Below are 72,089 nucleotides of genomic sequence, written 5' to 3'. Positions count from 1 at the left end.
AAATCAGCTCTAATCATCATATGTGTTCAAGGACAATATAAGATAGAGCTGCTTCAAACTGAACCTAATTGTCATCGTCGTCATCGTCAACGACAAATAGTAGTTCCTGCCCCTACTAATCAAAGAACGTAAATAGTACGCCCTCTGGTGCAATTTGAGCGGGTTCTCTCTCTCCATTCCATAAATCATCTGATGGTTCTATGTTCCCATATCCATAAAGAGATAGTTGCAAAGTTCTATAAAACTTAGTTCGATTATCTTCTAGAAATTTTCTTAAAAGAAAACATTGTGCATGATCCCATATCTAAATTGTGATGCGTAACTATGGGGATTTTCACCCCATCATCATCCTCCTCAAGGACTACCCTACTAAGGCGTCCTATAAACTCAACCCGCGTATCCAACCCAAGAGGGTCTAATGTCAAGTATAATATGAGATCTTCATCCTGGTGCCATAAGCTATCATAGTTTACAATGAAATTACTCTAGGGCCAGAGTACGTGGGGAAATGAAGCTGGGAGGGACTAAGATGGGGAAATCAAGCCCGAAAGGCTGTGAGAAACCATGAATATGAGTTGCTAACGATGTGTACTTGTTAAATTTGTCTCATATAAGGATTATGTATATGAGTTTGTTTCATATAAGGAAATAAGAATATAATGAATTGAGTTAGTCCCATCCTACATGGATCAGAGGTAATACATGGTTGTATTCCTAGGTGTATCATCACCACTATCACAATCACAATTAATAAAAGAATAGTATTACTCACGTGGACGTAGGCACATTGTCAAACCACGTAAATCTTGGATTCTTTACGTGTCTGCCATTATTATTGTTTCTTGTTTTTCTTAATCTCAACAAATTAGTATCAGAGCACTATTGTTATCAGAGCACTATTGAGATGACTAGTCCAAGTACAAAATTTGAGGTATCAAAGTTTGATAGTACATGGTTCTATGTTCTCATATGCATAAAGAGATAGTTGCAAAATTCTATAAAACCCGCTTCAGTTACCTTTTAAAAATCTTCTTAAAAGAAAACATTGTATATGATCCGCATGCAAATTCGAATTGTGATACATAACTATGCGGATTTTCACCCCATCCTCATCATAATCCTCCTCAATGACTACCCTACTAAGCCGTCCTATAAACTCACCCCATGTATCCAACCTAAGATGGTCTGATGCTAAGTATAGTATGAGATATTCATCCTATTGCCATAAGCTGTCATAGTTTATCGTGAAATTACTCTAGGGCCATAGTATGCTAGGGAAATGAAGCTAGGGAGGACTAAGAGGGGAAATCAAACCCGAAAGGTTGTGAGAGATCCTGAATATGAGATGCTAACGATGTGTACTTGTTAAGTTTGTCTCATATAAGGAATATGGGCAGAATAGATTGAATTAGACCCGTTGTATAGGGATCAGATGTCTATAAGTACATGATTGTATTTTTAGGTGTATCATCATTCATCACCATTATCACAATCACAATTAATAAAAGAATAGTATTACTCACGTGGACGTAGGCACATTGTCGAACCACATCATTATTATTGTTTCTTGTTTTTGTTAATCTCAACAAATTAGTATCAGAGCACTATTAGTATCAGAGCACTATTGTTCTCAAAGCACTGTTGTTATCATAGCACCATTGTAATCGTCATGTGGATTAACTTGTAGAAGATCAATCAAAGACATACAATGAACCATTCAACTCCTTTGATGTGTGTTCTAATGACAGTCAACTTCAATTATCAAATGTGATCAATGTGAATATATGATAAATGTGTTTCAAATTGAACACAATCATGGTCACCATAGTCAAATAGTAGTAGTTCATGCCCCTACTAAACAAAAAAGGTAAATAATACGCACAGTCGAACAATCTGAGCAGACTATTCCTCATTATTTCATAAATCCTCTAGTGATTTTATATTTTCATATCTATAAAGAGATTGTTGCAAAATTAAATAAAAACAGCACTTGTATCTATAAAATAATTAAATTGTCAGTTGCAGTTCATATAAAAAAAATCTTGTTATTCCTCCTACCAGTATATGTAACAAATGTTTATCCAACGTAGTAGTAACAAGAGTGGATGATGTTGTCAATCCTACCAACTTTATCCAGTCTATAAAAGAGAGTAATTTTAATTCCCAAGCAAAATGAAATCTCAATACTTAACATGTTTCACTTATCATCTATACTAATAATAAAAATAAAATTCTACTTTTAGAACTTCCCGCTCAAAGTACCTCCCAAGCTATTACTATATAAAATCTAATAATTATTATAGTGAATAATAGCTCAATAAATGTGATAACTTATATATATATATATATATATATATATATATATATATATATATATATATATATATATATTGCATGCTGAATTGCTAATATAATTAAGACTATTCTTATCCCAGCAGTTTTCTCTCACTTTCTAAAATGAGTCCCACTTCCACATCATCAAATTTATAAATTATCTACTATTTGTTCTACATTCCTGCAATTTTCTCTCACTTTCTAAAATGGTCCCACTTTCATATTATATTATAAATATAATAATAAAATAATAATAAAAGAAATAAATAATAAATAAAAAAAGCAAAAGTTGCCTCATTGGCGCAACTTTTACTGCCCATCGCATAAAAAGCTGTCAAGCAGCAGGAATAGCAAGCTTGCTATTCCTGCAAGCTTGCTAGCCAAGTGGCAACAAAAAAAATGAAAAATAACTTTAACAATTCCATGTCACTCTACACATCATCTTGCAAGTGAGTGACTTTTAGGGTTAAGGACAGCCTAACACTAAAACCAGGATTTATGTACTCCATCACTTATTATATTATTTTTATTATTTTTACATGATTTATTGTAATTTTCACTATAAATTTTTGTATCTGGAAATAAATAAAAAGTTGTCACAATTAGATTAACCCTATAAAAGTAATTTTATATTAATTTGTATAATTACATTTTGTACTTTTGTTACCCCTTTCTTATATTTTATACTAATTCGTAACCTCATCACCTCTAGTTCAAGAAAAAAAAAAAATCAATCTTTTTTTTTTGGCACAATACTTTCAATTCAAACATAACTATAATACTATCTAATATTTTTTGCCCGCATGGGTAGCTCAACTGGTCATAGAGGTAAAACTTTGAAAGAATGACCAGGGATCGAGTCTCACCAGCCGCAGTGAGCACCGGTCTAGCCTAGCAGTGTGGGAGCAACCTCTCAAAGTGAGGGGGGCTCCTTGTGCGCAGTGAGCACCGGTCTAGCCTCTGTCATTAATGTTCAGTTGAGTCACCATGATTTACATTCTCCTAAATAAATTATTAATAACCACCTTAAATCAAATCTCAGTAGAAATTGGACAATGATTTTCTAGATAATTTTTTTTTTTTTTTAAATGCCGATATCTTTCCGTCCAAATAATACTAATTAAATATCGTTCCCATCCAATCCCACCTTCATCATGCGTTGTGCATTGAAATTGCTCATATTTTGTCTTATTATATACTCCGTAGCATACAGATAGGAAAAAAAAAATGACACTTAATTGTTTCCCATTATGACAGCTAAGTTTGCATTTGTTTGGTGATATTGAAATTTAAATTAACTGAAATTAAGAAAAAAAGAATAGATTTCAATCGTAAGATCCATGAAATAAGGAGTGAGGATTATTAGAGAATTATTGCAACGTGACGAGAAATAATTGTTTTTTTTAAAGTGTGACTCACTCTATTAAAATGTAGTATTTGTTAGTATATATACTTTTTCAACTTATTGAAACACAAAGAGTCGATGCTCTCAAACTTATAACCTCTAATTTGATAAAGTCACAATTATATCGCTTGACTATAAAATCTTTGGCGGTTTTATATAGCTTAAAATTTTTAATTGTATAAAAAAGGAGTGGCGTAATATAATGCAAATGAAAGTCCACTAAATCAGAGAGAAATTGCTTAGGAAAAGGAAAACATGTGCATATTTTATGACGAATTTTGATTAACAAGCTAACTCGTAGGGATAGCAATGTGTCGGAATGGATCGGAGAGCGTTACATCTATCACTCGATCCATTTTATATTTTTTTTACCCACCCTTATCCTTAACTCGCATCAGGTGACCTTTTTCAAAATTTACCCTAGCCCATCGGGTGCGGGTGCCCACTTCGAATACCCACCACTTATAATCTTGTTATTTTTTTTTAAAAAAAATATTTAAATTACTTACCCATAATAAAATAATAAAATTCATTAGTTATATTAAAACATAAAATAATAGAAATATTTAAATATAATAACTAAATTAATAATTTTTAAAAATAAACTTAGTAGTTTAGATATAAAAATAGTAAAAATTTACACGAAGTTATGAAAACTTTTATAAATAACTATATACTAATACTTTTACTATTTTATATATATACACACACATGGTGGGTTGGGTAGAGTTTTAGGCGGGTTTTGTACATAAAATCCGAATCCAACCCGACCCACCGCGAGTTTACTTTTTTAAAATCCACCCACCACCCATTATCACCCAAAAAAAAAAAAAAATCCCGACCCATGCGGTGTATATTTGGGTGGATATCCGCGGGGCGGATTGAAATTGTCATCCCTACTAACTGGGGCATGCTTATGCTTGATCAAGTGATCAACATCTGAATAATATTAAAGGTGTGTTTGGTTAACAGAATTGGAATCGAAATGTGAATCAAATACTTGTAATGTTAATGGATTTTGGTGAAAGTATTTTGCAGTTTGGTAGTAGGGTGAAATTAAAATAATTACCAATATTGATGTTTGATTATGTATAACCCTATAATAGGAATAAAGGTTTTAAAAATACAAAAACAACAAATAAAATCAAGATAATTTATCTTAATATAATTACATCCAAAGCACCAATATGAACAAAAGAAAAATCAAAACACTAATCTAAACTTAAAAATCATATATTTCTAATAAGTTAAAATGATACCTAGAGAATAAAGTTTTTAATTGAAAAGATAATCAAATTCCATAATTATGTTTTAAAAAATTGTCAATTAAATACTAACTATAATTTTGATTCTCATTCAGTCATTATTAATGTGTAAATTCATGAACTAAACACACCTTAACAGGGCGTTTGGTTGGAGGAAGGGAATTACGTGGGAATGGAATTGCAATTCCATGGGAGATGAATAACTAGGAATAAAGTGAGAATTTAAATTCCAGTGTTTCGTTTACAGATATAGAATTACTGGGAATTTCAATTTCAATGTTTGGTATACATGAGAATTGAAAGGGAATAAGTAGTATAAAGTTTAAAATGCTCATTGGTGTTGTGGTATTAATTTTAAGTTAAAAAATTGGAAGGGTAATTTTGTCTCATCACTAACTTTTTTTCTTCCTAAAATTCTAGAAATTAAAATCCCACGGGGGACTTGGGATTTTAATTTCATAAAATGGGAGAATTGCAATTCTTTACAATCAAACTAAGAAACTTTATGACCTTTAATTTAAAATTATGTGAGAATTAAATAGAAATAGAATTTAAATTCTCTCCAACCAAACGCCCTATGCTTCCCACGTACGATTTGGCAACAATGGAATCAGAGGGTAGCTATGTAAGCCCTTTCTATTCTCAGACCAGTGTCGGCAATGATATTATATATCCAATCAAATCACGCCACACAACTGCTAATTGTTCTCCTTTTATTTTATTTTAATTTTTTTAAACAAGTGCTTTTAGTACCTTTTTTTTTTTTTTTTTTTTTTTTTTTTTTTGAGTTCAATTCAATCGTTTTGCTTCCTTACCATCTTCTTAATGTATAAATGTCACCCTCAACTATTAAAAATATTGATGGAACTATGGGTGTAAACGAGTCAAGCCGAGCTTAAACTCAATAAATAATAGATAAATTTGAGTTCGAGTTCGAATTTGATCAAGCTCGAGAACTGAAGCTCGAGTTCAGTTTAATTATAAAACGAGTTGGCTTGAAGTTGACTGAGCTCGAGCTTTGAGTGTGTGTATGTGTATAGCTCACGAGCGGCTCGATGAGTCATGAGCCTAAAACATTTGAGGTCGAACTCGACTCGATTATTGAACAAGCTGGCTAGGCTTGACCGAGTGGTTCGCGAGCTGCTCGGCTCATGTACACCGCTAGATAGAACAATAAAGAGTCTCTTATGCTGACACTATTTGTAATAAATGTTCAAACATACATTCTCAACCTGATGAAGCACTAAGAGCCAACAAGGCCTCTACTAAGGCTCGATCTCATGACCTCTCTCGTGAGAGAGATCGCTACATGCCATTTGAACACAAAGTATTTGACAAAGTCAAACTTATATACTATTATTGATAAATATAATTCGTCAAACTTACATACTATTATTGATAAATATAATTCGTATTTAAGGAAGCTAAGACAAGTAATTATAACCCACAAGAAATAGGGTTAAAAACTTAAAATCATCACAATACAATAATACAATTGACTGAATTTAGACGAAGTATACAAAAGCAAACGAAAATAACTAGACATGTGAAATAATTAAGGAATAAAAACCATCATTTTTCTTAATAATTATAAGAGAAAATGACACTTTTTCCCCCTGAGTTATATACTTATAACACTTTTTCCCTCTGAACTATTTAAGTGGTTGTTTTTCTCCATAAAATGTTAAATGGACATATTTATCCTTAAAATAAATATTTCATTTATTTTTCTTCTCCAACAAATTATGACCACAATTTGGTTCAAACAAAACAGACACGGTAGCAACCAAATCAAAATATTTTAATTACAATTTAGAATCGAAACTCGATATTTAGAGTTTATTAAAATCGCGAACCGGGACAGCCGGTTCATGTTCCGAACTAAAAAAAAAATATACATTTATTGTTGAATTTAGACTATTTTAAAATAAAGACGGTTCAAAATCGCAAACCGGATCTGGAACCGCCGGTTCACAGTATTGGAACAGTTATGATGTATCACTTTGTTTGTATACTGTTACAGTCTTTAGCATATTGTTAGAGTCTTTAGCGTAGACTTTTCTGCTCCACCTATTGTGGTGCTGAACCTTACTATATAAGCTTGTATAATCTTCTCCAGTGAATACAGTTTTTCTGAAATATCATTTCATCATTTGGTATCAGCCTAACTTCGGTCCTATGGCCAATCAAAATGATTCTACCCTACCAGCCGGCACAACCACCTCCCCGGTCGGTTATTCCAATCGATCAACTCAAGTTGTCGCACCTGCTAATCGCCGGACATCCACCATGTTGCAGCAAGCACATCACTATGTGTCTATTAAGCTGACAGCCACGAACTATCTGTTCTGGAGAGCGCAGCTAGTCCCTTTTTTGGGAGGCCAGAACTTGTACGGCTGTGTGGATGGCACAAATGCCTGTCCGCCGGAGTTTCTTGGCTCCTCGACGTCCACAGCTTCTCCAACTGTCAATTCGCTTCACGCCGACTGGGTGCAACAAGATCAGTCGATCTTGAGTATGTTGATTTCATCACTTGCAGAGGAGGTTCTTTACCTTGCAATCGGACACTCCACCTCCAGAGGAGTATGGGTTGCGACAGAAACCGCCCTGGGGTCTACCTCTCGTTCCCGCACGTTGAGTCTGTTGACGCAGCTACAAGGCCTTCACCAAGGCGATTCGTCGACGTCCGAGTATCTAGGACTGGCGCAAATCCTCGTCGAGCAGCTTGCACAAGCTCGTTGTTCGATCGGTTTAGATGAACAGAACCTCCATGTTTTTTGGGGGTTGCGGCCGGAATTCCGATCGTTGGTCGCGTCACTAACTACCAAGATTCAGCCGCTTACAATTCTAGAGGTTGCGGACCTCCTAAACACTCACCACTACCTCTTCCCGGAGGACGCCGTACCAACTGGACTCCCTCCGCCGGCAGTCATGGTTGCCTAGCAAGGTTCATCAAATCCCAGAAACAGTCACGACGGTAGTCGTGGTCGTGGCAGGAACCATAGGGGTCAGCGGGAGAGAGGTCAACGAGGTCGAGGAGGCATCCGATGTCAAATATGCGATATTCCAGGCCATACGGCTCTGACGTGCTACCGGAGGTTTGAAGACTTCGGTGGCCAGCACCTTCCTCCCGCACACTCTGGGGTCCATGCCGCATCCCAACCACAAGCGCATGTCGCGTATCAATAGCAACAACACGATCTCACAACCGCCCCTTTTTCGAATGTATGGCTGCCCGACACAGGGGCCAATGCCCATGCGACTCCTAACGTTGAGGGCTTGGCAGGAGTGGAGTCATACACAGGAGGTGACACACTTCAAGTAGGAGATGACTCAGGTTTGGTTATACAAAATACAGGTTCCGTTTCTTTAAATTCACAGTCTTGGTCTTTGTTTCTAAATCACGTATTACATGTTCCAAACTTACGTGCATCCCTTTTATCTGTCCAAAAGTTTACACGAGATAATGACGTGTACTTTGAGTTTCACCCCGATTATTTTTTTGTGAAGGACCGTACCACCTAGCAAACTCTGCTTAGGGGTCCTAGCACGGGCGGGATGTACACGTTGACTCTACCCAAACCAGTTGCCTACTTGTCAGCTAAAGCGTCTCCAAAAATATGGCATGAACGTCTCGGTCACCCACATTCCAGTGTCTTACGACAGGTTTTGTCTACCTATCCAGTTGAAGGATCGTTTAATATTTTAAATAATTTATGTACGTCAAATGGGCAAGTATGCGCGCTTCCCGTTGTCAGGAACTGAAAAATCAAGTCATGCTGTCCTAGATTTAGTTTTTTCCGATATTTGGGGACCCGCTCCCATACCATCAATTGATGGTCATAAATATTTTGTGCTATTCGTTTATGACTTCTCTAGGTTCATGTGGATTTATCCTATGAAACTTAAATCTGATATTTACCACATATTTAATAGGTTTCGTACATTAGTCGAAAAACAATTTTCCCGTCCTATAAAAACTATTCAATCAGACATGGGGGTGAGTATCTTAAGTTAAGCTCGATTTTTGCCACCGCAGGAATACTACACAGAAAATCATGTCCTCACACACACGAACAAAATGGACGTGTGGAGCGCCAAAATCGGCATGTGGTCAAAACAGGTCTAGCTTTATTAGCTCATGGTCAAGTTCCCAAAAAATACTGGTACTATGCTTTTGAGTCAGCAGTTCACCTAATAAACCGTATGCCATCTCCTGTTTCTAATGGTATAAGTCCATATTATCAAGTTTATCGTCAACATCCTAACTATACAATGCTATGCGTGTTTGGGTGTGAATGTTTTCCCTATTTACGCCCTTACAACGCCCATAAGATGGACTATCGCTCCACACATGTGTATTTCTTGGATACCCGAATTCTTTTTATGGTACAGGTATCTGGAAGGAACTCTGGTCGTGTTTACATTGCACGCCATGTTCGCTTCAACGAATCAGTGTTCCCGTTCTCGTAAGCAATCAAAAATCCAATCATTACACCGACAAGTGCACAGTCATGGGCATGAGCCCAAATTCGGCCGCAAGCGCCTCGAGTTCTTACCCAGGATGTGAGGCCATCTCCCAATAGCCAACAACATGTCCCGGTGTTGCCTACATCATCCTCCACAGCAGCTGTGGCGTCATCCTCTTACCAGCTGTCGACCGTTACCACAACCACAACTAAATGGCGGCGCCAACGACCAACAGTTCGCAAACATGTGATGCGCCTGCGCACAACTACTAACGCTCAATGACGGCGTCCAACAGCATTGGTTGCTTCAGTTAATGATGACGAACCCACCTGCCATTCACAAGCAATCAAAGAACCACATTGGCGTGAAGCCATGAACGTAGAATTCAACGCGTTATTGCATAACTAGTCAACCAAACCATGCACCTTGTCCCACCCCGTCCGGGAATGAACATAATAGGGTGCAAGTGGGTATTCCGCATCAAAAGGAAGTCTGATGGCGCTATTGAACGTTATAAAGCCCGCTTGGTAGCCAAGGGGTTCAATCAGATTCCAGGCCAAGACTATTTTGAAACATACAGCTGGTGGTCAAACCAACGACCATTCGACTTCTGTTGTCCTATGCGGTTTCTAACAAGTGGGTGATGCGTCAACTAGACGCGCACAACGCTTTCTTGAATGGGCACGTCAGTGAAGAGATTTATATGCGTCAACCTCCAAGTTATGTTAACCCGAACTGTCTAAATCATGTATGTAAGTTACAACGGTCGTTGTACGGTCTCAAGCAGGCCCCATGGGCTTGTTTCACGAGACTCCATGAATTCTTGGTCCAAATTGGGTTTTGTCCCTCCAAGACAGACGTCTCTTTATTTATTTATGGCTCGGGAAATGTCCGTGCCTATTTACTTGTATATGTAGACGGTATCCTGCTCTTGGGTAATGACCCAACTATGATTCAGGATATTCTCTCGAAGCTTGCCGCGGCGTTCAAGATCTGCGATCTTGGAAAGCCGAGGTTCTTTCTGAGTATTGAAGCCGTTGAGATGGCTGACTCTTTAGTATTGTCACAGAAGAGGTATATGACTGAACTTCTTCGAAAAACAGGGATGGACTCATGCAAGCCGCTAGCTACACCCATTGCTGTGAACACTCAACTTGCCCTGGGTGAATCAGACGCGCTCGACGATCCAACACCATATCGTCAGCTTGTTGGGTCGTTGATGTACCTATTAATCACACGATCGGACTTAGCTTTTGTTGTAAACAGTCTGTGTCAATTCATGCACGCTCCGACACAGGACCACTAGACGACACTCAAGCGAGTCCTGAGATACGTTAAAGGTACGTTAGATCTCGGGCTTCACATTGCTCCCTCAACTACTCCGGTGCTACACAGCTTCTCCGACTCGGACTGGGCTGGTTGCACCATTGACACGAGGTCAACATGTGGCTATGCGGTCTTTTTGGGACCCAAATTACTCTGTTGGGTATCCAGGAAACAATGCACGGTAGCTCGGTCATCAACCGAGGCCGAGTATAAAGCAATAGCCGACGTTGCTGCCGAGGTCACATGGTCCAATCTCTGCTGCGTGAGCTCGGGTTACTACCGTCAACTGTCCCGGTATTGTGGTGTGATAACCTGGGGGCCACCTACTTGTGTTCTAATCCGGTGTTCCATGCCAGGACAAAGCATGTTGAAGTGGACTATCATTTCGTACGAGACAAGGTTGCGTCCGGAGCTCTCAAAGTTAACTTTGTCTCAACTCATGATCAACTTGCAGATGTGTTTACTAAACTGCTTTTCACTGCTCGTTTTAATGATCTTCGTTAAAAGTTTGGCGTTGTTCCTTACCCCCCGCCAGCTTGAGGGGGAGTATTGGAACAGTTATGATGTATCACTTTTTTAGTATACTGTTACAGTCTTTAGCATATTGTTAGAGGCTTTAGCGTAGACTTTTCTGCTCCACCTATTGTGGTGCTGAACCTTACTATATAAGCTTGTATAATCTTCTCCAGTGAATACAGTTTTTCTGAAATATCATTTCATCATTCACAGTTCAAGAATCAATTTTTTTGATTCATAATTTTAATAAACTGAAATCCAAATATTGGGTTCTGAATTTGAATCATAACCGAAAACTTTTAATTCGATTGCTATAGTGTCTGGTTTAATTCGAATCGAATCGTGGTCATCCCTACGTATACGCAATAATTTGTTGGAGAAGACAAATAAATAAAATGTTTATTTTAAGGGTAGAAATGTCAATTTAATATATTAGGGGGGAAAACCGTCACTTTTAAAATAATTGAGGGGCTAATGTGCTTACATGAATAATTCAGAGGAAAAAAGTGCTATAAGTATATAACTCAGGGGGGAGAAGTGACATTTTCCCTAATTATAACGAGACCTTGAAGCATATTAGAGCAACCCCAATAGGAGGTTCATTCTTTGCTTTTGGAACAGTAAGTTCTCCTTTGCTAAGCTGTTGACAAATAGGAGTGGTGGATTTTAGGATTTCTTTCTCGTGCAAGAAAAAAAACATTTGTCAGCTTTTTGTCCCCTTGTGTGGGTCCCTACAAAAAAAGAAGAAAGCAGTAAGATGTGCATGGGCTGCCCATTCGCGCCCAGCCGGGCGAGTGCAGCAGTCGTTATATCGCATGCACCGCGGTAAAAAACGGCGTCGTTTCTTTAAGTAAAGAAACGGCCCGCCATTACCGTTAACGGAGTCTGCATATTTCGTGTATTAAACACCAACTGACACTACAGTATATCTAAACCGACACTGCCTCACGACAAATGAAACTGCAGTTATATCAAAATGATACTGTAGTTGTGGTGAAGTGAAACTGCAGTGTATATAAAATGAAACTGAATAACATTCACATATTTGAGTGTATATTGTACAATGAAGCTGTAATTATATCAAAATGATCATGTAGTTGTGTTTTAATAAAACTATAGTGTATATAAAATAAAGTTAAATAACATTTTCACATATTTGAGTCTATAAATATTGAATGAAACTATAGTTATATCGAAGTGAAACTGTAGTTGTGTTGAACTGACACTGCAGTGTATAAAAAATGAAACTGAATAACAGAGTTACTTTTTGTGGAAGGGTACGGAACGGCGGGAAACGGATGTCGTTTCTTTTCGTTAAACAAAAAGACGTCGTTTTGATGCGCGGTGCATGATCGATCATGCACCGTGGTGCACGATATAATTTGCGCGAGTGCAGTGCACGCACCCGCTGGGCGCGTTTAGTACCTGTAATTTTTTTTTCTTTTTTTGAATTTTCATGGCATTTGGTTGTTTTTTTTATACCTCATTCTCCTATTTTCTCTTTTATAATCACACATACAAAATCTTCTCAAAAATTCCTACTATTAAGCATGTAAGGAGGCATTATCATGGCTCAAACAGCGTGGTGAACAATCGGTTCAAATCTACAAGGATTGCCAGACGTTGCGAACCTATCTCGAGTCTTCTATCCAACCTCGATCTTATCTTGGCTATGTCCTTGATGAGTGCAGACGATTAATTGCTACTTTTAATTTCCTTTCAGTTATATTTATTCCTAGATCGCAAAATGCAATGGCTCATGATTTAGCATCAGATGCCTTTAATTATTCTATAGCTATGTACTGAGATGGAATCCCATCTAACTCTATTTTAATTCATATATAAATGCAACCACATTCGTTTTTTCAAAAAAAAAAAAGGATGACGGCATATATAAAGTCTATGCATATGGAAACGTCATTCTGACGTCAAGTATTGCATCCCCACATTCCTTAGCTTGTACACTACTTGAGAAATATTATATTATGAATACGGTAAATAATGATTCTTTGATCTCTTAAATTAATGATTTTATGTTTCATTTCGGGAATGAAAATGTACTGCAGGCAAATTTGTCAATATTAATTTTAGCAATTAATTACATGCAAATTGCATCATAAGGGTGTAATAATTATTCATTTTAGAGATACTTCTCCCAAAAGGTTAAATTCACAACCCGATTCGACAGAACATTTATGAGAATGTAAATTACGGTGACTTAATGACTCAACAGACAAGACTAAATGTCGGTACACACAAGTTTACTTTGGGCATAATACTACACTGTCGCTATCGATATTCGAACCTTTGATTTCTTTTCTCAAAATAAATAAGGGGACGACCCTCGAAGATAATGCGGATGTTTCAAAATTTATTATTGTTCTCCATTCTTCTTATGACACCAAATTTCTTTTCCCTAATATTCCCACTTTTCTTAATCATGAAACATTGATCACCTTTACATCTTCTAGCCCAATTATAATATTCTTAGCTTGATAAGATTTGTCCACCTTAATGATTATAAAACAGAAAATATTTTTTACAATTAACTTGATAATCACAAAATTCTAAGTTTGATTCTCCGTAAAAGATGTCTATAAACCTTCTTAGTTTAGCCAGTCAACTATATATAAACAATCTAAAATATATAGTTTATCAATCTCTTTATGATTCTTTATCAACTAGAATTACAAGACGAATTTCAGAAAACACACACTTTCAAGCGACAACTGCAAACTTCTCGTAAATTAAAGAAAAGATTAAAAAATCACAAGAGCATAATTAAATAATTCCACGGGTGCAAATAAGTCAACAAAGGTTAAAAAGGGGAAGTGGCACTATCATTCATAATGTCTTTTGGAATACCAACCACCAAGATGGACAGGCTTTAATAGAGAAATGAATATTCATATATCAATCAATAATTAAAAGTAAATGAGTGATATGATTAGTGGATGGGTAATATTACAAGCCATGAATTGAAGACTCCTTTGACTTAAACCCTTCATTTTCAACCCTTTTGTCAACAAACCAATTCAAGATTTGCAGACACAAAAAAAACTGGCCATTTCACACACTGCAAGTGGATATGTTGATTTTAACAGGGAATTGAAGGTGCCCTTATTCAATCTAAGTTGGAGTAAGTCTTTGAACACGTAATTGCATTTTTCACTATGTTAGGAGGAGGTTAAAATTAATCTTCTTTAGTATTAGGTATACATGCTTACCTACTTAATTGCATTTTCGTTATGTTAGGAGGAGGTTAAAGGCGGTGTTTGGTAAATAGTTGTTAGGTTATTGGGTTAGTGGGTTTGACTAGTTGATAACATTAGCTAATTGTAGAAAGAAGTTTGGTAAATTAACTGTTAGCTGATAGCATAATCTATAATCTATAATCTATAATCTATAGTTCTATTCTATAATATATAATTAAAAGTAAAATCTCCCTTCTAGCATTTTCCCGTCCAAACTCATTGTATTGGTCAAATTATTATATATAGATATATAGATGTTCGGCTGCATAGCAGAAAATTTTCTAAAAGAAAATTTATATTATTATTATTATTATTATTATTATTATGTAATAATGTAATAATAAAATAAAATTACAATAATAATATTAATAATATAATAATAATCAAAACAAAACTATATACAAAATAAAATTAAAATTAAAAAGGAAAAAGACAGAGGAGAGCCACGAGATCCCATTTGTAAATATTTGGAAAGAGGAGCTCTTGAGCTACTCTATATAAGAGGAGCAATGCTCATCTTCCAAACATAATTGTTTGTCCAACAATGTGGGCAAGTATTGAGAAGCCAAAAGGCTCTTATTTAAAAAGTCTTAGTTTAATGGCTTCTTATATTAGTTTTTTTTTTTTTAAAAAAAATTATTTATTAGGGGTGTTTGGGAAATATTAATCCAAAATGTATATGTGTCGTTTTAGTTTTTAGCAATTTAGAACAAATTGCTGAGTTATTAAATAATATTTTTGTTGTTTCGATTAAAAATAAAATGTTAAAATGGTGAATTTGATACAATTTTGGCGAATTTATCAATAATCAAACAATGTGAATCTAATAATTATTATGGTATTTAAAAAATTAATTGTATAGATATTAAAGTTCGTTTGGAAAGTAGGAAAATGAGTTATTATTCAAAAAATATTTTTCTTTTTAATGTTTGGTTGCACGGTAGAAAATTGTCTAAACATTTTTTTATATTATTATTATTATGTAATAATGTAATAATAAAATAAAATAAGAATAAAAATAATATTAATAATATTAATAGTATAATAATTAATCAAAACAAAACTATATACAAAATAAAATTAAAATTAAAATTAAAAATAAAATTAAAAAAAAAAAAGACAAAGGGAACCACACGCTTCCCTTTGTAAATGATTTGGAGATTATTTTGATCCCACATCGAAAATGCTTGGAAAGATGAGCTCTTGAACTCCTCTTATAGCAATGCTCATCTTCTAAATATAATTGTTTGCCCATCAACGTGGACAAGTATTGAGAAGCCAAAAGACTCTTATATAAAAAATCTTAATGACTTCTTATTTTAGTTTTTTTAAGTAATTTATTTATTTATTAGGGGGTTTTGGAAAAAGATTAATCTTGATCTTTTATCAAAATGTGTATTGTTTTTGTTTTTAGTAGTTTGGAGCAAATTGCAGAGTTATTTAATAATATTTTTGGTTTTTTTTATTAAAAACAAAATGTTAAAATGACGTGTTTGTTAAAAAAAAATTCGAATCGGTCAATAATCAAACATGGTCATTATCTAATAATTATGACAATTAAAAAAATTAATTGTACAGGTATTAAAGTCGTAGGAAAATGATTTATAAAAAATGAGTTATTTTACAAAAGTATTTTTCTTTTCAATGTTTGGTTGTACAACAGAAAATTTTTGTGCATTTGATTCATTTTTTTGTGTATCTGATTTATTTTTCAGAAAATGTCTTTGTGTATTTGGTTAATTTTTCAGAAAATGAACATGAAAATGAGTAGAATTGTATACTTAAACATTTTAATTGTTATATATTCAAAAAAAAAATTATTGTTTTTTTAGAATATAACAACTTTTATTTTAAATTACATGCAAGTGATACAACATAAGTTTTGATTGTATTTAGTGGAGGAGCCTTTTTTTTTTTTTTTTTTTTTTTTTTTTATCAATTTTAAAAAGACTTAATGGGTTCTTATTTTAATTTTTTAAATTTATTTATTTATTAGGGGTTTTGGGAAAAGATTAATCTTAATTTTTCCCTAAAATGTATATATGCTGTTTTAGTTTTTAGCATTTCGTAGCAAATTGCTAAGTTATCAAATAATATTTTTGGTGTTTTTATTGAAGACAAAATGTTAAAATGGCGAATTTGTTAAATTTATGGGAAATTTGTCAATAATCAATCAAGGTCATTTTCCAATAATTATTATGGGAATTAACAAATTAATTGTACAAATATTAAAGTTCGTTTGTAAAGTAGGAAAATAATTTCTGGAAAATGAGTTATTTCTCAGAAAATATTTTTCTTCTCAATGTTTGGCTGCACATCAGAAAATTGTCTTTGTGTATTTGATTCATTTTTCAAAAAATTCCTTTTGTGTATTTGAAAAATTGTTTTTGTGTATTTGAGTCATTTTTTAGAAAATGAGTAAAATTGTATACTTAAACATTTTAATTGTTATATATCTAAAAAAACATTTTTATTGTTTTATTTATAATATAACAACTTTTATTTTAAATTCGATGCAACATAAATTTTGGCTGTATTCAGTGGTGGTGAGCGGCGGTGGATGGCTGACTGCTCCACTGCTGCAAACGGAAAATGATTTTCTCAAAAAAAAAATGAAAAGTCATTTCCAGAAAATTCCCCTCTCAAGTCAAACACTGAACACCCAGAAAATGATTTCTGGAATCATTTTTTGGGTTTCCAAACGCACCCTTAGTATAATTGACTAATAATTATTACGATAACTAAACTAATAATCTATCTATACTTATTAATAAATTAAAAACAAATTCTTTCTTTCATTCTTACCCAAACACTTCTTCCCAAACAATAGAAAAGAAAAAATGAAAAAGGAAACGGAATTAACTTAATAAACAATAAAAATAATAATAAATAAATAAATAATCTATATCTATATCTATATATACTATAACTAAAAACAAAATACTCACCAAAAAAAAAAACCAAAAACAAAATCCTATTTACTTGATTTCCCGCCCAAACAATAATAAATAGTAAAGGTAAATTAAAAAAGAAACGTAAACTAAAAAATGAATAGAAATATGTCACAATAATATTCTACAACATCAATTAAAAATGGAACAAGAATTATGCATGTAAATTGGGAAATGAAATGAATATTAATAATTGACCGAAAATTAAAAATGGAAGAATGAATGGAAATTAGGTTAATTGAAAAAGAAATAAATATTAATAAATGACTGAAAAAAATCATAATTGTCTAAAATGAAAAAGGAAATGGTCAAATCATTGCATTTTAATTTCTCACAATAATATTACACAGTTGAATAAATCAAATCACAATTATATCATAACTCTTTCACAATTTCAAACAATGGAACATAAATTAAAAATGGAACGAAAATATTTCAATAATAATATTCTACATCATCAAGTAAAGGAAAATTAAAAATGGAAAGGAAATATTTCAATAATAATATTCTACATCATCAATAGTAAATGTATATTTTTAAAAATAGTAAAGATAAATTAAAAACAGAACGAAAATTAAAAATGAAACGGAAATATTTCAATAATAATATTTTATATCATCAAATAAAAATGAAATGTAAATTAGGTAAAAATATCATTGCATCTATATTCTAATTGACTAATTGTCTGAAAATAAAAAAAGAATAATTGACTCAAAATGAATCTAATATTACTAATTGACTAAAAATATAAAAAGAAATGAATATTAATAATTAACTGCAAATAAAAAATGATTCATAATTGACTAAAAAAAAAAGAAATGGTTAGATCATTGCATTTTAATAAAAAATGGAACGGAAATTAAAAATTGGACGAAAATATTTCAATAATAATATTCTACATCATCAATAGTAAATGCATATTTTAAACAATAGCAAAGGTAAATTAAAATGGAACGGAAATATTTCAATAATAATATCTACATCATCAATTAAAAATGAAACGAAAATTATGTAAAAATATCACTGCATTTGATATTCTATAGACTAATTAATTGACTGAAAAGAAAAAAAATAATAATTGGCTAAAAATGAATATGATATTACTAATTATATTGACTAAAAATATAAAAAGATCACTAATTGAGCGGTATTCTACCATTATATATTTTCACATGAGTAACTCGTCCTGATGAACTGAAGGTGTTAGCTCTAGACGAGGATGGACAAGATTGTGTTGCCACTACCAATGTCGTCTACAAAGAGATTTCAGTAATGTGTAAATATAATCGGTGATATTATGTTTTTTTTTAAATGGAAAAATTGATATATATCTAGGCAAAAAATATATCTTCCATACAAATGAATTAGGATAGCATTCATTCATATAACTGAGTTGTTAGAGAACGAGCACATTTGCCGAATTTATGAAAATACTAAACAATGATAAATAAAATCTTCAAAGTTATACCACCGCATGCGTACATCTAGACATTAGCTATTAATTTGAGCAATTATTTGCACAAATTCAAACAATGATAACATCAAAATACATAAACGATTCAAACTATCTTTAATTGCATTATATAATATTTGATGTTCTAATTTAAATAATTATATATCGATTCAAATATTCTTCATATATTACAACAAATTCATCTCGTGCATTGCACAAGTGAAAATACTAGTTTATTATCAAAGTAGAAGATCGATAGGAACAAAATTTAATTTGCCACCAAATAAAGTGGCTTACTAGTTACTAGCAACATTCAAGAACACAAGTAGAAGTCTCAAAAGCTAAAGCTTTCTAGCTAGCATCTTCAACCCATACCAAGAACAGTTTCAGCTAGCTAGCGTACATCAGGAAGATTAGAACAATTATATTAAGCCAGCAGCCCGCATGGTGTCAGACATCTAAACAAAAAACATCACGAAAAAAGTACAATATAATGTAAACGTGTTAACATAAAGAATGAACATGTGATCAAAATCTGGGCCGGGAATGACATCCATCGTACCAATCATGCATCATAATGAAGTGATCCAACTTCATAATTCTCAGATCAAGTGATTACCACTTTACAACTTTATTTTTTTTTTTTTATATTTGTATAATAGTTAGCGTTGTTATAATTCATCATCATTATGGACATTATTATTGTAACGTATGTAACTGTTATACATTTATTGCATCAATTTAATACCTTTGTATTATGTATATATACTCTATACTTAGCTTGTTGTAGATGTAGATGATAATGAAGAGACTATCATCCTTTCTCCCTCATCTCTCTATTCACTATTCTATTTTTTTTCCTTTTAACACGTTATCAGCACGAGCTCTACATCCCCGTTATGGGAACGAAACAGTGTTTAGAGATTGCCCGCCGCGAATGAATGGTTAACTTCAGCCGAACACCCTTTTCTGATTTTCCGGCACTGGCGGTTAATTTTCCGACGATCCGAATCGTTCAAAAGGTCCGCCTCGTTGAGGCGATCATGGATTGTGGTCCACCGCCTCTATCCACGGTGGAAAACGATCTCAATCGTGTCCGGAGTATTCTGGCCGAGTTACGTCAAAGATGGGGTAGAGAACTAGGATTTTGCGGAAAACTCCGCTATTTGCGATCTCACATCCGACGAGGATGGACGATGATCGCCAGCCATCGATGAGGTCTCGGACACAAATGGGAAGGCAGCAGCAACCTCCGATTGCTTTGGAACCGCTGCCATCATTGGAGAAGAAATCGGCGCAGAGGCTGTCGCGATTGGAGAAATCGCAAACAACGGCCGATGATCCAGCTGATTGATCGCGATCGTCCGAGGTCGTTTTGCCGACCGGAGATCACCGTCGCTCATTTTCTGCAGTGCGGACGTCGTCCTCGATTTTTTCGCACGCAGAAATCTCCTATCACCGTTCGCGCCATTCAGGCCGCTCCCGTGCATCGCGTAGTCGCGTCGTTTTGACGGCTACAGTCGATGTAGGCTGGAGATTCATGGCGACTGGCGATCTGCAAGTCCAGGACAGACGCCGGTTGTTGATCGCGCAGGCGAGAGGCGTAAGACGCGGTGATCGGACTTCACAGATGCTTGTACAATATAAACACAAAGTTGGATCATGCGTTTTTTTCATATACAAATGGGCGAACAGGCTTACGATAGCATAATGAACACATGGGATCGACAAAAATACCTAGTTCGATTCACAATCCCCTTTTCTGCGGACATGGACTACGCAGATGCTTCCCTTCGGTGAACGGTATTCTTCTATTAAATCCAGATTATTTATCTATGTTTGGTCCTATAAGGCTATATGAGCATATTTGATACATGATTATGTTGTGCATTGGTTATATTTTCTGAATGCTCACTTGTTTTTTCTGGATTTTCTAGAAATGTTTTATTGGCTTTTAAGAATGTATGGTAGTGATATATAGTGGCTTGGCAGTAGGTGGTGTTGATATTAATTATGGCCAAATATCCAGAATGCTCTTAATCCTACCGTAAATACATGCTTATCCATATATGATGTGCATATTCATACTCTTGTGAAGTTAGATATACTGTTTAATTGCCTGCAAGTTAGTTTGGGACTCATGTGAGAGCTCATTGAAAGTATGAATTTGCAATTAAATGTAATTGTGGATTATTTTTCTATGAGGCTAGCTTTTATACCTCTATGAATATATTGAGCTATAGGCCATGCATAAATGTTAAGATTTAGCTCACATTTCATTACGTGATAGCTACAACTTGAAATGAGCTTCATACTATGAATCAGTGACATGGTCCCTATTAAGAAGCACATGTAGCTGCTAAACTTAAATATGCTCTCGTTATAACAAATAGATGATATGAGCGAGCCTAAATATTGTGACATATAGCATGAATATTGAATATAATTTTGCCCAGAAGGCGACAATTCATAGCACTAGTTGTATGATAATAGCATTAGGACAACTTATATGACTAATGTCAAATTAACTTAATTCTGATTTGGAAGTCAAATGATTTATTTGTCCAAATTCATGCATATTGATGGTGCTAATTTGCTATAGAAATTATTTCACATCAGTCTTGGGCATTAGAATAAATCTTAAATCGGAGTATTTAAACAAAATGATAGTGTCTAATTTTTTTTATAGTTTTACCCAGAAGGTAAATCAAGAGCACTATTTTTATCTGTCACCCGTTATCCTGCCCCAAGCCGATTATAGAAATTTGATCTAAAAGAATCTATAGACCCTAAGTCAATCCCGGAAGGATATTTGGTATACGCGGGTCTCATTGTCATCTATGATGGTCATATTGTACTCCAGTAGTAGTACATGATAAAATTATGCTAAGTGTTTGGTCATTGGGCTATTTTTTTTCAATAAGGTCTGGAAGACTCTGAATGTGGATTGATCTTTAAAGTATATAATGACTCATGAATGAAGTTTGCAACTTCTATTTCTAATGCTATATGCTACTCTCTGAAAGTCAAAATTGACTCACATCATGCTGGTTTGCCTGAAGCAAACAAATTGTGAATATATTTTTACACATAGTAATCACTGCCTGAAAATTCTGACCGGCGCAGTTTGAAAATTAAATTCGTGAAAAATACTTGTTGAACTCCTTTTGGCATGAAATTTTTTTCTGGAGAACCTAGACTCATGATATTTGATGTCTGTAAAAATATTTTGTTAAAAATATGCTTTGGTTATTCCAGAAAAATTTGTAAAGTTTTGGCAGTGTGCTGCCAATTATTTTTCTGCCTGGAGCAATGTTGTGAAAAATTTCAGAAAAAATACTTCCACACCTTGGATTGACATGAAAATTTTTATGTACGTTCTAGACTTACTGAACTACATATCTGCCAAATTTTGTGTCAAAATGTGTTACCGTTTCCCCCCAGAAAAATCTGCAATCCAGGTTAAAATTCTGAAAATTTTCTGCCGTTTTCAGCTTGTACATCTTGCTATTTTTTGATGTTTTCATGCTGATATGAAACTATGAAATAAAATGAGAGCTTGCTTGGAAAAGTACTGTTTTTGACTCCCCGAAATAAGAATGAATGGGCCTGGTAGCAAACATGTGGTCATTTTCTTCGGCGAACGGTACTTCTCTCATTTTTCTAATTTATGAATTAATAAACAATATCTCTTGTCATGTCATGCCTTGTGTGTACCAAACATGGTACTCTTTATTTAATGGATGTGCATGACTCATTTGAGAGTTTGGTGTCCAAGACATAAGGGACAATTATATCACATATTGCATGTGCTTCTCTTTAATTGACAACATTTAGCATATAATCTCTTGATTATGTTCACATAAGAGATTTTGTTATTTCTCTTGTTGGCAATTTATGATTTGCTATAGGCCATAGCTATTGAGATTCATCACCCAACTTATAAGTGAGGCAATAGCATGAATTCTCAATATTGTTAGGTTGCACCTGTCGTTGCTAAACCTTAGCTTGCATGTGATAACAATTAAAGACTATGACATGTTTACAGTGCTAGTTTCTGCTATAGAAACTTTTTTGACATGAGATTTGGGCATATGATATTTAAATTTATAGCCCTCATTGTTTTGTATATTTATTTGCCCAGAAGGTAGATTAAGGATTTTAATTCTCTAAGTCATCCTTTTAGGATGAATCTTGACAATGAATTCTTGACCAAAAATGGTCCACCTATCCCATCAATCCCTGAAGGATTGCTATAAGGTTACTATGAGTCAAGTCTAACTCAATGCATATCACAAATTAATCCCTCAAGGATTGCTATACCCCCTTTTTCACCTAGTACATGGTTTCAGAAGTAACATTTCCCTATCTGCGTTATTTTATTTGCGCAGTCTATTTTATATCACCACCACAACGTACCCATGATAGGGGATCAATACATATAATTGGGTACGTTGACTGCATTCCTTATGAAGATTGTTTCTCGGCATTAGGGGGAGATAATATACTACTCCGTAGCTTTTTGGAATGCCAAGAAATTTCATAAGAATAAAAACATCTTCATTATTTAAATCCATGTACTAGTTAGATTGAACTGGAAGTTCAAAAGATAATCTATTTGCGATTTTAGCAAATAATCTGCCAAATACATCTATTGATCATAAAGATCTTAAAAGAAGTGACTAGGTCCTATATCCTTGGACCAAACATATCTATCGATACTCCTTGACACTAGAAGTATAGGAGATCTATCGGTGAAAGAGATATGGATCATAATACTAGATCTAGTAAAGAAATATTGTCACTCTTGAAATAGCTTGAATAATTATGTCCTGCAGACGTTCGTCCAGATGACGAAAAACCCTGGTAAGACTTATAGGTGCACCAAACAAACGTAATACTAGGGATGCGGAACGACCAGATCAAAATATTGGAAAATGTTTAGAATCTGGTTGTTTTTGAAATTGCCATTACTTTTACAAATATGGGAGTTTTACAAAAAGGTTATAGTTGTCGACAACACTATTGCCATTACAAATTGCTCGTTATATGATAATCTGGATCCAGAGTTAGGCACCAAAAGTGCCATGACTATTTAATATATAAGGAGCAATTAAGGCATAGCTTGACTCGCTAAAATGAATAAATTCTCTTTATAACAATACACCATTTGAGCGTTAACCCTGAAGGTTACAAATGAGTGTGTGCATGAAAGAGAAATAAGAATAATGAGGTGATAAAGCGAGTTTGTAGCCTATGGGTTCACGCAGAGACCCTTAATTGATTTTAATCAAATATACTCTCCCACGGTAAATGGCATTAAGTTCTGCTACATAATACAATTGGCAGAATAATAAATTTAGATATGCAGTTAAATTTATCTTGAGAAATCCCTGATCGATTCATAATTCTCGAAATGAGGATTTTTAAGTATTATTATGTGTCATTATTTACTCTTTAAAGGGTTGCGAATGGAGTTAATATCCTCATTGAAGGAATAATATGTACCATTGTGTGCTCGATAAAGGGTTGATAATGAACTTATTTATTATTTATTATCTCAGTCAAGATTGATGGTGTAAACATCAATAAAAGATATAAAGAGCTTAATGATGTCAGTTCATGTTTAAAGACTGAGACTTTTGAAACAAAAGCTTGTGAAAGCTATAAGTATTATCTCGACTTGGAGATCGAGTTTTTATTTGAAGATTTTTTTATATACACCAGTCAGCCTACATCTAAAAATGCTTTTTCATATGTCTATATGCATATAAGTGTCATGTTTTCATCAAACTAAAGGTTGCCTAATAATCTCTTGAAGCAGATAAGGAACCTTTTTGGACTCGAAGTCCCTTACTTCATTATCGTTGGAGCACCATTATAGAACCAGAAGTTCTATAATCGCAACATATTTGCGATGAAATTGCTAGCAAAATCTAGTGCTCCCCCCTACAAATGAAGTACTTGAATAATGATTAACATATCCTCCGGTATCTTCGAGATACAAAGACATGACATTTATGTAAGAAACCATGATACGGCTTAATAGGCTACTTGGGTACTGGCTGTTTTGTTTGATCCCCGCAATGCGAAACCCAAACTGGTTATACAATGAATTTTCCTAAATGTTCAAAATGAGGACAATAACACTTGTGTTGCACAAATGTTATATGAGCTCTAGAAGAGCCATAAGATTATTGTACACTATAGTGACAATCCAGAAGATTTGTCCAATCCATCTCTTCAAATTTTGAAATATATGTAGAACTTGAAGATTGTTATCTTCAGGGGGAGACGGGAAGTACATTTACTTGAATCAATCCGGAAGATTGAACGTAAAATCCTGAAGATTAAGTCATAAAAGACTAACAATTGCGCATTATTTGCAACACAACGGGAAGTACATTTACTTGAATCAATCCGGAAGATTGAACGTAAAATCCTGAAGATTAACTCATAAAAGACTAACAATTGCGCACTATTTGCAACGCATAAATACATAAATATCATGTACTCTTTTCCTCACTAGTTTTTCTCCCATTGGGTTTTCTAGTGTGGTTTTTAACGAGGCATGAGTATGATATAGTAATGACAATGAAGAAAAGTTGCAAAATAATTGCTTAAATGGACAAACCCCAAAATCCTGAAGATTATGCGGTTTGCGCCCTGAAGGCTTATGGTTGTACTCTTTTTCCCTTAACTAAGTTTTTCCCACAGGGTTTTCTTAAGTTAAGGTTTTTAATGAGGCGACCAAATACAATATATGTTTTTACATATATCATGTACTCTTTTCTTCAACTAGGTTTTTCCCACGTGGTTTTCCTAGTGAAGTTTTTAATGAGGCATGAATATATTTTCTATTGTACTCTTTTCTTGTCTAGGTTTTTCCCACCGGGTTTTCCTAGCAAGTTTTTTTTTTTTTTTTTTTTACGAGACGAAATCGTGGTCAAATAATGTCCAAGGGGGAGTGTTATAATTCATCATCATTATGGACATTATTATTGTAACGTATGTAACTGTTATACATTTATTGCATCAATTTAATACCTTTGTATTATGTATATATACTCTATACTTAGCTTGTTGTAGATGTAGATGATAATGAAGAGACTATCATCCTTTCTCCCTCATCTCTCTATTCACTATTCTATTTTTTTCCTTTTAACAAGCGTCACATTTTGATGACAAGATGCTGGATGACTCGGCTTTCTAACTTCATAATTGTCAGATCAAGCACTTACCACGGACAATTATGTCATGGATACGGGTAGGACGGAGCCAGAAATTCAGTTGAGGGGACGAAGAAGTAAGGACGGATTCAGAAATTTTTTTCAGTAAATGCAAAACATTAAAACAAAAGAGATAATTTTTTTTTTAAAAAAAACGCATCTCATTATATGTGTGTGTGTGTGTGTTAAATATTAAAAAGCTATTACAAACGTGATTGTGTTGAAATCAATTATAAAACTATGTTAAGGCCAAAATTCAAACCCATATCCTTTATTATAACTCAACATATGCTCTTGTTTATATTCAATAGTTTTATTTTACTAATGCTAACACATGTACTATATATACATATATACATACAAAAATTATATTTGGGGGTGGGGGTGGGGGTGGGGTGAGGGGGGCGGCTACCCCCGCTTTGGCTCCGTCTCTGGATACGGGTCCACCTTGCAAGGTGGATCCAAGTCAAAATACACAATTTATATACTGAATATTCGCAATTTACATACTAAATGTTCAATATTTGAATTATGAACATTCAGTATGTAAATTGTGAACATTTAGTATATAAAATTATGAACATTCAATATGTAAATTCTGAACATTCAGTCAGTAGGTAAATTATAAATATTTAGTATATAGCCCGTAAGGATCAAGTCTCACATGCGGTAATTTCATTATACTTGCATAATAGTTAGCGGCACATTTCAAGAATATATATATATATATATATATATATATATATATATATATATATATATATATATATATATATGATTCTTATTTCTTGAATTCCCACTGCACACTCGATATTCATGCATGTAAGGGAACACTGCACAAAAATTATTTGGATTTTGTGTATGGAGGTTTTAGCTAGGTGTAGCAGTGCAGCTGCAGTAGTACCTATTAGTATCGATCTTGAATAGAATTCACTACCTGCAATATAATATAATATAATGTGATGAGATCCAACCACACATACATTCTCAAGTGCATTCAATAATCAATCCATCTATCATATATACTTCAATTCTCATCATCATTAATAATATAATTCTACATTCATCTCATTTTGACTTCATCTGTCATTTGTCATTTGTCAATGTCCACACCTTCCCCAATTCCCATCAATATTCCCCGCCCTACTTGCTTTTTATTTATTTTATTTTTTTTTATTTTTTTATTTTTAGAAAAACATGCAACCATTATTCAAGAGTATGTGACATTGGATAAATTTTGTCTTGTGATTCTAGTCAGGGACGGAGGGAGAGGGGGGCAGGTGGGGCGGCTGTCCCCCCTCACCCCACCCCCACCCCCACCCCATATATAGTATTTGTATGTAGATATGTATATATAGTACATGTTTTAGTATTAGTATAAAAAAACTATAAAATGTAACCAAGAAGTGAGTTAGAGTAGGTGGTAGAGCACATTTTTGGCAATAATGAGGTTAAGAGTTCCAATCTTAGCATTTATATAGTTTTACAATTCTTTTTTAATAGCTTTTTTAATATTACACACACGTGTAATTTATAATGTGTTTTCTATTCAAATTATTTTAATAATTATGTTTCATATTTTGTTATGAATATTTTGTTATGTTTTATTTTTCGTCCATATTCAACAATATTTACAATTATATTTCTTAGGTAGTTTATTTATTTATTTTTAAATTATCTCTTTTATTTTAATGTTTCGCCTTTTCTGGAAAAATTTTCTGAATCCATCTGTACTGTTTCGCCCCCCCTCAACCGAATTTCTTGCTCCGTCCCTGATTCTAGTGATAATAAAGAATCACAAAAAAAAGTAAATTCAAATAAAAAAAATTACCACTCCTACTAAGAGTCAAACTTTCGCTACTTAGACTGGTTCTTTTCCCCCTTATCCACTATCTCGCATTTTCACCCTACATCTTTTGGCATACTCAATGCATATATCTCTTTCTGTTGACTCTTAGCTTATACATATATATTCAACACCCAATTCAATGTGTTACACCTAGCTAGCTAGGATAGCCCTCTTCTCTTGTCATGCATTCCATCATATATATATATATATATATATATATATATATATATATATATATATTATCCCACACCTACCAGTGATGGTACATGGACATAACATACACAATTGAACGTATCAGACCAAGTTGATATTTAGTCACTTTATCATTAATCCGACAGATGTACGAAATTAGCAAATTGCGATTTTACAAATTTCCATCTTTAAGGGAAAATGGTAGTTTTAGCCAATCAATTATACTTATATTGTACACTCCGTTCATGAATTATTACCACATAAATTAAATGCTCTTCAAGAAGAGTTAATTATCGAAATGGTCCATTTCTTATAGCGAAATTATCAATTTAGTCCTTGACTATTTTTTTTGATCAATTAAATCACTCAATTTGAGACCAAATTGGTAATTTCACTATAGTCAAGGGACCATTTTGGTAATTAACTCCTTCAAGAATTGTAATGAAGAATTGCTAGATAATTTTTTAAGATTTATAAGCATGTATCTACTTTATCTTTATTTAAATGTCAATTTATAAGTAAATAAAAATAAATTTATCTTTCTAAATAATCAAGGTGATATATATATATATATATATATATATATATATATATATATATATATATATATATATATATATATATATATATATATATATATATGAGTTATTACCATCCGAGGTCCTCCGAGTATAGTGGTTTTGCCACGTTTAGTCCTAAACTTTCAAATTGACCATCTGTGGTCCTTCGACTTTCAAATTTAACCATCCGTGGTCCAAGTTAACCACCCATGGTCCTTCAACTATTAAATTTTAACCAACCATGGTCCTTTTAAGAGGACCATGACTGGTTAAATTTCAAAACTTGAAGGACCATAGATGGTTAACTTGGACCACGAATGGTTAAATTTGAAAGTCGAAGGACCACAGATGGTCAATTTGAAAGTTTAGGACTAAACGTGGCAAAACCAATATACTCGGAGGACCTCAGATGGTATTAACTCATATATATATATAATAAACATAATATGTATGAATGAAAGTTATATCCCTGATTTATGTCCGTTTTTTCCGTTAAGTTTTTTTGTACATTATGCTATAAAGGTTGTACATTAAAATATTTTGGACAAACATACCCCTACCGTTATAACTTCCGTTATCTTTTCCACTATTGTTACCATGCACATGCATCCACCATATATTTTCTTATCTTCTTCATTAATAATTAATAATAATATATACACATTAAATATTTGAGTTATATGTTAATTATTTCATAAATATAAATATCAAATTTATAAAAATGATTTACATTATTATTATTATTTAGAATAATTTAAATATCTAAAATCTAAATAAATTTAAAATTTTAATATAATGTATTTATATTGGGCACCTATTTTTTGCGCATCGCGCATAAAAAATACTAGTATATATATATATATATATATATATATATATATATATATATATATATATATATATAAAGCATTTGTTAGGTAGGTTTTGTAGAGTTCTCAAATTCCCTCAAGTAATGAGTTTTCTCTTCAGGAATTCTTCATTACAATCTTATTAGTCATTCTTCATTCATATACAGGCCGTTCTAATCTATTGAAAATAGTGATTTGTCTAATAGTTTAATTTAGACCTTCATTATTTTTGTTCCGAGATGCAATCTAAATATAATAGATCGAGTAAATGGTAAAGATAAAGACAATAGACAAAGAACATAGGGTGAGTGAGATATTTTTAAATATTTAAATTTCGTTATAATGATAGAGATTTCTTTTTATAAAGGTGAGAAATATAATCTCAAAAGACATCTGAAATATGAAGATAGAAGTCTAGAAGATCTAGAAAATCTCTATAAGTGAGATAACTGGGTTTAAATCCACTTGGATTTCAAGTTATTGTATTCTATGACAAAAATACAAATGTAATTAAATTTTTTTGTGCAAATATAATGCATAAAAATTTAACAAAGAAAGAGTACAATTTAAAAGTTCCAATTTTCGTTCATATTTAAATACAAAATTACTCACCAAAATTTCGATGTCATTTCCTTTTAAAATTTTGTTTTCAATTACAATTAAGACCAATAAATGAATTCAAAAAACAGTAATATGTTATATCTAAAATATTTTTTTAAAAAAAAATAGGCCCCCAAAAAATGGGGGCCCTGTGCAATCAATAGTTATGCTGTGCAACCGAATGTACCATGCGCATGGTGCATACGGTTCAAAACGACGTCGTTTTGATTAAAAACGCGCGTCCCACTTTAAAAAAAAAATCAGGTTCGATTCTCAGCAATAGCATTATTGTGGATATATAATTATGAAATTGTGGATATATAGTTATGAAATTGTGGTTATATAGTTATGAATTTATGGATATTTAGTTCATTCATTGTGGATATTTAGTTCAATCATATATTGTGGATATTTAGTTCATTCATTGTGGATTTTTACTTCATTCATTCATTCATTGTGGATTTTTACTTCATTCATTCACTGTGGATATATAGTTATGAAATTGTGGATATATAGTTATGAAATTGTGGTTATATAGTTATGAATTTATGGATATTTAGTTCATTCATTGTGGATATTTAGTTCAATCATATATTGTGGATATTTAGTTCATTCATTGTGAATTTTTACTTCATTCATTCATTCATTGTGGATTTTTACTTCATTCATTCACTGTGGATATATAGTTATGAAATTGTGGATATATAGTTATGAAATTGTGGTTATATAGTTATGAATTTCTGGATATATAAAAATGCTATTGCCGAGAATCGAACCTGATTTCTTCTTAAAGTGGGACGCGCGTTTTTTTAACCAAAACGGCGCCGTTTTGCAACCGTATGCACCTTGCAAGGTGCATTCGGTTGCACAGCATAATTTGCGCTGTGCGATCGCCTTGGCCAGGATTGGCCCTGTTCATATATATACCGATTAATAGAATTTTGTAGAGTTTTCTCAAATTCCCTCAAGCTACATATCTTTCAGAAATTCTTCATTACAAACTTAAAAAAATTTCAACAATTCCCTCAACTAATCGAAAATTCTGAAAAATATGTAGGTTTTGTTTGACATATCTAGCTTGAAAGTTAAAAGTTCAAAAGCTAGTAACTATTTTCTTATTTTAAAATGTTTTTTGGACAATATTTTAAAATAATATATTATTTTAAGTTCTTCATATTTTACCAAACAAAAGGTGGATGACGACTTTCATGAGTTTAAAATCCACACACAAATTGACTTGTACGGGATAGAAGAATATATTTTTCTTGTACTATAATTTTGATTAATTCATAATTGAATTACCGTCAAAAGCTACCTAAAAAGAATATTTTTGACATGTTATTTCATTCACAATTTTTGAACTTACACCTTGATTCAATATAAAATGTTATAGATCATCAATACTTCACTCTACGGCCTCTTAAACTTTGGGCCTGGGGCTCTTAATAGGCTAAAAACCTTCCAAGTATTTTGGACCTGCATCGAGTGGGCAAATTATGCTGTGCATCCGTATAGACCATGCATGGTGCATACGGATGCACAACATAACTACTCGCATTAAGTAGTTCACAAAGAGCTCAAAACTTTGCCTAAAATATTTTCATACTCAAGCCGGAAGAAGGGGTAATTGTCCACACAATGTTGTGTGGATCATAACAAAAAGTACATTTTTAATATACTAAATGTATATTATTTATGTATTGAATGTAAATTATATAAAATAATGTACTTTCAATACTCAAATAATGTACTTTCCCTAAATACAATGTATATTATTAATAATTTAATATACTAAAAGTACATTATTTTTGTAGTAAATGTACATTATTTTATAACATACAAAATATGAGGTCCATACAACTTGTGTTAACCATGGTCCACACAATAATAATTGGGAAGAAGTGAAGAACAATATTTGCTGGATGTTTGCATTCATTTTAAACGAAATATTCATTATACTCGTAAGAAAAATGTTATACAATTCCCCCTCTTAAATTTATCTTCTAAAGCTTATCTCTTACAGGGCGTTTGGTTCACTGTAATTTAGCTGTAGTTGAATTGCAATTCAATAGATGCCTCAATTACGTTGTTTGGTTGGAGCAATTCCCTCCTTTTGTTGAATTGCAATTTCCTCCTTTTGTTGATAAAGGAAAAACATATGAAATGACACTACTACCCTTAGTTGTTATTACTATTGTCATTACGCAAAGGTATTTTAGTCTTTATACCACTTCTTTCCTTCTCAACTTCAATAATTCTATTTCTTCCCACCAAATAACGTAATCTGAATTCCTACTTTATTCCAACCTTATTATTTTTCTACCAAATTACAATTCCTTCCCCCCTAATTCCTTCATTCCAACCAAATTAAATGCCCCGTTAGTGTTGTAATAAAACTTCTTTAGATTTGTTAGTTACTCGTGAATTGATTGGTCCAACCACAAGTTAAAATGTATTCATTTAATGATCAAATAGAACACGATATATTTAAAGGGAACGATATTTGAATCGAAGACCTCTCGTCCTCTTGTATCAAAGCTCCATATATACTAGATCCTCTCTTGTTTAAAAATACAAAATTTCAAGTAGACTTCTTGAGTCACTCAAATAAAGCTACTCAAGTTTAGATTTACTCAATATTCGGGGCAATCTCCCAACCAAGTTGGTCAGATAGTTAACTATAATAATGTTATAAATTTGACTTTTTGTAAGTGTTATTTATTAGTCTTATTGATTTGAGCCAGTTAACTATGAGCAATCTAAACTAATTTACTTGAGTGTGGTTCTTTTCTAACTATATTCACAAAATAGGCTTAACCTAGTGTTCACATTCGAGTAGCAGCCCCGAGATTTCCGGTATATCAAAGGCATTGACTCAATATTCAAATTCATTGTATATATAAAATACAGGAGCCAAAGACCACCAAAAGGGGTGGTGGCGCAGTTGGCTAGCGCGTAGGTCTCATAGCTAAGAGTGATCCTGAGGTCGAGAGTTCGAGCCTCTCTCACCCCATGTAACATTTTACTATTCCAGGCCACATGCCTCCCAGCCATTCTTGCTTTCTGTTAAATTTTAACCCCACCATGTTCTGAAAACAGTAATAATTCTAAAAAAAGAGTGATATGATGGAGAACAAAATTTTGATGAGGCCTCTACAATGATGACACATATATACTATGTACATTTGTGGGAGATTTAGATGAGTTAAGATTCGTTACGTTCCCCCTTAGCTTTTAGTCCCAATAATTCATATATGGAAGGGACTGGGGATGGAGCTGATCTGATCTCCTCTAATGACAAGAAACAAGTGGGAGTGGGATGCAATTGAGGCATTATTAGTTGCAGGCTTTTTGAGCAGATAATAATAATGGAACCCCACTTTGCTTTTTAGCTTAGCTTGCATTGTTTGCTCTTTGATGGAAATGCATGCCCACCTCTATCTGCCCCTTGTCTTCATGAGAGCCATAAAAGCCACTATAAAAGTCTCACCTTTTCTTTTTATTTTTTTGGATCTAAGTAGTCCTTCAGGCTTCATGCATGCATCTCTGCTCATGCGTTTTGGGTAGGGTATACCCATGAGCCACCTCTTTCCAAATCCAACCATGCCAACTAGTAGTTTATCCTCGAGCCTACTTGGCCTTGTGACAAAGGATCAGGCCACAGTGAGATAAACCAGTCTTGGTTATTCATAGTTGATAAATTCAAATCAAGAAGGCCAATAGACTGTTTCCAAAGGGTTTAATTTGGAACATTGTTGTTACTAAGTCAACTGTTCAACCGACTTGGCTAGTTACTAATCTTAAATGTTTGGAATTTGAGTACGGCAATTACTAAGGTAAGGAAATAGTAGAATAAAGATAAAAGAATTGGGAGTCAGCACCCGTCGTCTCGAAAATGTATGACGGTCTACCTATAAGGAAATAAAGTTGTGCTTTCGCTAGCAAGCTATAGCTTTGGCGTAAGTGATAAGCGTGTAATCCTAACAAGTGGTATCAGAGTCAAGTATAACTACTAATTATAGCTTTTGACGTAAGGAGTAACTAGGAAGTGCTTGAATTTATTTATTATGAGCAATTAAGTTTTCTTCGCCGACCACTTAGCTTATTGTTACCTGGCTGCTGCGTTGCTCAAAGTCTTCCATTACAATAACACTTGAGTTTGATAGATGATTAGTGGATCATATGATTGGAAGGTTGAACTTAACAAGTCAACTATATTCCCCTCCCTAATAATGTCTCCAAGGTTTCAACTTTTAACAATGACTGCCACTTCCATTACTACCTACTAATGTCGATCTCAATTCTCAAAGGTTTACTATATATACATGTTCCTCTAAGTACAATCGTTATACGCTACACCACGGCGCACGTAGCATTGTGCGCCGCGCGCCTCCTAAAACAACGTCGTTTTGGGAGGCGCGGTAGGAAGTTGCTGTGATTATGTATATTTGTTCATACAGTTATGTATATTTGTTCATAGAATTATGTATATTTTTTATTATGTACATTTTTTATACAATTATGTACATTTTTTTATACAATTATGTATCCGAATCAGGAAATTTTTGTGTATTATGTTAAGAGTTGATGTGTATTATGTTAAAAGTTTATGTTTATTATGTATTATGTTAGATTATGTGTATTATCTTTTAAAAAACAGTATGTATATTTTGTTATACAATTATGTACATTTTTGAACATGAGATTTTTTTTTTTTTTTTTTTAAGGAAAATTAACCGCAAAACACTGGGTAGCGAAATTTTGAAAAAAAAATAATCTGAAAAAACGTCATTTTGCATCTGGGCGCACAATGCAACGCGTGCCGTGGTGCAGGATATAAATCGCCCTCTAAGTACTGTTGTTTGCGGTGCCGGATTTTGAGCTCTACAAGCTGGACTACTGCACAGGGCCCAAAATTTTAGAGACCCGATATTTCATTTTTACCTAGCTAATTTACAAATAAAAACTAAAAGTTTTCAATTACATTAAATTTAAGAGGTTCCATAAAGAAATTGTAGAAATATGTGTTTATTGTATTTCAACTTAGAGGTCCAAGGTTCAAAATTTGCATGATGCTCTAACTTTGGACATCTCCTTAATTATTTTGTTAATTCTTTTGCATTGCGAGTTTGCGCACACTATTATTATTATTATTATTATTGTTATAATGGTAATTTATTCCATAATACTATTGTTATTGTTATAATGGTAATTTATTATTATTATTATTATTATTATTATTGTAATTTATTCCATAATATGTCTTTTGACTTTTTCTTTGTGCACAGTAACATTTTACCACCTTCTTATTATTATTATTATTATTATTATTATTATTATTATTATTATTATTATTATTATTATTTTTATTTTTATTATTAAAAATTACGGTATTAATTTTAAAGATTTTGATTTTTGTAGGGCCTTATTTATTTACCCGAACATTCACACAAAATCTAAAAATCGCGCTGGTTGTTTAAGTGTGATCACATTGCTAGCTGTTTTAAGAATCCCTTTTCATTGGTGAATTACCACAATAAATTGATAATCGGTGAATGAATAGCGATCATATTGTTTTACTCGTTAAACTGTCAAAGTTTTTCATATTTAGTAGTTGTTGGAACCGTTGGTAGAAAAAATAAATAATAATCCAATAAATAATATTATTATTTTCTAGAAAACAATGGAAGAAAATATGGAGAATTTGGTTAGTGTTTGGTGTTGCGTTTTTGCAAGAGTCAAGTGATTACTCTTTCCTTAAAATCTTATTTGCCACCTCCCAAAAGTGCTAGGAGCTTCGTGGCCTATGCTTCTCAGGATAAAACTTGCTTGTGATTTAATGTTTGAGCACCCAAACAAAGAATCCGGCAAACAAAGCAAGGTTTTGAACACAGTATGGCTAAAGAAAGAGTAGAAGCAGAGAGTTTTTAAGGCTAAGAGATGAACTTTCTTGTTCAGGTTTTTTGTGTAAATCTCTACTGCCTCTATCCTCTCTTATATAAGGTTGAAGGATTAAGTAACTTTTAATTTGGCATTTAAAGAGACCCCTACAACTGCTGATAACAGCAACCATTAACCTGAATCTTAATTCAAAATTAAAATTGAAATTAATTCAAAAAATTAACTCCATAATAGCTGAATTAAAACCTCAACCATCACACCAGGAGTTTCAGTTCGGCCATCAGGCCGAAACCAACTTTCGTCCAACAGGCCGAAATATTACTTTCGGCCATGCAAGTTATTTCTCGGCCAAGGTGAAACCAATTCACCAAAATGTTTCGTCCAAAGTGAAATACCAAACTTATTAATGTTTCGGCTAATTTCACCAAACGAAAAACATTAATGTTTCGGCCAAGCTGAAAACGCCCCCAGGCTAGTTTCATTTCGTGTAGCTAAATTGAAAAATGATACCAAAATTTGGCATAATTTAACTCGCAAGGCAACCTCCCGCGCGAGAAAACTTCTATGTTATACAATTTTACAAGATTCAAAAGAGCTCTTGTATATAAGGGGGGCAAATCCACTTTCTAAACCAATGTGGGACAAAACTCACTTTTTCCTTTCATTTTCCAACTCAAATGGGTCTACTTTGAGAATCAGTATCTCATTCACCTATTATCCGTTTTGAGCGTACAATATATCAATCTCTTCGTCTCACTACGAAGAATCCGAATCCACTTTGACCCGACCCAAATTAGAAGTGGACCCTACTGATAATTGTACCACAAAATAGCCACTTAACATGCCATTTTAAGCTATTTTTTCTAACAGTAGCTATTTGTGAATTAGTATGTTTCTTGCAAGTGAATTAGATAGACAAATTTATTGGGTACTGCATGTCATACTAAAGTGAATATAATTAAGGTGTTTGTTGAAAAATGTCATTCTAACTTAGTAGGTTAGAATCAGACAATAGGCAATTAAGTGATCAAATTGTTAATGTCCGCAATTGCAAGGTGGGATGTTCAACTCTATTCTACTAAAGAGTGTGTCATGTTGATTGTTGAAGAAAGGTAAAATATACAGAGTAATATATATTTATACATTCAATACTCTCATTTATGATGGACAAAATAATAAGGGAATAGAGTTAATACCAGCGGAGGTCTCTGGTCTTTGATGACAATTTTAAAGTGAGTATCAGAATTATCGTTTTTACCATTTAATAACCTAGACTATCATATTTTGGACATTTTATGTTATTTTGATGACTTTTTCGGTCAAACACTATTTTAGGCAAGGGTATTTTCGTCTCTTCGATTTTTTTTAAAAAAATTTCCAATGAGTTAATTCTAGCGAAGATCCGTTGTCTTTGGTGGCAATTCCAAATTTAGTCCTAGACAATCATTTTTACCATTTAACAACTCAGACTATCATATTTTTGACACTTTGGTCCTTCCAATAACTTTTTTTTGGTAAAACTCTATTTTAGGCAGTGTTGCAAAAATCCCGCCTAGGCATCGATTAATCGGCGCCTAGGCGCTAGGCGCCCCTAGGCCATGGCGATTTCCCCCCTAGGCTCCCGCCTAGGCGATCGGCCGCCTAGGCGCCCGCCTAGCGCCTAATTCGGCCGCCTAACGCCTAACTCGGCCGATTAGGCCGAGTTAACTCGTCCATTTCTGTTGAGTTAGCCGAGTTAACCCGGCCGACTCGACCTTGCTAATTTTTTTCATTTATGACATATATATATATATATATATATATATATATATATATATATATATATATATATATGTATGTATGTATGTATATATGTTGTATGTATGTATAATATGAACCTACACACGTGCACTGTTTTTCTTTTTTTTAGTTAGCCGCTTAGGCCCCGGCTAGGCCATCTAGGCGCTAGGCGCTACTCTACCGCCAGACTAGCGCCTAGCGTCTATTGCAACCATAATTTTAGGCACGCAAGAATATTTTCGTCTTTTAATATTTTTTTCCCAATTTTCTATGCTTATTTTTTTTTTCAATTTTCGTATCTTCAGTCGTGTATTGCACCATCTCCTTCACCCAACTCTTGTCTTCATTCCTTCAACCCAACCCCAAATTGTCCTTCATCAATGACAATATCGAGTACATGAGGACCTCCGGGCTCCAGATGTGGGGAATTATTTTGCAACGCAATTGGGAAGCTCTGGATGTCGGTCGGCTTTAGCTTGACCGATGTTGTTTTAGTCCATGATTCGGTGAATCATCTACTATAGTTATAGAGCCTAAAAAAAAAAGTCTCTTCTTTGTCATCAGAAAATATACATTTTCCTAAATTAGGGTGTCACTGGAAAGAAAGTCATCGGAAATGACAAAAAATGTCCAAAATATGGTAGTCTGGAGTAATAAATGACAAAAATGATTGTTAGAGATTAAATTTGGAATTGTCACCAAAGTCAAGGGACCTCCGTTGCAATTAACTCATTGGGAAATTTAAAAAAAAAAAAATGAAGAGACGATAGTCTGCGGTGTTGCCTAAAATAGAGTTCCACCGGAAAAGTTATCGGAAGGACAAAAAATGTTCAAAATATGATAGTTTGTGGTGTTAAATAGCAAAAACGATAGTCTGTGACTAAATTTAGAACTGTCACCAAAGACAAGGGATTTCCGCTGGAATTAATTCTAAAGAGTATAACAAACAATACTAATGACAGAATGAATGTCATAAACTTATAACTTAAAATAAAAGGTTACATATATCTTTAGTCTTTAATTTACGAAAAAGCTCGCAACTACTACCCACAGATGCACTTTAGGTGAAACTCGCATTGCGACCCTAGTTGTCAAATGACTAACCAATCTAAATTGTACATGACTGACCAACTCAAACTAAGAAGGCTAATAAATTATTCTCACAAAGAGTCAAACTTAAAACTTTAAAATAAAAGTTCACCAATCTAACCTCTGATTTCTCATATTCACTCAAAAAGTGTATATAAACAATCTCCATATCTAATTTTAAGTACTTATTTATTTGGCCAAGCAACCCAAGCGTATACATGTACAATTGTATACATTATGATATGTTTTGATTGTGTTGGGATTGCATTATATTGCCGACCTAGTATAAGAAACCACTGCAAACATATAACCCAATACCATCATTTCCATTATGGTAAGATTATCTAAGAGATTAAGGAAGATTTTGTGGCCATGCTAATATTCTTAGGATAATGTTGGATGATATGTTGATCACTTTGATTTTCACAGTGTCCAGTGGGACTAAAAGAGGGTAATTAGGATCAATCAAATCCTAGGTGGGGTCAACTAATGTTGTTCCAAGATCCACCTGTGTCCCCGGCCTCCCTAGCTCTCCCACCTCTCTCCCTACTCCACAAATTAACTAATAAAAAATATTAATTATACTCGCGAAAGTATATATTTCTGTCACATAGTCTATATTTTAATAATTTAATATAAAAGAAAAACTAATGACTGAATTAGTCAATACATAAAAAATTATGAAATAAAATGAAAATACGTATATGAAGATTGAATAAAATGCATGCATTTGGGTGTTCTAAGTAGCTTTTTGCATAAACTTCTAGTTTAAACTATAGAGGTTGAAATCCAACCTCAAGAGTACTCGTTGTTTTGCCCATAGGCCTTGTAGAGGAGCGAGTTGAGATAAATGGTAATTAAGATGTCTCATGAAGTGAATGACCTAGAGTTTATTACGTTGATGGTCACAAGAGATGCAATTTCAAACTATGTTATTGATAAGAATCGAATCCTCATCCTGCAGTTACAAGCACAATTAAGACTTGCACTCTAACTTTTGCCCAGTAACTAAGTTTTAGGACAATAATACCAACAATATAGAAGATGGGTAAAAAGAATTGTTGACCTAATATAGGGAAAATTAGTCTTGGATATATATGATATAGGTAACCCTATATGTATAAGTTGTTTTTGTGGCTCAAAGACTAAGCTAAGCTAATTAAGGTAGCTTTATGGTCCATTGGCCTTATCTACCAAACGTGGTGAGACTGTAGCTAAAGTGCCAGACATTGGTGGACCCAAGGATATGCCACCAACCAAAGCTTAGGCATGGGAGCTTAGGTTTATGGCTTCTGAGTTTGGCCAAACATCACAACATTGCACGTTATGTGTTTCCTTAGCTTTGATAGATATGTCCATATCACAAACCCTAGTGGGGATGCCCCAGCCCACATTTATTCTTTTGCATTATATTTCCCACCATTTTTTTATTTTTATTTTTTACAATTTTGACTATATATTAGTAACTAATTAAGTGATTCATCATACTTAAATTAATAAGTATCTCGAGTGTCTCATCAATCAAGTTATATACATTTCATTTTATTTATAGTCTCACATTTGAAAATTTTGGATCGACAAACTTTGCCTCTCAAATTTTTTTTTTTTTTTGACTTGAGTAACTTGTTACTCAAAAATATGTCAAAAAGATCAAAATTGCTAAAATATGTGTCGTGCACAACGGGTATAAAATTTAAATGACGATAATACAAGCTAAGATTATCACATTTATGGACAAATTATACCGCAAATTATGCTGTGCATCCGTATGCACCATGCATAGTGCATACGGATGCAAAAACGACGTCGTTTTATTAAAAACGCGCGTCTCTCCTTAAAAAAAAAATCTAGGTTCGATTCCCAGCAACAACATATGAACTAAAATTCCAGAATCAATAAACTATAATTTCATAATCGATAAACTATAATTCCAGAATCGATGAACTATAATTCCATAATCTATGAATTAAAATTCCAGAATCTAATCTATGAACTAAAAATTCCAGAATGAATGAACTAAAATTTCAGAATCTATGAACTAAAATTTCAGAATCGATGAACTACAATTCCAGAATCGATGAACTATAATTCCAGAATGAATGAACTAAAATTCCATAATCTATGAACTAAAATTCTAGAATGAATGAACAACATAATGATGTTGTTGGGAATCGAACCTGAAATTTTTTTTTAAAGGGGAGACGCGCGTTTTTAATAAAACGACTTCATTTTTGCATCCGTATACACCATACATGGTGCATACAGATGCACAACATAACTATCCAAATTATACCATGGACGACCAGGATTTACATTGCACTGTGGGTTCTAGTTCAAAATCAGGACCGGCCCTGGGGCAAGGGCAGGCTGGGCCCCTTCCCAGGGCCCATCTCTAGAGGGGGGCCCATAGACCCTATGATATATTAATATATTAATATATTATATACATAATATATATTACTTGGGATATATTAGAAAAAAATATTTAATTACTTTTGACTTGATGACTTCTGATCAAAGTCGAAAAAATGTAAGATTCGAGAAGAATCGAAGAAAAGAGAAGTCGCAAGTCGCAACCATCAACCATTCATTCAATTCCTCTCCGGTCGCGCCTACGCTACAGCAACCGTTCAATTCCTCTCTCAATGGTAATAGTGGAATTATTAGAAGCTCAGATGTCAAATAAGAATGGGCAATCAACAATTTACTTCCGTAATTCACAAATAACAAATTTCTCTACAAGTCTGCCTATTCTACCAATACCATCAACACTCATTGATAATCGCCGATCACTCCAGTCAGCCAGTCCTGTTCGCCAGGAATCGCCGCGCCTTCACCACTCCGGTCTACAATTATAATTTGCAAAGGTATTTTATGATTTGAATTTTTTTTTTTTTTTTTTTGAAAACTATGATTTGGGAATTAGGCCGTATTGTTAACTGTATTGTTGAAAAGTCTATGATTTGAGAATTGAGATTTGCATAATTGTAGAATGCCCTGTATTGTCTGTATTAGGAATTTAGAAATTTGTAGAATTGAAAACTATAAGTTATTAGGATTTGCAGAATTGGAATTTGCAGAAGAATTTGCAGAAATGGAATTTGCATAATTGAAAACTACAAGTTATTACTTATTAAGATTCCTAGTTTCCTACTTACAATGTAATTGTAATTTGTCAGTTTAAGCCAAACCGATATCTATTCCTTAATCCTTCTCAAAGTAAAATGGCGTCTGTTAGAGTGTCAGATGCAAAAGTAATTTTTTGGTTTAATTTACTTTGCTGTAGTGATTTACATATGTTTAAGGTATTTTGGGAACATATTAATATATGTGATCAAGCATATCTGCATAGCTATGGTTTATGGTTATACATAAAATTGTCTCATTTTAATTTTTGTGGATTGCCTGTTGATGTCCAAATATTAATGGTATTTACTCGAAATTAATTCGCCTATATGTTATAATTTCATTTATTTATGCAGGGATTGAAGGCACATGTTTATCTGTTGGTAGAAATACAGATTTTTGATTGACTGATTCATAAGTGTGCCAGGTGTTTTTGTTCTTTTTTTTTTTTTTTTTTTGGTTAAGATCAGTTTTGTTTATAATAATTTTTTGTCATGAATATTAATTTTGATGAAATTATTGATGATTTTGCATCGAGTAAAGTGTGTAAAATTTTTTTGTCATGAATATTTTTGTATTTAAAAAATTGTTGAAATTTTTCTAAGCTTATTTCATGTTATTTGATATTATCATTTTTTTTAGTATTATTAAATTTGAATTTTAGTTTTTCATATAGGAGTCCTTTTTTAATTTTCACTCCGGACCTATAAAATGTTTGGACCGGCCCTGTTCAAAATAACATTCAAATTATGTGTCTGCAATTGACATATTCTGTTAACTACAGATACATAATATGTTAACTGAAGACACATACTCCGTAATATTTTAACAATATATTATGTGTATGTAGTTAACATATTATGTGCATGCAGTTAATGTGTCATGTGCCTTCAATTTATTTATAATCACATAAACTATTAAGTATAGATACATAATTTTTGGACTAAGACCTACAGAGTATGATGGACCATAATCCATGGTATAACAATTGACATTCATGGGACTAGTTGTAAATAAATATGATAATTTACAATTGGGGTATCAACATATAAAATGTTTAGATTTATATATAAAAGACAGTACAAATTTTGACATGCATTTTAATATGGTATGGTTGAAAAATATCTAAATTCCGTTTCTGGTATATATATTCACCAACCATACAACTAGGCTTTAGATTCTTGGAATGCATGCCGACATGCTGGTTAGTTGGCAAATATATATATATATATATATATATATATATATATATATATATATACTACACTGATATTTGTATTTTACATGATTAATGAGACTAATCTAATCGAAGTCAAGTCTCATTTGAAGCGTTATTGCATGTATGTACATGAGTTCAAAAAGTTGTTCTTTATAAATACATTAGTTGGTGTGTTATTGGGAAGATAATAGCCTTATAGAATGGAAGGTAAAAAAAAAAAAAAAAAAATTCGGTTTAAACTGTTACACTGTTTATGGTGTGAATCGGAAGTGAAAATTTAATCATTGAATTGGACAAGTCAGAAATAGATTCGACAAGTTGAAGTGGTTTTTATTCCATTAGGAAATTTATTTAAGCATATTTGAATATATAAATGATTTTGATGGAAGTTGACAAGCTAAGTATTCCTAATTCTCAGGACCACCTCTATTAACAAATGGGAACTGAATAAAAATAAAGAACCCAACACTAAGAGGTAAATGTTCATGTGTTTGTAACAATTTTTTCAGCAGGGATATTGTGGAGATTATGTTTAAAGTGGACAAATCTTTTGTGCACACCCGCATTTAGACATGTCTGTTGAGCCATTAAATCACTGTGATTTATATATTTCCAAATACTCTCTATCGGGCCGAGGTGTGGGGGCTCTTGAGGTTAGAAATTCAACCTTTTGGGAGAAGTTTACAGTTTTCTAGGTTAAGCTAATTTCATATATACTTGTTTACTTTTTTAGGATTATTTCAACCCTAAGGCTTTGGGCGAAGTCTATGCATTATTTTGGAATCAAATCAAATAATATTGTATAAAGCATGCATGCAATTGAATTGTGTGATGGGGAAAGGTAAGGTAAGAGGGGTTGATAGAGAGGTTTCAATATAAATTGCTTTTTTAACACCCAACAGGTACAAAGCAACAGTACATACGTCAATTTCAATTTATGGAATCTAAAACTATCTTTATCAATTATCACTGTGCATATATACAGACACAGTTCCCAGAAAGCGAGAGTGTCGTTTGTTGGGTCTTCAGTTTCAAGACCTCATCCCCAATCTCCGACACTCCATCCCGGCCCCCTCATAATTAATTTGCTGCTGATATGATGATGATTAATTATGAGGTTTAATTACTTTGGTTGAGGATTAATCCCACGAGGATTGTTTGGTAAATAGTTGTTAGTTGATAGCTGTTAACTGATTGGGTTTGTGGGTTGACTAGTTGATAGTATTAATTGATTGCAGAACGATCTTTGGTAAATTAGTTGATAGCTGATTACGTGCAAAAGTGATTTTTTTAGAAAGTTAATCGAAAAACCTGTTTTGACCATCTTATTGAATATTGGCATTTTGGAGTAATAAACTATTACAAAAAAAAAAAAAAAAAAAAAAAAAAACTAATTAATCAATGTTTAATCAAATCAAACACCTAATAGTGCTCAAATATACTAAAATTATCTGATAAGAGCATCAATATCAGAGATTAATGGGGAGTTTATTCACGCCTTTTGAGGTCTCAAAGCCATGTTGGCGGAGAAAGATGCAAGAGAGAGAGGGTCAGCACCTCTTGCAAGGGAGGAGTCGTTATTTCTCTTCCCAAGGAAAGAGAAAATGTAGAGAGAACAGTTGCTCTGCATGTTTCACGCACAACAAAGCCACGTCGGGCGCGTGCGGAGCGTCAAGCGCGCTGACATGTTCCTTTTTTATTATTTTTTATTTTTAAAAAAAAAAACAATTTTATTTTTATTTTCTCTCTCTTTTTTCTCTTTCCTCTCATATTCTTTTTCCTAATTTCACCTACAAAAATTTCTAAAAAATCACAAAATAACTCCACTATGATTTATAAATGCTCTAAGCTAACTATGTTACCAAAAGGACCATGATATTGTTTCTTTTGTACATCTGCAAATCTGCAATAATGTTGTATTATGTGTTGCATGCATTAAATAAAAAAAAAATCTTTTAATAATCCAAATTAGACAACAAGAAAAACAAGACGTAGAAATGCGACACACTTTGTTGTTTTGGGGTTTTGTGGTTTAGAACGGAAGACGACACTCGACAGCGTCGTCTGCCTAATCCCTATCGCACCTCGTCCTCGTCCTCATCCTTAAAGCCTGTACCGCTGCTGTCCTATACTTGTCTTCATCATTTTTTGGTTAATTTACAAAATTTAGTAACAAAGGAAATCAATAACTACTATTATAATTTAGTAGTGTGCACTAAGTAAATCTTGAAAAATGTGTACTAAGTAAATTTTGTTTGTCAACAAAGGTTGTCTATAGTTAATTGTTCAAACTAAAAAAGTCAATAAATCGTTCTTGTTGAAAGTCGAACTTTAAACTTATAATAATAATAATAATAATAATAATAATAATTATTATTATTATTATTATTATTATTATTATTATTATTATCAAAATAACAGTGTAATCGACTTGGACAAAATTGTCCCTAATTTACCATATCACTCCGTAATTACTATATAAATTATGACACATACATAATCTATTGAATTTTTTTAGATCGTCGGAATAGATTAGAATCGATATTTATACTATCTAATACAAATGTTCTCCTACAAATATATGAACTTTGTAGGAGAAAGAAAAAAAAATACACATTTCACACGTTTGGACTTTGGAGCGCACCTCACGCCCTAGTGGGCATGTGTTTCCCACTCGCCCGCTGGGGCCACTTTGACTGAAACATGATCTTTTCTGTTTTATTTATTTTTTTTAATTATCAGAAGTTTTTTTTTTTTTTCTTTTTCTCTGCCACTTCTGTTACTTGCTTACAATTTTTTTTTTTTAAACCAAGTCGCTTGTGGTCCACTGGTATCCGATTGCTCCGATGTGGTATCCCCTTCCTTTGTAATAAAAAAAAAAAACTTTTAAACTTTTTAATCACACATTATATCTGTTGTAAGTTAATTGGTTTACCCCCTCTTTTTACAGGATCAATTTTTATCATATTCCATTTCTCTCTCTCTCTCTCTGCTTGTTCTTTCTATGCTACAGTGTACAGAGACAGATCAGGCAAACCATGATTATATAGAAAAAATAAAGATTGTAGTAATAATCAAAAGAGAATTACCTTTCCGGGTTTGGTTTTTTCTTGTGTATAATCAAATGCTTCCACCACTACTACTACTACTGCTGCCCAAGCCTCATCCCTCACTGTATTCTTGAATTTTACACTCTGCTATAGTACTTCTTGTTTGGCTAAAAACACACACTTCACTTCTATTGCTCCATATTTGCATTTCTGAGTGATAGTGTTCTGGGAGTTGATGTCGAAACCCTTAGAGGAGCATGATTACATAGGCCTATCAGAGTCCCCTTCAATGGAGACCTCTGAGAAGAGCTGTGTTTCCTCAGTGGAGAGTGAGAGGAAAGGCAAAGATTTGAACTTGAAGGCTACTGAGCTGAGGTTGGGGTTGCCCGGTTCTGAGTCCCCAGAGAGGGATAATGGGCCAGTGGGTGTTTTGAGGGCCAAGAGGGGCTTCTCAGACACCATCAATGGTGGTTCTGGGAAGTGGGTTTTCCCTGGGAGTGGTGGATCTGAGGCTGATATCCCCAAAGGTGCTGCCTTGTTCTCTCCTAGGGGTGTCAATGGTGCTGCCAAGATTCTTTGCCCTGCAGAGAATACCACCCACCAGTCTGACGTGGCTTCCAAAGAATCTTCTCTGCCATCCCCAACCCCAACTCAAGACCAAAAGCCTCAGCTTTCTTCTGCACCTAACCATGGGGTTGCTCCTGCTGCAAAGTAATTCTCTCATTCTCCTTCTATAAATTTATCTGTTTTCTGGTTTGATTATGAAGAGTAATAATGTGTTTGTGAATTAACCAACTATATATGTTATTCTTGGGAAATTTATGTTAATACTTTTGAAGAAGTTCCTATTTTCCAAGAAATCTGTTGGATTTTGAGGTGGTTACCTTAATAAAACTATGTTGTTCACTTGTTCTGTTGCCTTTTGGTCTAATTCTGAATTTCAGTCAATTTACTGTGACTTGAAGCTGGCAAGCATATCAGCTAATTAGTTGGCTAAGATAAGAAACAAGGTAGTTTAGTTAAGTACTTATTAAGTACCTAGTTTCCAAGACTCATGTTTATCTGGGACAGGGCCCAGGTGGTTGGATGGCCCCCAATTCGATCATATCGGAAGAATTCAATGGCTGCTAATCCTCCCAAGACCAAGGAAGATTCAAATGGAAACTTGGGATTAAGTTGTGTCTATGTCAAAGTCAGCATGGATGGCGCCCCTTACTTGAGGAAAGTCGACCTCAAGAACTATAACAGCTATAAGGATCTGTCTGTGGCCCTGGAGAAAATGTTCAGCTGCTTTACAATTGGTAACTCGTCTCTCTTGCTTGCTTTACAGAATACGTTTTACTGTCACAGATAAACGAAGAACTCATAAATGGTTAATTCACTCAGGTCAATATGAAACACAAGGCATTTCTGTCCATGATGGTTTGAGCGAAAGTAGATTGATGGATATTCTACATGGTTCAGAATATGTTCTTACCTTCGAAGACAAGGATGGTGATTGGATGCTCGTTGGCGATCTCCCATGGGAGTAAGTCTGCAAAATATGATCTTATTCTGATCTGCAGCATATGATTTTCTGGTTCTACTTTGAAAAAAAAAGAAAATGATTTTGTGATTCTATGATCGGTGATTGCAGGATGTTCGTGGATGCTTGCAAGCGCCTAAGGATCACAAAAAGTTCAGATGCAATCGGCCTAGGTAAGAGGCCTAAACGACATGTTGTTTAGTTCTTCCCACCATTCTTGATCTCTATATAGCAATAGTAGTCAAAACCATGTTTATGTCTCTCGAGTATATATTCTTGATCAATTTAACACGATTTGAGAGGTGAAACGTGTCTATAGGTGCTCACTTTCTCGAGCATATAAGAACATAAATGTGCAGTCTTGGTATCAGCTCAGACTTTTATAATATATTTCTCGAACTCTTGTAGCTCCTCGAGCCATGGAGAAGTGCAAAAACCGCTAGAGATGAAGTGGTCGATCTGAGTGCAAGCAAACTGAGATCATAAAATGGATGCTTGATCATCTGCATATCAAGTCAACCATCCACCTGGTGTTTTGTCTGTGCCCAAAACAAAATTCTAGTGAACTAATAAATAGATGTATTCATAATTATTCTAAGCTCTTTATAGGCTTTAATTGCTGTGTTTATTTTCCTGTATTCTTATTTCTTTGGTAAGTGGACTGGACACTACTATTATTAGTATTATACATTGTAAATCAGTGATATTATGCCTTACTTCTGTAACTCTCCTTGTTGTTCTGCCACAAAAAGGCACAATGTTATATTAGTTCTGCAGTTCATATATGTTATAATATATTAGCTAAATTTGTAGTATTAGATTTCAATTATATATGTAATATATAAAAAATAAAAGGTAAATGGTCAAAAACGAAAGTTCATTAGACCTCTGAACTTTTAAAAGTAACAATTAAACACATTAACATGTGATTTTTGTGCATCTACACCCAATAGTCGACTATTCACTTAATAGTCGATTATTAAGGTTTTGGCGCGCAAAAGTGCAAAACTATCGACCGGCAAACAGATCCCTAATGATCAGCTATTACATATGAATAGTTCGCTATTAGGCTCAAATGCACAAAAATCGCATTGCTACTTTTAAGAATTCAAACATCTAATGGACTTTTCGTATAAAGTTCAGTTTTTTTTCTTCTAAAAATAAATAAAACAGTTTGATTAGGCTCAAGAACAATTTGTGTCAAATATTAAAATGCTTGAATTCGGGTAGATTCATTACTCAAACTACTCTAGTTAAGCTCGGTTCATCAGTAACCAAATCGAATTTAAACATTCATCAAATCGAACTCGAATAATTTGACTTGGAAGCCAGGAAAGATCTCCATGGCAGAAATCTGCTTACACCTCAGTTGCTTCTCTTCCAACTAGTTCAACTTTCAAAAGGATGGGCTCAAAGCCTCAAAAAGTAGTGACAATAACAATACAAACTGGTGCAAAATCAGAGATGTGGAAGAAGAAGAGTCTGATATAAGAAAGCTAACAACTTTGCACTACAACAAAAATGAATCTCGAGTATACTCAGCAACAAAAATAGTTTGGATCAGTTACCTTTTCTCTCGTCTCATCATTCGCCAAGTGTAAACCTAATGAACCTCCTGACCTTTACGTTCTCCCCGAGAGTCGCAACAGTTTGCTTCACCAAATCCTTCACCAAAACGCTGTCGTCCTTAATGAAGGGCTGCTCCAGAAGAGTAAGCTCCCCAAGCCTTTTCGAAACCCTGCCCTCCACGATCTTCTCCCTTATGTTCTCGGGTTTTTTCTGCAGGTCTTCTCTCTGCATTTCCAATTCTTTCTCCTTGCTCACACTGCTCTCGGGAATATCTTCAGTGTTCACATACTGTACCTGTGGGCACGCCACAACTTGCATTGCTAGATCATCGACAAGTTCCTTAAATTTCTCGCTTCTCCCCACAAAGTCAGTTTCACAGTTGACTTCAATCAGAACCCCTATTCGGGCGTCATGGATGTATGACCCTATCCTCCCTTCAGCTGCAAGACGGCTAGATTTTTTGTCAGCAGTGGAGAGGCCTTTCTTCCTGAGATACTCCTGTGCCTTTTCTAGGTCTCCTCCGGTTTCAGACAGAGCTTTCTTGCAGTCCATCATGCCAGCTCCCGTTTCTTCACGCAATTGTTTAACCAATGCAGCTGAAATAGCAGTCTTCGGAGCTCTGAGTTGAAGCATTGAATGTTTCAGTTCATGGAAGCACACGTAATCCGGTCCATCAAAGTAATTAAACAGAAAGGAAGCGTAAAGGTGTGAAAGGAAACAAACTCCAAAATATCATTCGGCATGGTTTAAGCGGAGGGGTGACCGTCATGATGAATTTTGGCACTAAAATAATAATCGTGGATGAAAATTGGTAATAAAACAATAGTCGTGGATGAAAATTGGTAGGAATTAAACATGTGGACTAAAACTGTCATTTTGATAATACTCGTGGGACCAAAATTGGTATTTGCTCAATAATACGCACATTTCAGAATAGAGCAAATACCAATTTTGATCCCACGAGTATTAGCAAAATGACAATTTTGGTTCACATGTTTAATTCTTACCAATTTTTATCCACGACTATTGTTTTAGTACCAATTTTCATCCACAACTATTGTTTTAGTGCCAAAATTTATCACGCCGGTCATCCCTTCGTTTAAGACATGCCGGAATATGAAATTATTAAGGGTAGTTTCGTGCTTTTCAAATTAGGATTCATATTTGAGCATGAATAAAGGGATTTAAGCCCTAAGATCTATCCCAATTTGCAGTTTTCCTCCTCAAATTAATGTAGGATGAGGAGGAGAACTGCGAATTGGGATCAATCTTTGGGCTTAAATTCATTTATTTATGCTCAAATTGGAACATTAAGTTGAAAAGGACGAAAATGCCCTTAAAATTTTTAGATTTCGGAATGTTTTAAATAAATGGGTGACCGACGTGATGAATTTTGGTACTAAAATAATTGTCGTGGATTAAAATTGGTACAAAAACAATAGTCGTGAATGAAAATTGGTAGGAATTAAACATGTGGACCAAAACCGTCATTTTGCTAATACTCGTGGGACTAAAATTGGTATTTGCTCTTTCAGAATAAGGTAGAAACTTACTCAACAGTTTCCGTGGCTTCAGGAGCAGCAGGCTGCTCGTTAGCTGGTGGTGGCACACTTTTAGCGGCAGTCTGGGCAGCCACCTCTGCGGCAAAATCTTGGCTTTTTTTCTCTAAACCTTCCCCGAGGTTGTATCTCACAAATCTCTTGACTTTTATGTTCTCTCCAATTGTTGCAATGGTCTGCTTGACCCAATCCTTGACCACTACTTTATCATCCTTAATATATGGCTGCTCCAGTAGAGCAAATTGCTCGAGCCTCTTCCTTATCCTCCCATCAACAATCTTGGATCTAATCTGCTCCGGTTTTGACATTAGGTCTTCCTTCTGCATCTCGATTTTTCTTTCCTTGTTGACAATCTCTTCTGGAACATCTTCCGTGGCAAGATACTGTACTTGAGGGCATGCAGCAACTTGCATGGCTAAGTCATCGACCAATTCTCTAAAAATGTCACCTCTAGATACAAAATCTGTCTCGCAATTCACCTCTATCAGGACGCCTATCCTACTATCATGAATGTAAGAACCAATTCTTCCTTCAGCTGTGGCTCTACTCGCTTTTTTATCTGCAGTTGCCAACCCCTTCTTTCTAAGATACTCCAGAGCTTTAGCAATGTCCCCGCCAGTTTCAGAAAGAGCCTTCTTGCAGTCCATCATTCCAGCTCCCGTTTCTTCACGCAACTGCTTCACAAGGGCTGGAGAAATAGCGGCTACACTCCATGGAAAATTGTCATTCATCAGTATATTGAACTAGGCATAGAAATCATAGAAAACAAATAATTGCAGAAAACTATTAGGAGTTTCTCAACACCTTTCAACGTGAAAGAACAACTGAGAAGGAAAAGATGCAAACCTTTAGTTTCTTTCTGCACATCATCCTCTACAACCGAATTTCCAGCCACAACTTCTCCACTAATCTGATTTTCTATATAAGAAGAAGGGGTCGTCAGCACAAGGAATTCATGTGACTGTTTGGACAAACTTCAGTTTCAGTTTATTATTATTCACACAACAATATCAGATGCCAAACCAAGTGTGATAAGTTAGCAATATCTTTTTGGTATATTTAGGAGTTTACAGTAGTACCTGTCCAGACTCTATAAGACCCACTTTGAGAAAATCATGTCACTAATACATCACAAATTACAACAGGTAACTGAGATAACAACTTTTGTAAAAGGAAAAAGTAAAAAGAAGTGGCGACAAACCTTCAGTCAAGTTTTCATTGTCTTGAGAAACAGCATTCTGTTCACTTAAGCTTGAAGTACTGCCATTTTCCAGCAAATCAGTTCCACTTGGTTCCTCTTCACCTTGAGCATCGGTTTCTGCAGCATTAACTGCAGATGGCTCTTCACTTTGTTGATCGATTGTAGTTGTGATCACTTCAGGTTCTGCAAGCTGAGCTGCAGTTTCATCTTGAGCATCGGTTTCTGCAGCATTAATTGCAGATGGCTCTTCACTTGGTTGATCGATTGTAGTTGTGCTCACTTCAGGTTCTGCAAGCTGAGCTGCAGTTTCATCTTGAGCATTGGTTTCTGCAGCATTAATGGCAGATGGCTCTTCACTTAGTTGATCTGTTGTAGTTGTGCTCACTTCGGGCTCTGCAAGCTGGTCTTCAGTTATAGGCAATGAATCATCCTCAGTTGCAGAAGGCTCTTCACTTAGCTGATCTGTGGTGGTTGTGTCCTCGTTTATCGTTTCCATAACTTCCCCATCTTTCTCCGCGGTTTCAGACAGTGTATCATCTACCGTACTAATGTCCACACCTGCTTCATTGTTATCTTTTTCTGACTTTTCAGCCAGCACTTCCTCCTCCCTCTGATCTAAAAACGCAGAAATTTCTTTATTTTTGCGAAAGGCTAATGCAAAGGGATTAGTTGCTTTGTGGATAACACCTTGGCTGAGCACTGAGTTCACCTCTTCGGTTGCTTCTTCTTTCTTCATGGTCAAAGTTGCCTGTCCTCTAGAAATTCGCAAAACACGGACACTAACTTCCTGACCTACTTGCAGTGAAGAGCCCCCCATGATCTCCCCAAGCCCTTCATCAGCCATCTCCGATGTTGGCAGGAACCCCTCTTCCCCTTCAGGAAGTGATATGAAAGCACCAGACCTGGTTAAATTCTTTACTGTTCCTTCAAGATCCTGCCCCTTCACAAACTTCGACTCTCTTCTTTGGTTGTTCCTTTGAGGGGTTCTCTTTGGTGCTCTAGATTTATCACTGCTGCCAGGAGAATCTTTTGGCTGCTTTTCCCTACTCGTTTCATCACTTTCACGCATAGTCAGTGATATCCGTCCTGTCTCCATATTCGCTTCAAGTAACCTCACCGTTACCTCTTGTCCAACAGAAACAACGCTAGTAACATCCTTCACAAAACTGTTACTCAAATTAGAAACATGAACAAGCCCATCTGTGAAAGCCCCGAAATCAACAAAAGCTCCAAATGGCTGGATTGATTTGACCTTTCCCGTGAAACTTGCACCGGGAATCAGATCTTCATTCTTTATAGGAGGCATCTCACTCTTCCTAGCAGGCCTTGAACGTCTCGATGGAGCAGGGGTAGGACTGGCATCTGACTCGACAGGTGAATTTTCTGGTGCCCCCGAAGGACTCTTATCTACAGTGGCCGAGTCTGCCTCTTCTACTGCTACATCAGTCTCAGCTGACGACACTATGGGGGTTCTTAATTTAGGCTGTATATCAAAGCCAACTCTCAAGTGGGGAAACAATCTAACGGGTGTCGAAAATGGTATGGCATATCTTTGGGCAGATAATGTTTGTCTGCCAGGTTTCTGAAAAACGCTGCACCTTGTTAAAAGATTGTTCTTTCTGCTAATGAGGATATTGCACGGAGTTAGTGAAATACTGTTAACCGTAGTGGGAATCACAGGAGCCATGCCGAATGAATATGTGAAATAGGGTACCAAGCACGAGCTATACGAGTTTTTGCATTATTCCCTCACCTGTAAATCAACGGAAGAGACAAATTAAATCCAGCAACTCGAATGTGGCATTAGAAAGAAATATGCAATTCGCGTGTTCTTTTTCCAGTTTCCTTTTATGAAATGCATAGAAAAAGTCAGTAAAACAAGACAGCGAGTGATATAACCTTATCAATCAATATATGTAACCTATATCACATCCTATCAACATTTAGCTTATTTTGCTAACCGTAAAGTCACACATTATAAGCATTCGGAGAACTGGTAATCATCAGCTTAACTAACACCTAAAGAAACCAATTACTTAATGAAATTCATAAATACATACATACATAAATTTATCTTAGAACTTCTATCAACCAAAGTACAATTTGACTACGGTAATTGAGAAATCACACTTAGAATTTAGATGCCATTAAACTATTCCTTTACAGTCATAGAGGCTTCCACGCAAATCCTACATACCTAGCTAACGTGATATTTCAATTCCATATAAACTTCATAAACCAACTTCTTCACTCCATATCACTATATCAAATTAGGCACTGTCTTTAAGTTGCTAAAGTTCATGATACTGGAAATTGGGGTCAAAATTAATTCCTAGGAAGCAACTTTCCAGTTTCCTCTATGCACCAATAAAAAAAATCTAGAAAAAGCTAAACACTTAACCAAATTCATTCCACACATTCCAGCATTTTAAATTCATCCAACTAAATAAGCCTCCTAACCCAAATCCAAAATCCTTAGTTATTCCAAATTCTCAAACTATGCAGACCAACCACAGCATTCAGTGCCCAAGAATTACCAAAAAAACATTAACAATGAACTTCAATCAGCAAAAACTCAAAGAAAGAGAGGAAAAGAATGAAGTTTAGCAGAAACCAAGACTCATCCATCGTCAAGGAACCAATGCACAACACCAAAAAATCAATAAAAATCATAGCTTTACATTAGTATAGTACCAGAAACTATGCAATTGAAGAAAATTGTGGGGTTCCGAGGAAAACCCAGGCTTATGTGTTTGTGTCACCGCTTAGCAGAGGTCTATGTTTGTTCTAGCAAATTTGAGTATTGGTTGGTATGGGTAAAGAAGTAAGAGGGAAACGAGAGGTGGGGCTTCAAATCCTTATCCTGCCATCATCTCATTCTTAGTTTGCTCGCGGCTCGCGCGTTGGCTTGGTTTCACATACTCACTATTGCGCGTTGGCTTGTCGACTTGTTCTTCCCACAGCCACACTGAAGAGATATTCAGATACGGAGCCACTTATCCGCCCACTCAGCTCATTGCAGCCAGCCGAGGCTGTTTTGGTAAATAAATAAAAATCAGTTTATCCATTTCTCTTTTCTTTTATTTTATTTTATACATTTATTATTATTATTATTATTATTATTATTATTATTATTATTATTATTATTATTATTATTATTATTATTATTATTATATAGTATAAATTTCTAAAATCTAAATAAATCTAAGATTTTAATATAGATTATTAATATTGGGCATCTATTTTTATGCATCGCGAATAGAACATACTAGTCATATTAATAAAAATGATATATAAAATTTATTTCAACTATTTCATATTTTTATTTTTAGTCCCCACTAAAGAAAATTTTTGGATCCGCCCATGTTAGTAACTATGTGAAAAAAATTTAATGTTGTATAGTTTGATGGGCAAATTATGTTGTGCAACCGTGTGCACCATGCATGGTGTACACGGTTACAAAAACGGCGTCGTTTTACTTTTAAAAAAAAATTATTTTCGATTGCCGTTAGTTACGTAAACATATGTTCATAATTTTATAATTTCACATTCTGAATGTATAATTATGAAGTTATGGATGTGTAGTTATGCAATTTTGAATGTATAGTTATGAAGTTATGGATGTGTAGTTATGCAATTCTGAATGTATAGTTATAAAGTTATGGATGTATAGTTATGCAATTCTGAATGTATAGTTATGAAATTATGGATGTATAGTTATGCAATTCTGAATGTATAGTTATGAAATTATGGATGTATAGTTCAAATTATGCACAACATAATACCGTTAACGGCAATCGAAACTGATTTTTTTTTTTTAAGTCGGAAGTCAAAACGACGTCGTTTTTGCAACTGTGTGCACCATGCACACTGCATAACGCTCCAGTTTGATGCTCGTTGGCCTGTTAGCTCCTTACTAGTGTGTTCTAGGATTGGATCAACAATATATTGATAAAGTAATCTAGAACAATTGACAAGAGATAGGGAAGAAATGAGAGCCCCAATCTTATTAGGCATACTAAGTTTATATAATCATTGGGAATCGGGAAAATGATCAAATAAGCCCTCAAACATTTGCTAAAGAGTCAATTAGTCCCTCCAACTTTTTAAAGGTGCAATTACATCCATAAACAATGCATTTTGATGCAATGAAGCCCAAATACAGGTAAATGACCTGCTTATTAGGACTCTATGTATCTGAGTCTGTTTAGAACTTCTTGTCCTTGTCACACTATGACTCTCTACTTCTTATCCTTATCACATTGTGACTCTCTATTGTATATATTCACATCATCTGATCTCATTGTAATCAAGTTCAGTAAATACAATACAATCAGTTCTCATCTGGTATCAGTTAGCTAGGGTTTTGTGATTCATAAAATCAAGATCAAGATCCGGCGAGTGTCACGTTAAAAAAAAAAAAAAAAAAAAAAAAAAAAAAAGAGAAGAAGATGCAGCGCTGCGGTGGCAACCTTAATTACCGTGGAGGTCAGCAACGTGGTTTTGATGATCCATGTCAAATTTGTAAAGGTTTCGGCTACACAGGAGTCAATTGTTTTTGGCGCTATGATGATCCGTGTCAAATTTGTAAACATTTTGGTCACACGGGAGTCAATTGTTTTTTGCGCTATAATGATCCGTGTCAAATTTGTAAAAGTTTCGGTCACACGGGAGTCAACTGTTTTCGGCGTTATTCAGGGGCTCCGGGTTCTCAGGCTAATTTGGTGTTTCAGAATGGTTTAGGCGCCAAAACCTCGTCAAATTCTCATACTTGGGTTCCGGATACTGGAGCCACAAATCATGCAACTCCAAACATCGCTTCCCTTTCTACATTGGAGAAGTACACTGGTAATGACACTTTACGTGTCGGTGACGGTATGGGTTTATCTATTAGTCATGTTGGTCATGCCTCTTTTAATACCCCTTCTAGATCATTTACATTGTCTGATATACTTCACGTTCCACGTTTGTCTAATTCTTTATTATCTGTTCAGAAGTTTGCATCCAATAATAAAGTCTTTTTTGAGTTTCACCCCTCCTTTTTTGTTGTAAAGGATATCAATACCAATGAAATACTTCTTCGGGGCAATAGTTCGGGGGGACTATACACACTTTCATTACCTAGTTCGTCTCCGTCAGCGTTTCTTTCCGCTCGTGCCTCGGCTTCCACTTGGCACAATCGTCTGGGTCATCCTCATAACCGTGTTCTTAGCCATATACTTCGATCTTGCTTAGTTGGTGGGTCTCGTGATAATATTCGTGGTCATAATTCTTTATGCAATGCGTGTCAATTAGGCAAATCTGCCCGTTTTCCCCTCCCTCGTGTTGCTTCCTCTAGTTTTCAAGTACTAGATCTTATTTACACAGACATTTGGGGTCCTGCGCCCACTTTATCTACTTCTAGCTTCCGTTACTTTGTGATCTTTGTGGATGACTATTCCCGTTATACATGGTTCTTCCCTATGAAATTAAAGTCTGATCTTTATGTCATCTTTGATAAATTTCGTACTCTTGTTGAACGGTCCTTTAATTGCAAAATAAAGGCCATTCAGTCTGATTTAGGTGCTAAGTACAAAAAGTTGCATTCTTCGTTTGTTCAATTAGGAATTCGACATAGAAAATCATGTGCCTATACGCATGAACAGAATGGTCGTGTTGAACGAAAACATCATCACATTGTTGAAACTGGTCTGGCTCTTCTTGCTCATGCCTCTGTTCCTTTGAAATTTTGGGATTTTTGCCTTTGAGACTGCTATCTATTTAATTAACAGAATGCCATCTTCTGTATTAAATAACTCCAGTCCTCATCTCCTGTTACATAAATTCCCTCCTTCCTATCTTTTTCTTCGTGTCTTTGGGTGTTTATGCTACCCTCATCTTCGACCATATAATCGTCATAAGATGTCATACAGATCTTCTCCATGTGTCTTCCTAGGTTATCCTGAGTCCTTTAGGGGGTACAGATGCATGGACTTACATACTAATAAGATTTACACATGCGGGCATGTCAGATTTGATGAAGAAGTTTTCCCCTTTGCTACTAAAACTTCTTTGCAGGATCTATCTACTCCTTTTTCTGGACCTTGAGCGGAATCTGTTCTCAGTCACAACACACCTATTCCTGCCATGTCCAATGATGAGCCGCCAGAACCGCCGCTACCAGCTTCATTCGAACCAGCTGTGGATCCCGGAGATGCTGCATCGTCCGGTGATCCGGTGGAGCCCGTTGCTCGCCAGCAAGGCCGTCCACGTGGGCGGTCCACCAGGCCCAATGTCCGTACTCATTCTATGGCCACTCGGAGCAACGCAGATGCTCCTCTTTTTGCTCTAGCAGCTCAGGTGTATCCCACGGAACCCACATGTCACTCTCAAGTTGTCAAATATCCTGAGTGGCGTGAAGCCATGGACCAAGAATTCAATGCTCTCCTGCATAACCACACATGGTCTCTAGTTCCACCCACTGCAGGTATGAATATTATTGGCTGTAAATGGGTGTTTCGTACGAAGAGAAAGGCTGATGGTGCTATTGAAAGGCATAAAGCCAGGCTGGTTGCAAAAGGTTTTAATCAGGTTCCAGGCCAGGACTTCTTCGACACATTTAGTCTAGTGGTAAAGCCTACAACTGTAAGACTCCTTCTATCTCTTGCTTTATCATCTGGGTGGTCTATCAAACAGCTAGATGTTCATAATGCTTTTCTGAATGGTAATCTGGCTGAAACAGTTTATATGAAGCAACCCCCTGGTTATATTGATGCTAACTTCCCGAATCATGTTTGTTTGTTAAAAAGATCTCTGTATGGGTTAAAACAAGCTCCCAGGGCCTGGTTTAATCGACTGCATACGTTCTTACTATCAGTTGGCTTTCAAGCATCCAAGACAGATGTCTCTCTGTTCTATTACTCTAAAGACTCTGCTTTGGTTTATCTATTGGTGTACGTGGATGACATTCTTGTAATGGGAAGTGATCAGGGTATTATATCTCAGCTCTTGTCCAAACTGTCTGCTACATTCAAAATCAGAGATCTTGGTGAACCAAATTTCTTTCTAGGTATTGAAATAGTTAAGAGTGACAATGAGATTATTTTATCTCAACAACGGTATATGAATGATATTTTAAAACGGGCTGGAATGTCTGAATGCAAACCCCTTTCTACACCTATCTCTGTCTCGAAAACTGTCCCATTCAATTCAGATCTATATGATGATCCCACACAGTACAGGAGTCTAGCTGGAGCACTGCAATATCTCACTGTCACACGACCTGACCTATCCTTTGCAGTTAATCAGTTATGCCAACATATGCATGCTCCCACCATGTCACACTGGGAGCAACTCAAACGGGTACTCAAGTATGTTAAGGGAACAGTTGATCGTGGTTTACGCATACGACGGTGCTCATCTAGAGACATTCATGCCTTCTCTGATTCTGATTAGGCTGGTTGTTCTGAGGATCGAAAATCCACGAGTGGTTTTGCTGTTTTCTTGGGGAGTAATCTTATATCCTGGGTTTGCAAGAAACAGAGAACTGTTGTCAGGTCATCCACTGAGGCTGAATACGAAGCTCTTGCAGATGTTTTTGCTGAAGTTCTATGGATTATGTCATTACTGCGTGAGATACAGATTCTTGGTATTTCCATTCCAAAATTATGGTGTGATAATCTAGGAGCTACATATATGAGTGTCAACCCAATCTTTCATGCGCGCATCAAGCATGTGGAGATTGATTATCATTTTGTTCGTGATCGAGTAGCTTCGGGCGATATCCAAGTCAACTTCATTTCCACAAAGGATCAACTTGCTAATATCTTCACCAAAGCTCTGTCTGGACCTAGATTTTATTCCCTAAGGGACAAGCTACAGGTTACTTGTATACACTGTGCTTGAGGGAGAGTATTAGGACTCTATGTATCTGAGTCTGTTTAGAACTTCTTGTCCTTGTCACACTGTGACTCTCTACTTCTTATCCTTATCACACTGTGACTCTCTATTGTATATATTCACATCATCTGATCTCATTGTAATCAAGTTCAGTAAATGCAATACAATTAGTTCTCATCCTGCTATCATAGGTCATTGAAGATCCGACCATTTTTCAACGTACTTTTCGACGTATTTTCTGACAAAAAAGTGATCGACGGTCGCCGGTCACGGACTCCGGTTACCACTGCGCTCACCTTCTCGCTGGAGAAGGCCACCAAAGTGGTGGCCTTCTCGATCAGAGAAGACAACCCAGATCTGGGTTGCATTCTCTGAGAAGGCCACCACTGTGGTGGCCTGATCTGCCTTCTCTGATCGAGAAGGCCACCACTGTGGTGGCCTTCTCGCTGGAGAAGGCAATCCAGATTTGGGTTGTCTTCTCCGGCGAGAAGGTGACCACAGTGGTCGCCGGAGCCCGTGACCGACAACCGTTCGACGGTCGCCGATTACTTTTTTTGCCTGAAAATACGTTGAAAAATGACCGGATCTTCAATTCAATGACCTGTGATAGCAGGTCATTTACCTGTATTTGGGGTTCATTATATTGCATCAAAATGCATTGTTTATGGGTGTAATTGCACCTTTAAAAAATTGGAGGGACTAATTTACTCTTTAACAAATATTTGAGGGCCTATTTGACCCTTTTCCCTTAGGAATAACCATTACAAAGCATCTCCACACTGAATCATAAATAATTAATAATAATAATAATAATATAATGTCCATTTAAATTATTTTATAATAATTATGACATTATCTTGTTGCATACTGTTTGTGAATTTGAAAAACGCCGCATGCATGTATGTGTTATCTTGCATTGACCACGCTATTTACTTTTCAATAATCCAGTCAATTACTTTTTGGAATAAGGGTCAAATAGGCCATTGAATTGCACACAATAATGCAATTAGGCCACTGAACCTAAAAAAACAACAATTAGGCCATTGAACTAACCAATTTCTTTCAATTAGTCTAATATACAGGTTTTACAGGTTAGTAACAGGTCACCCAAAAATTTAAAATATTTTTTAAAAATAATTAATTAAAATATATTTTAAAAATAAAAACGTTTCTTCGTCCCCGGCGGACGAAGAAAGTTTCTTCGTCTCCATGGCCGCCGGAGACGAAGAAACGTTTTTTTTTTTTTAATATATGTTAATTTATTATTTTTAAATAATAACTTTTTAAAAAATTATTTTAAAATTTTTGGGTGACCTGTTACTAACCTGTAAATTAGACTAATTGAAAGAAATTAATTAGTTTAGTGGCCTAATTGTTGTTTTTTTAAGTTCAGTGGTCTAATTGCATTAGTGTGTGCAGTTGGATGGCCTATTTGACCCTTATTCCTTACTTTTTTCTTCTATTATTATGTTCTTATATTCTCTCAATTTTTATGTTCTTTCATAATTTTCATTTTATTTTAATTTCATTTCAAGGGTGTAAAAAAATATAAAATTTTGTCAACGTATAAAGTATGAAAGAGAAGTTAAAATTTCTATATTAAGAATATGTTTTTAATTATTATATATTAAGATTGATTAATTTATTACTATAAAGGAAAAAATTAAAGCAAAATTGGAAACATGACAACTTTCATTGCTAATTTTACTTTCAAAAGAGTATGGAATCTTCAATAAAAAGAGTGATGTGTGCTCCCATTTGCCTAGTGTATAGTGAGTAAATCATGCATTTCACATCTCTTTATGAGTCGGAAAGAGATAATTTACTATATCATTTTGTGATAGTCTTGAGTTAATTACTTTTTTATTTAATAATTTAGTAACATTTAAAATAATAAGGTTTTGAAAAAAGAGAGGTTTTTTTTTTTTTTTTTTTTTTTTTTTTTTTTTTTTTTAATTCAAAATATCAAGTCAAAAAGGTTGATTTAAGCGTAGTACTTTTATGTTTAGCATTTTGGATTAAAAACATAATGAAAATTGGTGCCCATTGTAATTTTTTAGCAATTTTTGACATGATAAAATGGCTTAAGTGAAAAGTGATCGAAGGAGGAGAAGAGAAGGAGAATGAGAGGAAGAGGAAGCTAATAAAGAGAGGAAAGAAGATTTATATATGATATTAGTTTTAACTTAATTGGATTAATTAATATTAGTAACTAAATTGCATAAACTATTATATTTTTTAAATCCCAGTAATAGAGATACCACAACATATTTTGTTATTGCATCATAAATTCTTAGAATAAGGGTTTGTGTATGAAAAATAACTTTTGAAAAATGAGTCATTTTTCATAAAATATTTTCATTTCTAGTGTTTGGAATTGGTTGCATTCTGAAAAACTGTATATAAGAGTCTCGATCAAGACAAATCAATAAACACAAAGAAAACAATATTTTTGGTTTTGGTCAAAAATACATCCCGTTATTACATTCACTGTATATTTTCTTATCTTCTTGAATGATAATAATATATAGACATTATATATTGGAGTACAATATAAGTTTTTTTTTTTTTTCTTTTTTATTAAAATGGAAGGGGGATACCCACATACACAAGTTATGCCTCCACCGAGGCTCAAACTCAACACCTCCCACATATGGGAGCAACTTGGTACCATTGCGATCCGTACTATATAGGTTAATGCTTAAAATATAAATATCAAATTTATAAAAAAAATGGTTTACATTATTATTATTATTATTATTATTATTATTATTATTATTATTATTATTATTATTATTATTATTATTATTATTATTATTATTATTATTATTATTATTATTATTATTATTATTATTATTACTACTACTATTACACAATATATAGTATAAATATCTAAAATTTAAATAAATCTAAGATTTTAATATAGATTACTAATATTTAGCATCTATTTTTGCGCATCGCGCATAGAACATACTAGTCATATTATTAAAGATGATATATAAAATTTATTTCAACTATTATTTCATATTTTTTATTTTTAACCCCCACTAAAGAAAATTTCTGGATCCGCCCATGTTAGGAATTATGTAAAAAAAAAAAAAATTTGTTGTACAGTTTGATACTCGTTGGTCTGTTAGCAGCTCCTTACTAGTGTGTTGTAGGATTAGATCAACAATATACTAATAAAGTAATCTAGAACAATAGATAAGAGATAGGGAAGAAAGGAGAGCCCCAATCTTATTAGGCATACTAAGTTTATATTATGCTAAACATTGCATCAAAATGTATTGTTTATTGGTGTAATTACACCTTTAAAAAGTTAAAGAAACTACTTTACTCTTTAACAAATATTTGAGGGCCTATTTGACCCTTTTCCCTTGGGAATAACCATTACAAAGCATCTCCATAATGAATCATAAATAATTAACAATAATAATAAATAGTGTCATTTAAAATATTTTATAACAATTATGACATTATCTTGTTGCATACTGTTTGTGAATTTGAAAAACGCATGCATGCATGTGTTATCTTGCATTGGCCACGCTATTTACTTTTCAATAATCCAGTCAATTACTTTTTTCTTCTATTATTATGTTCTTATATTTTCTCAATTTTTATGTTCTTTCATAACTTAGCTTTCATTTTATTTTAATTTCATTTCAAGGGTGTAAAAAAATATAAAATTTTGTCAACGTATAAAGTATGAAAGAGAAGTTAAAATTTCTATATTAAGAATATGTTTTTAATTATTATATATTAAGATTGATTAATTTATTACTATAAAGGAAATTAAAAAAATTAAAGCAAAATTGGAAACATGACAACTTTCATTGCTAATTTTACTTTCAAAAGAGTATGGAATCTTCAATAAAAAGAGAGATGTGTGTAGGGATGACAATGGGTCGGGTGTGGGTCGGGGAGGGCTACATCCATCACCCGATCCACCTTATATTTTCTCCACCCACCCCCACCTCTAACCCGCATCGGGTGGACTTTTTCAGAACCCACCCCCACTCCCACCGAGTGCGGGTGCCCACTACGGGTACCCACCACTTATCATCTTATTATGTTTTTTAAAAAATAATATTTAAATTATTTACACATAATAAAAAAATAAAATTCATTAGTGATACTAAAACATAAATAATGGAAATATTTAAATATAATAACTAAATTGTTAATTTTTAAAAATAAACTTAGTAGTTTTGATATAGAAAATAGTAAAAAGATACACGGAGTTATATAAACTATTATAAATAACTATATACTAGTATTTATTTTACTATTATATATATATATACACACACACATAGTGGGTCGGGTGGGGTTCTAGGCGGGTCTTGTACATAGAACCCGAATCCAACCCGACCCACCGCGGGTTTTCTTTTTTAAGACCCACCCCGACCCACCACCCACCCAAAAAAACCCGATCCATGCGGGGTAAATTCGGATGGATATCCACGGGTCGGACTGAAATTGCCATCCCTAGATGTGTGCTCTCATTTGCCTAGTTACTGGCTCTATTACATTGTAGAATCTGTTCATTCTCAACCTACTGAAACACAAAGAACCAATAACGCCTCCACTGAGGCTCGAACTTATAATCTTCCAAATGGAAGTCCAACCCGGATACCATTGGACCACATAGTCCTGGTAGTGTACAGTAAGCTAAGTGAGTAAAAAATGCATTTCACATCTCTTTATGAGTTGGAAAGAGATAATTTACTATATCTTGAGATAATTATTTTTTATTTAATAATTTAGTAACATTTATAATAATAAGGTTTTGAAAAAAGATATATATATATATATATATATATATATATATATATATATATATATATATATATAACATAACATAACATAAAAAGCCTCAATTAAGGTTATATCCTTGATTTATGTCCCCCTTTTTAATTTGTATGCAAATAAATGTGTACATTTTACTTTAAATGTTGTACATTCTAATGTTATTTGACAAAATTACTCTTACACCGTTATAACACTGTTAGTTTTTAATTCTAACATTGATAACACATCATTATTACCATACACCTATATCTATCATATCTTTTTCCTATTTTTTAATTATCATTTTATTAAAATTATTATATATTAATTTAATACTTAATTATATTTTAATTAAATTTTTGTGAATGATAAATTATATATGTGTGTGTACAAAATACATATATTATTTGTGTATATATATATATACATATACATATATATATATATATATATATATATATATATATATATATATATATATATATATATATATATATATAAAATTCAAATTATAATTTTTAATTATTTATATTTATCAATGTTTTAATATTGGACATGAATTTTCGCGCATCGCGCATACAAAATGTTAGTATATATATATATATATATATATATATATATATATATATATATATATATATATATATATATATATATATATATATATATATATATATATATATATATATGTTTTCGTGTGGGTGAGGGCTTCAGGTGCGGTTGTGCGGTTTAATTTGAGCCATTCATCTCGCTTTAATCAACGTACAGGATTATCAAAGTTTAAAAAAAAGCGCGGTGGCAATTTTGTAATTTTTGTATTTAGGTCAAAATTAAGGTGAGCGGATCTGTGATTAATGTGCGTGAGTTTTGTGCTTAATGTGCGTGTTTTTTGTGCTTAATGTGCGTGAGGTTTGTGCTTAATGTGCATGGGGATGTGCTATCGTGAATAGTTGTTAAAACTTAAAGTCTATGAGTGAATACTTAAAGTGCGTGAGTTTTGTGCTTAATGTGCGTGATGTTTGTGCTTAATGTCCGTGGGTTTTGTAATTAATATGCGTGAATTTTGTACTTAATGTCAATAGTTGTTGAAACTTAAAGTCTGTGAGTTAATATTTAAAGTGCGTGAGTTTTGTGCTTAATATGCGTGAGGTTGTGCTTAATGTGTGTGGATTTTGTACTTAAAGTGCGTGAGTTTGTGATTAAGATCTAACACTTAAACTTATACTTCTTTGTTCCAGGCACGCGTTTTTTTTTTTTTTTTTTTTTTTTTTAATTTTCATTGATTTGAGCCGTTGATCTAAATTTGATCAACTGCTCAGATTTAACCGCACAACCGTACGGGAAACTATACCCGCACCTGAACCCTTCCCTATATATATATATATATATGTATATATATATATATATATATATATATGAAGTCAAAAAGGTTGCTTTAAGCGTAGCACTTTTATGTTTAGCATTTTGGATTAAAAACATAATGAAAATTGGTGCCCATTGTAATTGTTTAGCAATTTTTGACATGATAAAATGGCTAATAAAGTGAAAAGTGATCGAAGGAGGAGAAGGGAAGGAGAATGAAAGGAAGAGGAAGCTAAGAGAGAGAGGAAAGAAAATTTATATATAATATTAGTTTTAACTTAATTGGATTAATTAATATTAGTAACTAAATTGCATAAACTATTATATTTTTTAAATCTCAGTAGTAGAGATACCACAATATATTTTGTTTTTGCATCATAAATCTCTTCGAATAAGGGTTTGTTTATGAAAAATAACTTCATTTTTCATAAAATATTTTCATTTCTAGTGTTTAGTTACATTCTGTAATTTTTTTTTTCATGTCCATGAATTAAGTAACTTAACATTTTAATTTATAAATTTAAAAAAAAAAAAACAAAGAGCTGAGAAAATATTATGGCCATCTGGCATCAGATCAGCTAGCTAGTTTGTATAGTAAGAGTTATATATGGATATGATATCCATAATTGTAAGCATTTTAATTTAATCCCAGTTTTACGTACGTACACTACAAATACAAGTATATGAAGAGGCAGGACGAAGAAGATATATATATGCTATTAGTTTTAACTTAATTGAATTAATTAATATTTGTAACTAAATTGCATAAATTATTATATTTTTTAAATCCCTATAGTAAAGACACCACAGTATATTTTGTTATTCCATCATAAATTTATTCAAATAAGGGTCTATTTATGGAAAACATGAAAATAACTTCTGAAAAATAAATTTTGAAAAAAAAAAAAGAGCTGAGAAAACTTTATGGCCATCTGGCATCAGATCAGCTAGCTAGTTTGCATAGTAGTAAGAGTTATATATGGATATGATATCCATAATTGTAGGCATTTTAATTTAATCCCAGTTTTCCGTATGTACACGTACTGCAAATACCAGCTGCATAACACCAATGCAAGTATATATATATCTGAAGGGGCAGGACGAAGAAGATGAGAATAAAAACAATTAAGTCCATTGGAGAAGCTAAGCCAAATCAAAGTATAATAAAACAGTTTCTCCAATAATGGCGTCAAAAATATCCATAACAGTAGCTTATCATCATCATCTTCTTCTTCTTCTCCCACTATTCTTTGCCTATGCTGCTGATTCTTCATCAGTAGATGGAGATGTTTTTCTTCAATCAGTTGATGTGAAAGGTCAAGAGCATCTAAGTAGTGCCCAGAAACCAGATTTGGAGATGGATCCTTTAACCTCGAGCTGGAGAATTGTAAATGAAAACGTGGGTGTTTCCGCCATGCACATGCAGTTGATGATAAACAACAAGGTTGTCTGGTTTGACACCATTAATCTTGGTCCCTCCGCCCTGATGCACAATCCTAAGTGGTGCAGAAAAGATCCAAAGGGCCGTGATGACTGCTGGGCTCATGGCGTTACCTATGATCCCGACAACGCTAAAGTTGTCAAGACACTCAAGGTATGTATGCATATATAGATCGATAATATCCAATATAATTATGGGTAAATTGTTGTATTTTGATGTTTAGTTGAACCTGAATATATGGTGCTCGTCGGGAGGGCTGTCGAGCACCGGAAAATTGATAAACACCGGAGGCTACGACCAAGGTATTCGAGGAATTAGAATCCTGGAACCCTGCGATGACTGCGATTTCAAGGAAAACGTTGGACTTTCTTCAAACAGATGGTAAGCATTGCAAGGCGGGCTTATAATTTCTTCTCAATTTACTACTGTAAAATGTAATGTATTTGTTGTTCTGGAAGGTATGCTACTCAACAAAAGTTGGAAAATGGTGATTTTGTCGTGGTGGGAGGGAGAAGAGCTCCCAACTATGAACTTGTCCCGTCAGATCAGCTTAAATTCCCGAACAAACAATTTCCGCTCCGGCTGCTCGTGGAAACCACCGACGGCCATCTGGAGAATAATTTGTATCCATTTGTGTACCTCCTCCCCGACGGTAATGTCTTCCTCTTCGCCAACGATCGCTCAATTATTTTAAACCCTAGAACCGGACAGACGATTCGGGAGCTTCCCAAGCTGCCACGGGGTCCCGGAACTACCCGGCATCGGGGCAATCCGCGCTTCTTCCTCTCAAACTCACCAAAGCGAATGATTTTGTGAAGGCGGAGGTTTTGGTTTGCGGCGGCAATACACACGACGCCTTCAAGGTCACGGAGAATCCGCCGAGGCAATTCCCGCCGGCGTTGAAGGATTGCGGCAGGATTGTTGCGAATCAAGTAGGGGCAAAGTGGGAAATTGAGGAGATGCCGTCGAGGAGGGTTATGGGAGATATGTTGATTCTTCCTAACGGGGATCTCCTCTTGATTAATGGCGCCAAAAATGGAACCGCGGCGTGGGAAGCGGCGGAGGAACCGAATTTCACGCCAGTGCTTTACCGCCCGGATAAACCCAAAGACCAAAGGTTTACCGAGTTGAAGCCAAATCAAATCGCCAGAATGTACCATTCCTCATCGGCGGTTTTGCCCGACGGTAAGATCTTAATCGCCGGAAGCAACCCCCACACGTTCTACGATTTCAAAGCCAAATACCTAACCGACATGCGCGTCCAGAAATTCTCGCCGCCGTACTTAGTCCCCGGACTGCAAAAGTTCCGGCCGGATATCTTGGAGCACCTTTCCCAGAAGCAATTGGTTTATGGACAGAATTTCAATATCCATTTCAAGATGGATGCTGAGGCGGACATGTCCGGTTTTAAGGTTACCATGTATCCGCCGCCTTTCACTACTCACGGGTTCTCTCAAGGCCAGAGGATGCTGATTTTGGGACTCACCTCTGTAACCAACAAGACCATCTCCGCCGTGGCGCCGCCCTCTGGCAAGCTAGCACCACCGGGCTACTACTTGATCTTCGTCGTGCACCGTTGCGTACCCAGCAAGGGAACGTGGGTGCATATTAAATAAAACAGGTTGGGCTCACTTTGCTTGTTCGGTGATTATATGCTAAGTCACTGAATTATCGTGATAATTTACATCTTTTTACAGTTTTGTCGAGTCAAGGTGTGAAGATTGAGAAAGCATAAGAATAGGAGATGGGCATTGAATTTTTTGTTTTTACCACATACTTCTGTAATCTTGTACGAGTACCATATAATAATATATAGAGAAAACATTTTTTATAAGTACTTATGCATGCACTCAGTTCTTAAATTCTTTACATTAATAGTTTTATAATACTTGATTAATAATTAAAATTGAAAATCTTAATCAATTTAATCCTTTGTTCAATCAACATAGAAATCTGTTTAATTCGAGGGTACTGTTAGAATTTTACATCTATTTTCTCCTATTAAATCGAAGAGTTAAATATTGAAATGATCCTTTGATTATAGCGAAATTACTAATTTGGTTCCGAGCAGCAATGTGAAATTTAAGCAATACTCTCGAATTAATTACATTTGCTGTTAGCCCTGACTAGGATGACTCATGGTATTGGATTGAAGACCCAAAAGGGACATATACAATAAAAAAACGCTTATAGGCGTATTGTTGGAGATTTTGAGAATAACTCAGGTGCTTTTGATAAATGAGTTTCGATGTGGAAATTAAAGATCCCACCCAAATGGAAGACGTTTTTATGGAGAGCCATATGTGATATTCTACCCACCACCACTAATCTGATTATAAAGAGGGTGGAAGTGGATCCAGTATGCCCAATGTGTGCTTTAGATCATGAAGATCGTATCATGTGCAATTAGGTTACTGGTGGTAGCATAGATAGATTCATCGTGCAATGAGATTATGGTGTAGGAAGCTTTAGATTTGCCTTGTTGTGTATATGATGATAAGATCTTAGTTGTACTATTAACTCTTTATCTTACAAGCACCTATTGATATTTGGTAGTTGTAACACCCCCGATTTTAAGCGTATTTTACAACATTTAAAACTTAAGTAATAAGGCAAGGACTAATCATTAACGTATTAAAGATGCGGAAGCTAAATAGATAAATCGGGATGTTATGCCACATCTAAACTATAACTTTAGATGCACATGCCAATCTAAATCTACTTAATCCAAAAGTCAATAACTATCCAACATAGTCTAAATGTTCAAGGCTCACAGGTCATACTATCTAAGCTAAGAGAGGTGGGAAGACAAGTCCAAGTAAAGACTTCATCTAGCGCGCTCATGAACGAACTACTCTGTACCTGAAAAACATATGATGTAACAACCGTTAGCAAAAATTGCTAAGTAACCTACTCAAACGCGTTGAAGTACATAATATATATTTTATAGATAAAATCATTTGAGACTTGGAATACATAAGTATAGTCTTAGCAACACTAGCTTTTAAAACATGCATGAGAGATAGAAGTATCATTTGACTCATCAAATGACACAATCAATCATACCGACCAACACACGGCTAATCAATAGAATCAATTCGAGGAGACAATGATAATGATACAAAGATAATCAACAAGGCGGGGTAATCAAACAACAACCAAAAAGGTCACATAGAGGTATGCTCATAAGCAAGAGGGAATACAATAATCACAATCAATGATCAAGTTCCAACCTTTACATCGCTCCATCTTTATAACAGTTCCAACATGTACCTCCGAGGCCACCCTGTACACCAGCCCAACCTTAGCTTATACCATCTGGAGACTAAGCTCCCCGCCTGCTTGTCGCATGCTTGTCGTCGATCTCATAAACATCATATAATACCGCCGATCTCATAAACATCATATAATATACCGCCAATCTCATTTTAGAGCAAAGCTCCTTACCGCCAATCTCATATCAATCATAAACACATAATCATCGACATAGATAATCAAGGCTCAACAATAGGCCAATCAAGGAGTAATCAAGATAAGTTCTGACACCCTATATTTTCCTAAATATTTATACTAAATATAAATATTTTCCAAATAGAGCTATCTATCTATGATTTAAATATTTTTACTAAAAATATAATATGCCTAATTATTTGTAAAATAGGCTCGGGTCTATTTAGTATTATGAACCCGTATTTTTGTACCCAAGTACTCTAAGCCCAAAATGGTTTTAATTCCTAAAAGCCTATTAATTATTTTGGAAACCAAGCTAGATTACCCTAAGTCCAAATATATATATATATATATATATATATATATATATATATATATATATATATATATATATATATATATATATATATATTTCAATTTTTGACATGATAAAATGACTAAAGTGATCAAATTTATGTTGAACTTTTTATTAAAATACTTTTTTTTTAAAAAAAAAAAGGAGAAGAAGGAGGAGAAGAGAAGGAGAATGAGTGGAAGAAGAAAGAAGATTTATATATGATATTATTTTTAAGAGTTAATTCTATTTTTGTCTTAAATTTATAGGTGACAGTTCATTTTTAGTCTTTTATTTTATTTTATTAGAATATGCACATTTAGTCCTAGTATTATTGTTGAATGACCAATTTTTTATTATTTTTTATTTAGTAATTCAGTAAAAATTATAATAATAAGGCTTTGAAAAAAGAAATATGTTTTTTTTTAATCAAAATATCAAGTCAAAAATTGCTTTAAGCGTAACACTAATGTTTAGCATTTTGGATTAAAAACATAATTAATTTTTTTAGCAATTTTTGACATGATAAAATGGCTAAAGTGATCAAATTTATGTTAAACTTT

At 34.2% G+C, this 72,089-nt stretch overlaps 3 protein-coding genes, 1 long non-coding RNA gene, 1 other non-coding gene and 1 pseudogene across 7 annotated transcripts; 4 read left to right on the top strand and 2 right to left on the bottom strand.

Annotated features, from left to right (window-relative positions):
- Positions 1 to 7,182: 7,182 nt before the first annotated feature.
- Positions 7,183 to 7,947, top strand: LOC109147741. The gene has a single exon (XM_019295397.1). It carries the CDS (start codon positions 7,183 to 7,185, stop codon positions 7,945 to 7,947), a length of 765 nt encoding a protein of 254 aa, XP_019150942.1.
- Positions 7,948 to 29,241: 21,294 nt separating this feature from the next.
- On the top strand, positions 29,242 to 48,717 carry LOC109148073 (auxin-responsive protein IAA27-like). 2 transcript variants are annotated; one of them, XM_019295832.1, is made up of 7 exons: positions 29,242 to 29,252; positions 40,147 to 40,158; positions 46,621 to 47,127; positions 47,488 to 47,717; positions 47,803 to 47,944; positions 48,053 to 48,114; positions 48,350 to 48,666. In XM_019295832.1, the coding sequence occupies exons 3-7, from the start codon at positions 46,652 to 46,654 to the stop codon at positions 48,382 to 48,384; spliced, it is 945 nt and encodes a 314-aa protein (XP_019151377.1). In that variant the 5' UTR covers positions 29,242 to 29,252; positions 40,147 to 40,158; positions 46,621 to 46,651; the 3' UTR covers positions 48,385 to 48,666. The 2 variants fall into 2 exon arrangements, with proteins under 2 accessions (XP_019151377.1, XP_019151378.1); XM_019295833.1 differs by lacking the exons at positions 29,242 to 29,252; positions 40,147 to 40,158 and having other exon boundaries at positions 46,347 to 47,127; positions 47,881 to 47,944; positions 48,350 to 48,717.
- Positions 33,182 to 33,265, top strand: TRNAM-CAU. The gene is given in 2 exon segments: positions 33,182 to 33,219; positions 33,230 to 33,265. It is a non-coding gene; the product is annotated as a tRNA-Met (tRNA).
- LOC109148074 lies at positions 48,595 to 49,176 on the bottom strand. Its single transcript, XR_002048756.1, has 3 exons — positions 49,134 to 49,176; positions 49,056 to 49,057; positions 48,595 to 48,680 (listed from the first exon to the last, which is right to left on the bottom strand). It is a non-coding gene; the product is annotated as an uncharacterized LOC109148074 (long non-coding RNA).
- A 46-nt stretch (positions 49,177 to 49,222) lies between these two features.
- On the bottom strand, positions 49,223 to 55,220 carry LOC109148072. 2 transcript variants are annotated; one of them, XM_019295829.1, is made up of 5 exons: positions 54,965 to 55,220; positions 52,213 to 54,023; positions 51,916 to 52,043; positions 51,064 to 51,772; positions 49,223 to 50,129 (listed from the first exon to the last, which is right to left on the bottom strand). In XM_019295829.1, exons 2-5 carry the CDS (start codon positions 53,955 to 53,957, stop codon positions 49,526 to 49,528), a joined length of 3,186 nt encoding a protein of 1,061 aa, XP_019151374.1. In that variant the 5' UTR covers positions 53,958 to 54,023; positions 54,965 to 55,220; the 3' UTR covers positions 49,223 to 49,525. The 2 variants fall into 2 exon arrangements, with proteins under 2 accessions (XP_019151374.1, XP_019151375.1); XM_019295830.1 differs by having other exon boundaries at positions 51,916 to 51,987; positions 52,271 to 54,023; positions 54,965 to 55,218.
- Positions 55,221 to 67,484: 12,264 nt separating this feature from the next.
- LOC109147740 lies at positions 67,485 to 69,358 on the top strand (annotated as a pseudogene).
- Positions 69,359 to 72,089: the final 2,731 nt, after the last annotated feature.

Source organism: Ipomoea nil, unplaced genomic scaffold (genome assembly GCF_001879475.1).
Source record: "Ipomoea nil cultivar Tokyo-kokei standard unplaced genomic scaffold, Asagao_1.1 scaffold2036, whole genome shotgun sequence".
Classification (NCBI taxonomy): Eukaryota; Viridiplantae; Streptophyta; class Magnoliopsida; order Solanales; family Convolvulaceae; genus Ipomoea; species Ipomoea nil.
Note: the sequence above shows the minus strand (reverse complement) of the source record. Positions and strands in the feature narration are given on the sequence as shown.

Coding starts and splice junctions, on each gene's coding strand:
- LOC109147741 (XM_019295397.1), top strand. CDS start 7,183: ATGGCCAATCAAAATGATTCTACCCTACCAGCCGGCACAACCACCTCC.
- LOC109148073 (XM_019295832.1), top strand. CDS start 46,652: ATGTCGAAACCCTTAGAGGAGCATGATTACATAGGCCTATCAGAGTCC. Junction 47,128..47,487: donor GGGGTTGCTCCTGCTGCAAA/GTAATTCTCTCA, acceptor TATCTGGGACAG/GGCCCAGGTGGTTGGATGGC. Junction 47,718..47,802: donor GTTCAGCTGCTTTACAATTG/GTAACTCGTCTC, acceptor TAATTCACTCAG/GTCAATATGAAACACAAGGC.
- LOC109148072 (XM_019295829.1), bottom strand. CDS start 53,957: ATGGCTCCTGTGATTCCCACTACGGTTAACAGTATTTCACTAACTCCG. Junction 52,044..52,212: donor AGTTGTTATCTCAGTTACCT/GTTGTAATTTGT, acceptor CTGAAACTGAAG/TTTGTCCAAACAGTCACATG. Junction 50,130..51,063: donor GAAGCCACGGAAACTGTTGA/GTAAGTTTCTAC, acceptor GCTTCAACTCAG/AGCTCCGAAGACTGCTATTT.